This window comes from Callorhinchus milii, unplaced genomic scaffold (assembly GCF_018977255.1).
Source record: "Callorhinchus milii isolate IMCB2004 unplaced genomic scaffold, IMCB_Cmil_1.0 Scaffold16, whole genome shotgun sequence".
In the NCBI taxonomy this organism is placed as follows: domain Eukaryota; kingdom Metazoa; phylum Chordata; class Chondrichthyes; order Chimaeriformes; family Callorhinchidae; genus Callorhinchus; species Callorhinchus milii.
In genome coordinates, this window is record NW_024704757.1 from 3813875 (window position 1) to 3885603 (window position 71729).

At 46.7% G+C, this 71729-nt stretch overlaps 3 protein-coding genes across 6 annotated transcripts in view; 1 reads left to right on the forward strand and 2 right to left on the reverse strand.

The window, feature by feature from the left end:
- Positions 1–4604: 4604 nt before the first annotated feature.
- On the forward strand, positions 4605–17005 carry wdr24 (WD repeat domain 24). 4 transcript variants are annotated; one of them, XM_007904864.2, is made up of 10 exons: positions 4605–4643; positions 5818–6678; positions 8321–8498; positions 9817–10486; positions 11916–12028; positions 12716–12834; positions 13487–13591; positions 13783–14120; positions 14358–14542; positions 15051–17005. In XM_007904864.2, exons 2-10 carry the CDS (start codon positions 6198–6200, stop codon positions 15217–15219), a joined length of 2358 nt encoding a protein of 785 aa, XP_007903055.1. In that variant the 5' UTR covers positions 4605–4643; positions 5818–6197; the 3' UTR covers positions 15220–17005. The 4 variants fall into 4 exon arrangements, with proteins under 4 accessions (XP_007903055.1, XP_007903054.1, XP_007903057.1 ...); XM_007904863.2 differs by having other exon boundaries at positions 4627–4668; XM_007904866.2 differs by having other exon boundaries at positions 4627–4668; positions 13786–14120.
- A 4711-nt stretch (positions 17006–21716) lies between these two features.
- Positions 21717–46855, reverse strand: cramp1 (cramped chromatin regulator homolog 1). Its single transcript, XM_042341042.1, is given in 21 exon segments — positions 21717–23301; positions 23956–24089; positions 24989–25153; positions 25922–26135; positions 26997–27181; positions 27611–27712; positions 28254–28335; positions 29566–29640; positions 30416–30606; positions 31760–31925; positions 32353–33047; positions 33050–33668; positions 34124–34205; positions 34867–34990; positions 36391–36476; positions 37749–37797; positions 38521–38604; positions 41646–41799; positions 43250–43449; positions 45960–46276; positions 46717–46855. Coding segments are annotated over 21 exon segments (3927 nt in total). The 5' UTR covers positions 46767–46855; the 3' UTR covers positions 21717–23148.
- A 15187-nt stretch (positions 46856–62042) lies between these two features.
- fbxl16 (F-box and leucine-rich repeat protein 16) overlaps positions 62043–71729 on the reverse strand; it is a 29223-nt gene continuing 19536 nt past the window's right edge. Inside the window, exons 2-5 of the mRNA XM_007904862.2 lie at positions 71538–71729; positions 64117–64201; positions 63253–63316; positions 62043–62191 (exon numbers count right to left, since the gene is read on the reverse strand). The exon at positions 71538–71729 is cut by the window's right edge and continues 317 nt beyond it. Of these exons, the coding sequence (XP_007903053.1) occupies positions 62043–62191; positions 63253–63316; positions 64117–64201; positions 71538–71729 (490 nt within the window). The remainder of the gene's footprint in view (positions 62192–63252; positions 63317–64116; positions 64202–71537) is intronic.

The window sequence follows — 71729 nt, forward strand, 5'->3', positions numbered from 1 at the left end:
TTCACGGCAGGAGAACTTCCTGCCCGTAACATGCATGTGCTCAAGAACGCAGAAAGTGACGACTGATAATAGCGATAATAATAATTCTTGCATTCGATACAGCGCCTTATCACATCTTCGAGACGTCTTAAGCGCTTCAATGGATACACTGTAAAGTGAATTGACTTTATAATTTGATGACCAATTGGCGCAGTCAAGCCATGTTTTCGTGCTCCACTATAACACAGTCTCTAGGATATTGGACCAGATGTGCTAACAGGGTATCTGTGTGTTAGGGACAGGCCAGGGAAGAACATTGAGCCAGATGTGTATTATAACTGATTACAAACAACTCCAAAATATAAAGCTGTGATGGCTTGCCAAGGAATTTGCCACGTCAGTCACATTGACTGTGACTAAATACTCTTTGCTTTTGATAACATGAGCAATGAGGAAAATCACACCATATGGCGGACAGTGATTAATAGATTTAACTACAAGTAGAGAATAATCTTTCTATTCTCAAATCATTGCCAATCATTTCAGTAATAGTTTTCCATAATGCGTATGGTTATTCATAAAGATTGTCCTTCTTCAAAAAGGGAAAGTGACAAGTTATTGACTAGAGCAGAAAGGAAAGGATTCTCTGAATTATTATTATATTACTATTTTATTTTATAATACAGTATGAATCATTATATGTGCCAGAAGCATTTGCAAAAAAAACACTTGGCTTGAGAGGAATATAATGCACCTGTTAATTTATATACTTAAAAAGAGAAAATATACAGTAATAAAAATAAATGTGCTTTCTGTGTTTGATAATGACATGATGCCTTTTGTTTTTGATCGTTGCCAGAACAATTTCCATCCTAATGTGTTAGTTTGTGAGTCACCATAATCTGTTGATTATGTGGCTTCCGATTCTCATAGGCAGGAGAACAGAGAATCAGACTAAGAGCAGGTCAGTGTCGGAGGCAAAATGCCCTGATGCCATTCGTATCACTGATAATTATCCTCCCACCCCCACCCCCTTTATCCTCCACCCCTCTCTGATCCCAACCTGCAGCCCGGGTGCAAACCCCCTCATTGGCCAAAGCCTTGAGACGTCCTTCCGATATGAAAGGTCCTATATCAATGCAATTTGTTCTTGATAACTTGATAACTTCTTGTTGATTACAGCCAATCCGCAGCGTGGCAGAGTCACCTAACCATAGCCCCCAAATCACCCGTGTGGTGAGAGGTGAGAAGTTTCTGGGAGTTGTGGTGGGCACCAGCTTTTGCTAAGACACTCAGATCCCCTCCATGGCCTCGCCCCACCCCTCTCCTCTCCATCTCCGTGATCTCCTGCTGTCCTACCGACCCGGCCCCTCTCTCCCTTCCGCTCAACTTTATGTCTTTCTGCCCCGCTCTCTGGCCCTCGATCTCGGGGTCCCTCCACCTCGCCCACTCCCCTTGCACTTTCAGAACCCAGCGCTGTGGGACATCCTCTCGATGTGAAACACACCGTATAAATGGTAATATATTGTAATATATTTGAAAAGGATCGAAGAGCAGTCAGATCATTCTCATTCAGTGACAGACAGATTCCCAGTGCAGGTTACGTTTGGAACATATAAGACAGTTCCGAAACAGTTCTGTTTCAGGATTCTGAGCACGAAGGGGTGGGGGTTCCTTCCACCAATTTTGGAAGTCAGAGACTGGCTCTGTCGGTAGCATTCTTGCCTCCGAGTCAGAAGGTTGTGGGTTCAATCAAGCCCTATGTCAGGAATTTGAACTCAGTCAAGACTGACGTTCCAGTGCAGTTCTGATGAGGTTTTGCTACCGTCCTTTGAATGAGATGTTAAGCTAAGATCCCATCTACCTGTTTAGGTTGTAAGGAAACTTTACCTTTATTTAATTAATGATGAAATAATGGTCGCACAATTTGGATGTTAAACATTTGTTTCCTTTATTATAGTTCCTCTGTCACTCTGTCACTGTCTGTGTCTCTATCATTGTGTCTGTGTCTGTCTGTGTCACTGTCACTATGACTGTCACTGTGTCTGTGTCTGTCTGTGTCACTGTCACTATGACTGTCACTGTGTCTGTGACTGTCTGTGTCACTGTCACTATGACTGTCACTGTGTCTGTGTCTGTGTCTGTCTGTGTCACTGTCACTATGACTGTCACTGTGTCTGTGACTGTCTGTGTCACTGTCACTATGACTGTCACTGTGCCTGTGTTTGTCTGTGTCACTGTCATTGCTGACTGATACCTTAGGGAATGATACCTGTTGACAATGTAGCTTCACTGCCAGGGGTGTGCGTACAACATTGCACTACAGTGACAGGGTTACACAACAGCAACATTACTGAAATTTCACTCAAAACAAACCACCCAAGATATTGACAGGTAATTACTCTGAATGCATGTGAAAGGAATATTTCTGTCAGAGAATCTGACAATGTTTGTTGAATAAGCACATTCCAGAGACAGACCGGCTCAGCTGGGACTTGGAATTACACAGCCTAAGATGACACTCCAACGCATTGTCGGAGGGGCTATCCTTCGGATGGGACGTCAAACCTGGGGAGTGTTGCATCGTCAGTGGTGCCATCTTTTGGATGAGACGTTAAACTAAACACCTTCACCCAGTTGTCCTGGATCACGTGGACGTTAGAGACGTTAAAGATCCCGTGGCCCTATTCAAAAAGAGAAGAGAGGTTTTCCTGGTGTCCTGACCAACAATCCCCCAAATAAAATTGGTCATTCACTCCATGGCTGTTCATGGGACGTTGCTGTGTTGAAATTAATAATAAAAATGATTGGCTGCCACATTCATCTACAAAATACACAGTAAATCCTACGAAGCTCTTTGACGTGACGTTTCAAATACAAGGATTATTATTACTAGTGGTCTGCAAATACTAAGTCTGTTTTTCAAATCATTTAGAAAATACAGAAATACAGAAATATAAGGTTGAAAACACTGAGACAACATATCAATATTTTTCTCTTATCACTATGTCATTCAACAAATGAGATGAGGTTCCAAACAAGACAAATGTGATATTCCTTTGGATGATTGAGCCGGTCTACTACATCAACCACTGTAAAGTGAAACCGAATCTAAAGAGAAGTTTAATACATAAAGAATAGACAGAAGCTGATGAAATCCGACAAACTGGAGTGGAGTCTATTAATTTGCTCACATTGTCATAAATTGTGGCGTTACTTTATTTATCAGAAGATTCTGATTGCCTTGAGATGAACAGCTTGCATTCACCCAGAGTTTTAAGGCACAACAGTTCATTCACCATCATTTCTGAAACCTGGAGCACTTTAGATCGGTGTTTAACTCACTGCAAATTCACAGCAGACATATGCCTCGGCACCTGATGTGGTGGAGCAGCGCCCCCTCGTGTACACTGTGTAACGCGGCACCGAGCGGCAGTGACAGCTCCTGTGCAAAAAGCTCTCAAAAGGTTCACATCACGAGGGAGTCACCTTCTCTGTGTGTCAGGGTGACCCCCAACTCGTCGCCAGACAATAACCGCCGCTGGACTGAGTTCGCAATTAGAAAAAAAATCCCCCAAATAACACTGGTCCCTCACTCCATGGCTGTTTGTGAGACGCTGCTGTGCACAGTTGTGCGACACAGTCGCTCCATTTCACAGTAAATCCCGTGAAGCGCTTTCAGACGTCCCTCTGACGTGACAGAGCGCACGATAGCAAACGCAAGACTCGTAAATGAAATACCGACGCTGCGTTACTGTGATGGAGGACAGAGAGCACGACATCCATCTTCAGTGAAGGATTGGAACTGGCACTGAGATCAACGAAACGAGGCTCTGATCACTGAGACCCGGTGTCGAAAAAAATCCCTTCCCACATTTCCTAAATGCCCCCAACGTTAGTCGCCCGGAGTGTATCAGCTCTGTTTGGAGGGGAAGGTGAGCAGCGACTGTGGGTGGCAGTGACATTGGGCAGTGACAGGAGGAGGCAGCGCCTGTCCAGCAGCGCCAGGACTCCCCGGGACTGTAAACAGCTACTGACGTTCGTCGCTTCAATCCGCGACTGTTTGTGGGGTACACAGTCAGTTCACGTTACAGAGTGTCCTGTGAAGCGCTTTGAGACGTCTCGAAGACGTGATGAGGCGACGCATCAGATGCAAAGATTATTATTATGATTATTATTATTATTGACGATGTATCGCTGTTATTTCCACAGGTCGATGGGAGGTATGGGTTTGGATCCACTTAAAGCGCTCTGAGGCGCTATCCCGCGTGAAGGCGCTTTATAAACCAGTTGTTGTCGTTGCTGCCGCTGGTGTTGATCGCCGGTTGTCACGGTTACTGAGCACGTGACGGGGCGACCGTCGTGATCACGTGGGCGGCCGCGCGGTGCGGGGCATGCCGGGAGGTGTAGTTCCGCCCCGCAAATTTCCTCTCCTGAGAACATGACCCCGCGGGGTGGGGGAGGGGGGGGTGGCGGGGTGAGGGGGGCGCGGGTCCGGGTGTAGAGAGTGGGGAGCGGCAGAGGAGGGAGGGAGGGAGGGAGGGAGGGAGTGGGCCGCGGGCGCACAAAGAGGAAGCGGAGGCGGAACGTTTGGTCCCAGTGTTTGTGTGTGACGGACGGAAGCCGCGCACGGGACGGTTTCCGGTCTCGGGCTGAGACTTCCGGTGAGTGGCCGAGGGTGGGGGGAAGGTGAGAGCGAGTCGGTGCCGCGGCCGCGCGGGGGGTGGGGGAGGGGACAGGGTCTGTGTGTGTGCTGATTGCGGTCAGTGTCCCGAGCTCTCCCCTGAGGGACGCTCTCTGTCTCTGTCTCTCCCCTGAGGGACACTCTCTGTCTCTGTCTCTCCCCTGAGGGACACTCTCTGTCTCTGTCTCTCCCCTGAGGACACTGTGTCTCTCCCCTGAGGGACACTCTCTGTCTCTCCCCTGGGGACCCTCTCTGTCTCTCCCCTGAGGGACACTCTGTGTCTCTGTCTCTCCCCTGGGGACCCTCTCTGTCTCTCCCCTGGGGACCCTCTCTGTCTCTCCCCTGGGGACCCTCTCTGTCTCTCCCCTGGGGACCCTCTCTGTCTCTCCCCTGGGGACCCTCTCTGTCTCTCCCCTGGGGACCCTCTCTGTCTCTCCCCTGGGGACCCTCTCTGTCTCTCCCCTGGGGACCCTCCCTGTCTCTCCCCTGGGGACCCTCTCTGTCTCTGTCTCTCCCCTGGGGACCCTCTCTGTCTCCCCAGTAAGGCTCATGGTGACTGCGCTTTCATCCACTCCGCCCCCAAACTATGAACCTCTCTCCCTCGAGCCCTAGGGGTTGGGTCCCCTTTCCCAATCATGACTCAAGACCTTCCTCTTCGACTGCGCTTTCTCTTCAGTGCACTTCACAGGATTTACTGTAGAGTGTAGTAACTGTGTATTTTGTGGGCAAACGCGGCAGCCGGTTTTGCGCGCAGTGATGTCGCACAAACAACCTTGAAGTGAGTGATCAGTTTTATTTTGGGGGATTGTTGGTCAGGACATCGGGTGAGAGAAACTCCCTTCTCTTTTCAAATAGCCCCATAGGATCTTTAATGTCCACGTGAACCGACAGACGGAACTTCAGGTTAACATCTCATCCAAAAGGACAACAACTTGCATTGGTATAGCGGCCTTCACGTGGGGTAGCATCACGTCACCTCGACAATGCGAGAGCGCTACCACTGAGCCAAGCTGACACGCAATTACCCAGAGATTGTGAATCATTGTACAGTATTTGCAACAAGAAATACACTGATCGGTATTGGGGTGAGGTAACCACATATTTGGTTAAAAGAGATTTTTATTAATCACTTTGTTCAAACTTTTTTCTTTCAGAATTTTATTGCACTGAAATCTGCATGAGTTCCGGGATTTGTGGCTTCTGGGCTCTGCGTTGGAACAGAATCACTGGGAAACCGTCGGTATTGAGCATCCAGGGGAAGTCTGAGTGAAGAATTCCTGGAATAAACGAGGGTAATCGAGTCTGAAGGAAATGGTAACTGATAAAAACTGAGATAATGGCAGTCTGCATTGCCCAAGCCGTGACGGTCTCTCTGACAGGAAGTGACTCCTCGTTGTGCTGAGTTACCAATAAAAGGACGAAATGGAGACTGCTCAATCTGCTGAGTTAGCCTGAGGCGCGGCAAGACTGAGGGAAGTCGGTGACGCGATCCTAAACCCCATTTCCCAGTTGCACTTTGGCAGTATATTCCGCGATGGAGAAGATGTCGCGGGTGACCACGGCCCTGAGCGGGGTGACCATCACGGGTCGGACGATGTTCTGCCATCTGGACGCGCCAGCGAACGCCATCAGCGTGTGCAGAGACGCCGCCCAGGTAGTGGTGGCCGGACGCAATATCTTCAAGATCTACTCGGTGGAGGAGGAGCAGTTTGTGGAGAAAGCCAACCTGCGTGTGGGCCGCAAGCTGTCCCTCAACTTCAGCTGTGCCGACGTGGTGTGGCATCAGGTGGAGGAGAACCTGCTGGCCACGGCAGCCACCAACGGTGCGGTGGTGACCTGGAACCTGGGGAAGCCGTCTCGCAACAAGCAGGACCAGCTGTTCACCGAGCACAAACGCACGGTCAATAAAGTCTGCTTCCACCCGACCGAGGGCTACATGCTGCTGAGCGGCTCCCAGGACGGCTACATGAAATGCTTCGACCTCAGGAAGAGAGAGTCTGTCAGCACCTTCTCAGGTAATAGGCCCAGTTTCTGCAGGGAAAGGCAGCACCGGCCACCTCCTCAGCACTAACTAATGGCTCTGAGATTAAGTGCGCCAAGACGCCATCCGGCGTGAAGAAACATCGCCCGGCTTCGCCACTATCTCACACCACCGGCCGCCAAAACCCTCATACCCGCATTCATAACATCCATCGACTATGCAAACTCTTGTCGGCTCCCCCAACTCCTCCCTCCACAGGCTGCAGACATCCAGAACTCTGCAGCCCGTGTCCTCTCCCTCACCAGGCTCCGCGACCCGATCATCCCCATCCTCGCCCGACTCCACTGCCTTCCCATCACACAGAGGATACAGTTCAAGATCCTGGTCCTCACCTTCAAAGCTCTCCACGGTCTCGCTCTCCCTTAACATCTGCGACCTATCTCCCTAGGAACCTGCCCGCTCCCTCCACTCAGCGGGCTCCAGCCTGCTTCACGTCCCCCGCCTCGCCCACCCCACCATTGGCGGGCGTGCCTTCTGCCACTCTGCACCCACTCTTTGGAACGCCATCCCACAGTCCCTCCGCCTTGCCCCCTCCCTTGCCTCCTTCAAGTCCCATCTCAAGACCCTCCTCTTCGACCGTGCTTTTGACCACCCTGCTTCCCCACTGCCCTCCACACTCCCCAATCCCGACCCCCAGCTTGGGTCTGAAACACTGATTATCCAGCGCCTTGGGACATCCTCCCGACGTGAAAGGCATTATACAAATATAATTTTGTTGTTGTTGAAGGGCCCTGTATAAGTGCAAGTTGTTGTTGTAATCCGATGTCAATGTCTCTCAGTATCATTTCTTGTGTAGTTTGTATTCTGGAAATTATTCCATTGCCAATAACTTCCTGCGTGTTTAACACACTGTGTGCTTTTAACTGGTTAGACTCCAGCAGCACACTCTCTGGGGGCCCCAAGCCTTGGCTCTCACCAACCTGCGTCTGATACTCTTCTGTTTAGGTAAGCAAGGTGTGTTCCTCCAGGGCAAGAGTTTGCATTCCAAACACCAGGAAATTTTTCAAGGAGTTCTGATGGAGCTCTGATGTGTCTGTGTACTCAGCAGCTCAGAGAGGAGCTGAGCAGAGTGGAACTTGAAACTGGGTGCATTCCTGTTCCTGTGCTCAGCATTAATGTGCTAACGCTGCGCCCTGGGCTAACTCAGCACCTCTCTGTCCAGAGTGTCTGCAAATCGTTTGCCAAGGTGGATGCAGCTTGACCAATCGAACTACTCACCTTTGCCGTGTTTGCCATCTTTGGCTTCCTCTGGGTTAATTCATTTACATTTTATGTGTGCTGATAAGTCTTGGTGGGGGCAGAAAGGCTAGAGGTTGGGCCTTCAACTTTTCCACCCCCATCCTCTGGAAATCCTAACCCCTGACCACTCCCTTGCTTCCTTCAAAGCCCATCTCAAGACCTTCCTCTTTGACCATCTTCCCAGCCCCATCCCACTTGCCCTCCACCCTTCTTGACTCTAGCCCACAGCTCAGGTGCAAATCCTTCACTGTCCAGTGCCTTGGGACGTCCTCCTGACGTGAAAGGCTTGATATAAATGCAATTTGTTGTTGTCAGATAAATAGCCAGGTTGAGCATGTCATTTCTAACCTTGTGATTGGAACTCTTGTCTTCTGTAGGTCAGTCAGAGAGTGTGCGCGATGTCCAGTTCAGCATCAGAGATTACTTCACATTTGCTGCTTCGTTTGAAAATGGTAATGTTCAGATCTGGGACATCAGGCGCCCAGACAGATACGAGCGCATGTTTACAGCACACAACGGGCCCGTATTCTGCTGTGATTGGCACCCAGATGACAGGTGAGCGAGGGAGGGCGGGCGAGCACGAGCGAGCACTCCGGGGCATTTAGAGCCAAGATGGTTGACATTGTCAAACATGTGGAATCCTGTTTTTATTTGTTGGTCAGCCCGGGTGTCTGACACATAATAATCCTTGCATTGATATAACGCATTATCACGTCTTCGAGAAGTCTCAAAACTGCTTCACAGAATACACTGTAAAATGAATTGACTGTATATTCTGAGGGTGAAACGCAGCAGCCAATTGCGCACAGCAGTGTCCCAGAACAGTCATGGATTGAGTGACCAAATCATTATTATTTTATTTATTTATCACCATGCTTAAGTGTCCAAACCAGGACAACCCGGATGGTGTAGTGGCCAGAGCTGCAGTGTACGGAACACAAGCCCGCTGGTAGGAAATCCAGGTCCATGCAGGTCTTACCTCCGGGGCTTGGGATGGGAAGAGGCCAGGAGCAGAGGAGGTGCCAGAGGGGAGAAAATTAGAAAAAAAAGCTGGATATTTATTTTTCTTTTTTAAAAAAGTGTCCCAACCTGACTGAGTTCCACATCTGGAGTCCTGTAGTTTAGTGGTTAAAGCACTCGCCTCGCATGCAAGACGACCTGGGTTCAATTCCCGGGAAGGGCAAAACCTTAGGCAAGTTTCCTTACTCCACACGCCTCTGTTTACCAAGTAGGATTCTGGTTGTTAGTTGATCGGCGGATCGCTATTAAGGGGGTATAATTCCTTCAAAAATAATAATAATAATTTAGTCACTCAATCCATGTGGGACAAAGCTGCCACCTTTTGCCCCAAATGTATATATATATATTCTGTGAAACGCTTTGAGATGTCTCAACGAGGTGATAAGGCGCCCCATATCTGCGCTCACGATTCCTCTTCTGTATATAACAACAAAAAAATTACATTTGTAAAGCACCTTTCACGTCAGGAGGTCGTCTCAAGGCGCTGGGCAATCAGTGTTTCGGACCCGAGCTGAGGATCAGGGAGGGTGGAGGGTGGGGGTGCGAAGGAGGGTGATCAAAGGCACTGTCGAAGCAGAGGGTCTTCAGATGGGTCTTGTAGGAGGCGAGGCAGAGGGATTGCGGGACGGAGTTCCAGACGGTTGGGACAGAGTGGCTGAAGGCCTGATGGTGGGACGGGCGAGGAGGGGGACATGAAGCAGGCCGGAGCCCGCTGAGTTAGGTGATCAAACGTGAGGTTTATTATTATTATCTGTAGTTTTTGTCTGGAATTCTCTGGGTGGGATTGAGGAGTTTGCATTGAAATTCACCGTGGCGGTCAGTGATACAGCGCAGTGTGGTTTGTGGCTTGCAGGGGTTGGCTGGCCACCGGAGGCCGCGATAAAATGGTAAAGGTGTGGGACATGACGACGACGCGGGCCAAGGAGATCTACTGCGTGCAGACCATCGCTTCGGTGGCGCGTGTCAAGTGGCGCCCGGAGATGAAGTACCACCTGGCCACCTGCTCCATGATGGTGGATCACAATATCTATGTGTGGGACGTCCGCCGGCCGTACATTCCCTTCGCCATGTTCGAGGAGCACAAGGACGTGACCACGGGGATCGTGTGGCGTCACATCCACGAGCCCTACTACCTGCTCTCGGGGTCCAAGGACAGCACGCTATACCAGCACATGTTCCGGGACGCCAGTCGGCCCGTCGATCGGGCCAACCCCGAGGGCCTGTGTTACGGGCTGTTTGGCGACCTGGCCTTCGCCGGCAAAGACAGCCCGTTTTCCACCGACTCCAACCACAAGGCGTACGGCGGAGACCGACGCTACCCCATCTTCTTCTTCAAGAAGCCGGATTTATCGGAACAGTTTGCCAATGTGTCGAGCGCTCTCAGCGTGTTCGAGACCGAGGCCGGCAGTAACTCCATGGACTGGTTCGTGCAGACGGCGCGGCAGTACATCCTGACTGGCCGGCCACTGGCAGAGCTCTGCGACCACAACGCCAAAGTGGCCAAAGAGTTGTACCGTTTCCAGGTACAATCCGATATACAGAACCACCTCGGGGTGGCAGCACCCCATATCTGCGCTCACGATTCCTCTCCTGTATATAACAACAACAAAAAAATTACGTCTGTAAAGCGCCTTTCACGTCAGGAGGACGTCTCAAGGCACTGGACAATCAGTGTTTCGGACCCGAGCTGAGGATCGGGGAGGGTGGAGGGCGGGGGGGGGGCGGGAAGGAGGATGATCAAAGGCACTGTCGAAGCGGAGGGTCTTGTAGGAGGCGAGGCAGAGGGATTGCGGGACGGAGTTCGAGACGGTTGGGGCAGAGTGGCTGAAGGCCTGATGGTGGGGTGGGCGAGGTGGGGGACATGGAGCAGGCCGGAGCCCGCTGAGTTAGGAGGTCGCAGAGGTAGGGAGGAGTGAGGCCATGGAGAGCTTTAAAGGTGAGAACCAGGATCTTGAACTGTATCCTCTGTGTGATGGGAAGGCAGTGGAGTCGGGCGAGGATGGGGGTGATAGGGTCATGGAGCCTGGTGCGGGAAAAGACACGGGCTGCAGAGTTCTGGATGGTCTGCAGCCTATGGAGGGAGGAGTTGGGGAGGCCAACAAGCAAGGAGTTTGCCTGGTCAAGCCTCGATGTATTGAAAGCGTGTATGAGGGTTTCAGCGCCTGCGGTGTGAGACAGTGGCAGAACTGGGCGGTGTTGTGGAGGTGGGGGAAGGCAGAGCGGGTTATGGCGCAGATGTGGGGTAGAAAGGATAGTTGAGGGTCAAAAAAGACGTCAAGGTTCTGGACTGGCTCATTGAGGTGGAGTGTACAAGGTAAAACGGGTCACGGAGACCAAGGAGAAAATGAAGCTCCCCTCAGGGAGAGAGTTCAGAGAGGAAGGCAAAATTGCTGACCAACAATGGTGGGCTGATTCGACAGGGAGTGAAGCAGCCCCGCGTTTGCTGAGCCGAGAATGCAGCTGGGGGGATGGGAGTGACGGACTCGCGGAGCCCGGTGCGTGAAAGGACACAAGCTGCAGTGTTGGATAGTCTGCAGCTTGTACAGAGAGGAGCTAAGGAGTCTGACAGCCAGGGTCCTTGAAATAGTGAAGCCTGGAGGTTATTAAAGCATGAATGAGCATTTCGGCAGTCTGGGGGGAGAGGTAGCAGTGGAGCTAAGCGAGGTGTGGAGCTGAGGGAAAGCCGAGGGAGGGGGAGGAGAGTTTGAAGGAGAGTTGGGGATAGAACAAGACACTGAGGCTCTGCTTCGCTGGCTCTGTGAGTTGGAATGATTGTCTGTATGGGTCATTACGGTCGGTGCCTGAGGTGAGAATTAGCGTATTGTGGCTGAGATTAAGGGGAATTTGAATGTCTGTCCAGCTACACTGTGTCACTGTTTGCTGACACTTCCGATGTAATGAGCCTGTCGTAGAGCCAGGGTTTTATTGTGCGTCTTCCTCCTCTGCTTCCAGGTGGCTCAGACGTGGACAATGCTGAGGATTGTCTACTCTAACCCAGGGGCCATCGCTCCTGTCAACCTGAACCAGAGTATCGGCAAGAGTGGAGCCCTGCCTCTAATGAACAGGTAGGACAGAAAGTGGGAGAGCACGAGCGACAGAGAATTCCGAGTCTGGCGAGGGCACTGTTTATGGTTCTGGCTGATGAATGCGGAGCTGGGAATCCAGCAGCTCCACGTATCTCACCGAGGAAAGGTTCCCGGCTCGGCCTTTCTGCTTCGTTTAACATGGAAATTCCTAGTTTGTGTCTTTAGTGCTTAATAATCCAGTAATTTATTTTGCTGTTGTTCCCTGCCAAGAGAACTGGGGTGCACTCCCACAGCTGCAGAGGTGAAAGACCTTGTGACAACACGTGACGGTAAACTATTAATAATAAATTAGTCATTCGATCCACGATTGTTTGTGGGACACTGCAGTGCGCAATTGGCTGCTGCTTTTCACCAACAAAATATGCAGTCAATTCACTTTAAAGTACATTCTGTGAAGCGTTTTGAGACATCTTGTAGACATGATAAGGCTCTATATCAAATGCAAGGATTATTATTATTATTAAAGGGAGAGGGACCCAGTGTCTCTCTGGTTGGACAGTCCCTAGGCATTGACACAACCATAACTTGCATTTATATAGCACCCTTCACATGGGGTAGCATCCCAGAGGAAGGCTGGACTATCGTCAAAGCATACAGAACACTATAGCTAGAGCAGGGAACTCTCACTTTCTGCTTTTTGAGACTTTGTGTTTATTTTGTTCCTAGTTTTAAGGAGATCTCGGCCGCCCTGGGGAACGAGGCCAGGCTGGAGAGAGGGAAGTCGGAGAACTGGCAAGAGAGTAATCATTTAGATTCCTCCAACCCTTTAATTACTGCAAATGAAGGTATTTGTGTCATTTGTTTCATCGCTGTTTCGATGGTATGTCATGTGTTAGTGCTGCGTTACTCTGCCTCATCGCTGTTAGTATTATTACTCTGCCTCACCACCTTGTTGGTACCTCCGTTTCCATATCTATTTGCTCCCTCTTGGTGGCATCATCTTCGGGCATGGGGTTAACTTCCACATGTATGTGGATAACACCCAACTGATCTCTCTGCCTCCACCCTCGACTCCAGGACCACTGCTGTCCTGACATTGCCGGGCAGGCCTCATGCCACTCTGCCCCCACCCTCTGAAACTCCATCCCCCAATCCCTCCGCGTCACCTCCTCCTTCAAGACCCGTCTCAAAACCTTCCTCTTCGACCGTGCCTTCGATCACCCTCCTTTTCTTTTTTTTTCCTTCCCCCACTGCCCTCTACCCTCCCCGATCCCGACTCCCAGCTCGGGTCCGAAACACTGATTGTCCAGCACCTTGAGACATCCTCCCGATGTGAAAGAAGCTATACAAATGTACTTTTGTTGTGTTGGTTACTCTGCCTCACCACCCTGTGTTAGTAGTATTACTCTGCCTCACCACCCTGTGTTAGTAGTATTACTCTGCCTCACCACCCTGTGTTGCTGATTCTATTGCTCTCTTGCTCTTTTTGTGCTTTAGAGAACGAGGAGACTGAAGGCAGCGACGTGCCAGCTGATTACTTCTTTGGAGATGTGGAAGGAGATGAAGATGACTTATATATGGTCGACCACGAGAACGCTCCTGGTGAGTGTGCTCACGTTCAGCAAAATACTCCCAATGCTTCCCTTAGCTCTGGTCCTGTTCCACTGCACAATCAGTAACATCAGCTATGCTTTTCCCCACTGAAAACACGGGGTTTGAGGTGTGTACTCAATGTTCCTGGTCTTTTTAGTGTAATATTTCCTGGCCTAATGCCTTTCTTCTTTCTCTCTCAGCAGAGGAGCAGGATTATGTTCTCCCTCAGGAAGCATTCCCGCTCCGGCATGAGATCATCGATAACCCTTTGGCGCCGGACCACCTGCAGGAGAAAGTGGATTCTCCACACGTCAGCGGCAATGAAGCCGAGACCGTGTGCTTAACTCCCATCGAATCCTTTTCCCTGATGTTAATCTCTCAGCCTCTGTACGATGCCTTCCTGCCCTCCGATTACTTCAACCCACTGGTCAGAGACATGCTGCATTACTATGCAGAGCAAGGAGATGTGCAGATGGCTGTGTCAGTCCTCATTGTACTCGGTGACCGAATACGCAAGGAAATTGATGAGCAGACACAAGTAAGACTTGTTCCAATTACTATAAACTGTTTTTATATCCATATTAATCTTGAGATGAGGTTTAAAAGCTTCCATTGCCTTGTTTGTTAGTTTTATGGGGCACTGTTAACACGTTAGTTAGTTTATTGAGCTGTGTTGACACACGCCATTGCTCGGGTAAAGCTTTTGTACTGAACCTTTCTGTGGGAAACTGCTGAACGATTTTGACTGAAGCTGCCTGTTGGCCTGTCTCGCCAGGAGCACTGGTACACTTCCTACATCGACGTGCTGCAGCGCTTCAAACTGTGGAACGTCTCCAACCAAGTGATCAAACTGAGCACGTGCAGCTCCATCAACTGCTTAAACCAGGAATCCACCACCCTGCACATCAACTGTAGTAACTGTAAACGGCCAATGAGCAGCAAGGGCTGGATCTGTGACAGGTAGGCAGTAACTGCAGCGAGGGAGAGGAGCTGAATTTAACCTTCCCAATCTTACTGACAGCTTGAGCACCCCACTCCCCACGCCCCTATCTCCCCCGATCTCCCACCTCCCCTGCCCCATCTCATGTAATAATAATATTCCTTGCATTTGATATGAATTGCATACTGCTGTGCACAATTGGCTCCTGCATTTCACCCATAAAATACACTTCACTTTACAGTATATTCTGTGAAGCGCTTTGAGACGTCTCAAAGACATGATAAGCTGCTATATCAAATGCAAGGATTATTATTATATAACACCTTATCACATTGTTAATTTTTTTCATAATATAACAATTGACAATTCTGTGTGATTGCTTTGGAATGTTTCTAATACAAATGGCTTTTGGAGTTTGCAAAGAAATCTGGAACTAAAGTTGTACAATAACTGGCCTGTGTGCAGGTAGCACAGGAGAGTCACAAAAGCACCATGACTGTCTGACCAGTGTTGTTGTTGTTCTTCCAGGTGCCGTCAGTGTGCCAGTATGTGTGCTGTTTGCCACCAGGTGGTGAAAGGGCTGTTTGTCTGGTGCCAGGGGTGTAGCCACGGGGGACACTTGCAGCACATCATGAACTGGCTGAGGACTAGATCCCATTGCCCGGCTGGCTGCGGCCACCTGTGTGAATACACCTGAAACAGGCAGTGCCAGCACCTGGCAGTGCCAGCCCAGCACAACAACTGCTCTCCCACTGGATGTGAGTCTCTCTGCCATGTTTCCCAACACTTTATACACATCAACAACAAGCTCCAGCCCCAACAAGGAATAATCATTAAAGGTTAAATAGTTTACCCTGAAATTCTTTTAACTAGTCAAATGGAAAAACTGTTGCTGTGTTATCTGTTTGCAAATTGTTTTAAGATGCGTTGGAATTTTGCATGGACACAAAACCCATTTTCTTTCTCTGCCTCAGTGGCTTCTATCTGTTCGGATCAATTACCAAAAGGGATTTCACTACAGATCTATCTGATGGTCCGCACTAACACAATGACTTGCTTATTGAGTAAATATCCTTCCTAGTGATGAATGCACCATTCACCCATTGTCCAGATGTTTACAGATGAAACTTGATCCTTAGATTCCAAACAACAAGAATCTTATTGAAGTGACTGACACCATTGCAGGGTTGGTGTTGGCATTTTGCTGTCTTTCTCCATTCGCTTCCATCTTGTGCAGGCAGCAGGCACCAACCTTCCCAGGACTAACCTTGTGTCTCCCCAATTGAATAGTTACGTAGAGACTTGTGTAAAGTTTATGAGTGCTGACATATCTCTAAAGTTGCCTTTCATATTGTTTTGTATAAGGTAAGTATATGTACAGTAGCAAAGGGGAATTATGAGTAAAACAGTGAAGGGTTTGAATCTGCAGCAAAGTAAAATCTGAGCGGTTTGAGTTGTGGGGAGACTCTGTTCCTGTTGAGTGGCCTTGGGGATTCAGAGCCTTGGGGAGGGGGTCTCAGGGAGGGTATCCTATATGGTGTAATCCATTGGCCAATTGCAAGTTCATGCCCCATCGAGATGATTCACTGTGTTTAGAATCTCTGTGCCTTGTCCACATCGGTCACATCCACTTCAGGGGGAAACATCAACTTTTAATGTCTGTGCTATATACTGCGGGGAAGACAAAGGAGAACCCAAACTTTCTACATCCAACATTCGTTGACCAGGGAGCGAATTCTGTGATATGAATTTGATTTTGTAACTCGCCCTGGCCATTTTGAATGTTTGGGGATTTCCTTCCCAAACCCAGTCTAAAGTCAGCACACTCCTGTTGGTGCCAATTCACAGGCTTTCGTGGAAGGTAACACCTACTGGCAGTCAACAAATGTACCTTAAAGTGTTCAAAACATTCTTGTCTGCATAAAGCATTGTAAAGATTTGATCTTTGCACTGGGTACAACTCCAACTGGGAAAGAGCCTGTTTCACTCTCACCCTTAATACTTTGAGCCAAGAGCTGAATATCCAGTGGGTATAATCTATGCCACAAAGCAGCAATACACATTAGAGTGATTAATTATTTAATAGATCTACCACCATATGGGACAGTTGCAGTTCTTAATCTTGTTAGAAATCTCAATAAAAAAATATTGCCATTGCCAGCTACTGAGTTTAAGCAAAAGGATATATAATGTGTTGCTCACAGGTCTGTCCTCTCATTGTAATGGGCTGAAATGGAAGTTTTTTTTAACAAAAGGGAAAGGCAGACACAGCAGTTCAGAAACAAACTGAACCTGAGATTTCAGGATAAACTACTTTGATTGTAGTGAATTCCATTTAGTGGCTTCATTTTGAGATTTTGTTTGTTGATACAAGGATGTTGTATATAGTTACACACATTCCACAAGTGAGGAAAACCTCACAGCCCAAAAGGGTTTCTATTATTTTACAAATTGTAATGAAATAAAGTTTGTTCTTTACTTGACTTGTTTCTTTTTACTTTTTATTGGTGGGCGCAGGAGGTGGGGTTAGAGTCCAGTAATGTGGAGGTTTATTAAAGGATTTCGCCGGCCTGACATAGACAGGGACAGACGCATGGCAGGTGGAATTTAATGCAGAGAAGTGTGAAGTGATGCATTTAAGGAGGACTGAGGAACAGTAATATAAGATAAATTGTACAAATTTAAAGGGGGTGCAGCAACAAAGAGACCTGGGGGTTCACATACACAAATCATTGAAGGTGGCAGGACAAGTTGACAAAGCTGTTAAGAAAAAAACATATCAGATGCTTGACTTTATAAATGGAGGCATAAAAGCAAGGAAGTTACACAACAACTTGCACTTATATAGCACCCTCCATGTAAGGTAGGATCTCAGAGCACGCAAGAGTGGCAAAGCCTGACTCCCGAGTCGGGGAGGTGGCCATAAGCACGGTCGAAGAGGAAGGTTTTCAGGTGGGACTTAAAAATGGGGAATGAGAGGGCAAGGTGAAGGGATTGAGGGAGAGTGTTCCAGAGTTTCGGGGCGTAGCGGCTGAAAGCGCGACCTCCAATGGTGGTGCGAGGGACGAGCAGGAGGCCGGTGCCAGTCAAGCAGAGGGACCGGGTGGTGGATTGGGGAGTGAGCAGGTCGGAGAGGTAGGGAGGTGCCAGAGAGTGAAGGGATTTGAACACGAGTGTGAGGATCTTGAAGTCGATCGTGGAGCCTGGGCCAGGACTGGTGAGATGTGGGTACGGAGTTTGGTCAGGTCAGTTTGCAGGCGCAGAGTTCTGAATGAGTTGGATGTTTTGAACAGAGGAGCTGGGGAGACCGGCAAGGAATGTGTTTGAGTAATCCAGGCGGGAGGTGACAAACGCATGCACAAGGGTTTCGACTCATTTGGGATAAGTTACAGTTGGAGGTGGAAGGCCGTCCTGGTTAGGGATTGGATGTGGGGAAGGAAGGACACCTGGGGGCCGAACCAGATGCCTACACTGCGCACTGGTTCAGTGACTGCAAAGGAGAGTTTAGGGAGGTTGAGGAGTTCAGATCCACAAAAGTGAAGACGCTGACAGGAGATGAGGAATATGGCTTCCATCTTGTCCACATTCAGCTGCTTTTATGGCTTTTATGTTGAACCTTTACAAATCACTGGTTAGGCCTCAGCTGGAGGATTGTGTCCAGTTGTGGGCACTGTCACTGTTCACTAAGTGGTACCTTCCTGGAGCACCTATAGAAGGATCCCATTATTCTCACACCTTTCTGCAATATACTGAGGTTCCTTATGGGGTTAGTGAGGTACTGCTGACTTAGTCCTAAAATGGCTCCAACTTCACACTTTGGGAGATCGAGAGGGGCACTCACCACTCGGGAAGAGGATAAAGGAGAAACAGGAATCCGCTCACTATTGCTTATTTAAAATGTGTTTATCGGCAAGAATAAAAAACAGCTCTCTACAGGTTAAACAAAGAACCCAATGGGGAAGTTCAACATCTTCTTTGCATATTAAATAACCACAAAAAAATCTTAATCATACAGAATAAATAGTCAAAAATAATTTACACATTTGGTACAAAGATCAGGAAAGGACAGTTTATGAATAGTTTAAGTTTCCACATGCGAAAAAGGGTTGAAAACCTTTACAAACTGATATGGCTTTTTATCAGAAACAATCTATCAACAAAATGTTATTTTCTGCTCCTGTACAATATTTACAGCACAAAAAGCCACTCTGAACCGACTCCCAAACTGGAGGGAAACCTGCGGCTGTAGTGCATCAATCAGCTTCAAAGCCTTTCCTCAGCCACACCTTCAAACACACCTCTGGGGAAATAGGATCAACATCTGCATTTTTATGGATATTAACAAAATCTTTGTACATTTGACTCTGTGATTTGTAGGCCTTAGGGAGATGAATCTGCAATACCTCAGGCCATGCAAGGTACTGATAGTCACTGATATACACTGATATACTGGTCCTCTTCCATCATACGGCCAGTTACAGAAACTCCTGCTCAGTCGCTTCAGATAGATCAGGAGCCCTCAGTCGCTGAACAAAAACAATCTTTTTTTTGTTAAAAAAACAAAACAAAAGGATGTTGAGTTAATCACAATTCTTCCATTCAGCTCATTTAAAAAAAAGGGTGCCTGGTGGGGAAGCTTTCTCTAACACAACACTCACCCAAAGTACTTTCAAAATTGTCTGAAACATGAAAGTTAAGATTCAAAGCTTCAGTTAGAAAGCGTTAGGAAAGTGGACAACCTCCTGCCCTGTGGTCGGTGATCTGCAGCAGGAGGGTGCCAGCTGCTGCCACGTTCAAAGTGCAATCATTGTATACGCAATACTCCTTAAGTGTACATTATAATACATTTATCTATGGACTGAACTTTTTTTGAACTGTACAAATGTAATTCCATGCAATAAAATTAATGTACAATGTACAGTAATATACAGCTTGTGTTCAGTTAGCTTTACACACTGTACATCCCAACCTCAGAATGGTTTACAAACCCAATACCAACACTCCCAGAGCACTTGTGATCCAGTTACCATCGCACTGGTCAGTTGCGAGAAGCTTATTTTGTTCATTGACATTGATGGTGTGCTAAAGTGCAAGAGCACTGCTAACAAACCATCAGTAGTGCAACTAACAACAGGACTCTAGCTGGGCAAGGAGGCCAGGGGGGAGCAATGATGTTCTGCCTGAAATTGTTCCTATGTATCTTGCCTTTCACACCATAACTAGTACAGCATGAGGGCCAAAGAGCTCAACACTCTGCGATCCCAGCCAGTGTTCTCACAGAAATTCCAATGAGTGGAAGAAATCATTCAAATAGAAGGGCTTTACAATCTCAAGGCCACAAACCTCCACATTGTTCTAAAGCAGAAGAGCTGTGAATAAACTCTCACCCCCAGAAACCGCAAGTCTGTACAACACACATACAATTTACCAGTGATACTGTGTGACCAGAACAGAGCTGTAATGTGCACAGTTATAGTTATGCAATCTGAAAGAACAGTGCCTGAGGAAGGAAAAGCTAGAGGGAATCTATCCAAAAGACTATCAGATACTCACTCAGCAGTCAGTCACTCACTTACAGCAGCTAGGGGGAAAGAAAGAGTTAGCTGTTCTCTTGCATCAGAGAATGGTTTGTGTGCTTAGGGGAACCAGGAACCAAATAATATATAATTTTATTTTCTGGCTGGGTGGAGAGAATTAAGAGAATGGATATGTAAAAACGTATCCAGGAACTGGGACAGAAAGTTCTTAACAACCAAACGAGAAGAGACATCACAATACATCGTCCAACAATGATGCTTTAAAAGCAGTAGACAATTAATCACAGCTTTTCAAAATTAATTTAAATTAAACCAGTATCGATCCCGTAGCTTACCTTTGTGCAGGTAAAAAAACAACTTATGGTTAACTTTAAATCGCCCATCAGTTTATCAAGATGGTGAAATGCTCTACAGGCTGAAAACCAGACACCATTTCTATTCGATATTGGAACATCCACAGCCTGAAGAACAGCAAGTATAGAAACAGTATGAAAGGATAACATATGAATGTTCCTTTAGTAATAATAATATTTGGGGTTATATTGGACATTACAAATATCTATTAGTGCCTATGATTCATTAAACCCACTAAAAAAATAATTAAAATGCATTTCATAAACTGCTTAGAAAAGGCCAACCTCTGGCCACCACATTGTTGGAGAAGAAGCTGAAAACCCAAACTGAACAAAAACATATTTGTGAAAAGGCTGAAGGAGCTGAGAAAACCGAGCCCGTGACAGGACGAATGGACTTTTCACACGACTCAGAAAAGGTGAGCACGGACTTCAGGGTCTCAGAGAAAAAACTAAATCGTTTGCAAACTCTTACATGGTCCAGTCAAACACTGGGAACTACTTAAAACACAGCTGTCTGCCACTTGGCTAGTGCTCTTTATGCGTTTAAGCACAATACACTGTACCTTGAGGCAGATAGTTTCAAGGGCAATTATGAGGTAGACTAATTGAATCAAGATAACCACCACCATAATAATCCACATGGGAGAGTAAAGGTAGCTGTCCCAATTTAGCTGTGGGGAAAGGGAACACATTCAGGAGAATCTCGGGTGAGAAATTCTCAATTTCAGTGCTTCCAGAATTTGACAAATTGTTGAAATCAGTCTCAACTTTGAAGTGGGTTTTACTATAGTTTTTAAATAAACTTACTGAAAAACCTTCAAAATTAAGAAAAATAAGTTTTGAATGTTGTAATTTTAAGCTGCTATTGATGTCCAGATTTTTGCAAGTTCAGCTATGCACAAGGTAAACATGAGGCTCAGACTGATAGCTACTGAGGACCGTACTACGAGTTATCTTAAAAAAAATTTGGTCACTCAATCCACAGCTGTTTGTGGTACACTGCTGTGCACAATTGGCTGCCACATTTCTCCCAGAAAATACAGTCACTCCACTTTACAAGCGCTATATCAAACTCAAGGATTATTATTATTATTATTATAGACCTAAGCCACCCTACAATCTTTCATTTGGTAGCTAAGGTCTCACCCTAGTATAGTCATCAGTACTTACACTTAGCTCACCGAAACTAGTAAGACTAGTGAAAGGCATTTCTCCCAGTGTCCTGGTCAACAAATCACCAGAAAAAATGGTCATTCGCTTCATGGCTGTTTGTGGAGCATTGCCTCCAAATATACGGTCACTACGCTTGACAATAATTCCCAGTGAAGCGCTTTTGAGTCATCATCTCAAAGTTAAAGCAAATGCAAAGTTTATTACTATAAAGTCTAACAGGGCTAAGTGTTGTCGGAGGAAACCTGTTGAGGCGGTCATACAGTTGGTCAATGCACTTAACTACTCTGAACTAATCTTTAATCAATGATTCCCAATGGGACAAGTATCAGGGCTGGTCTAGCTCATGGATTTGCAAGTCCGTTTTGACAGCAGAGATTTGCAAGAGTTAAATTTGTTTGCCCTGTTTTTCTTCTCTGCACTAAGCACACACACCCCTTTGTAGCTCTCAATGGCTCTCAGTGTGAAGTGAGACCTGCAATCTGCTGAAGGTGAAGCGATGGTCTGTCATAGCGTTCCATTCAACACTGCTTCACCTTAGAACACTGAAGGTTTGGATTCTGACAAACCAATCACTCTGCATTCGGAACTTTCCGAAAGTGACGCCTGAACTCACAGAGAAATCTATACCCTCACTGAGAAAGAAAAAGAAATCACATTCTTTCTAAAAAAAGAAATAAAGCCTTCCTATTTCATTGACGCAGAAATTAAGAGCTTGTGCAAACCTAGTAGACACAACACACCCAGCCATAATTTCCACTCCAGATCATTTGGGCCTAGCTGTAGCAAACCACAGCAAAGGACGGACAAATAAAAGCATGGCCTTATATTAAAACGAATATAAAAGTTACAGAGAGTATGATGGAATATGGGTAACAAGGCTGGAGCAAGCCTCCTGCTTATGGATTGCTGTCTTATTAACATTTTTCTGTAATACTAAAAATCACCTCTGTGCTTTTTGACACCAAACACAGCCTGAAAAAGTGCTGAAACATTGGAAACATGGTGCTATTTTCTAAATTAATACAATTTGCTTATCTGTCTACTCTTTCAAACGGCAGTTCAGCACTCGGTATCACAGGCCGGCAGCTCCCGTTCATTCTGAAGTACAAGAGTCGGTGTGTTATCAATAAAAAATGTGTACAATTCTCTCTAAACACAATCAATCTGGGGAACACTCAATACAAACCCCAAGAGTTCCAGATTGGTTTGAGAACCCTACATTCACACACAACCAGCAGTGGCCATTCCAAGTGCACGCTGCGATAGTGATTCCGGTTGAAAATCAGGGAGAGAATTGTAGCCTAGTGTTCAGTCCAAACCTCGGGACCAGCTTGACTTCTGTGTTGTAGTTGACGCAGTGCCACTGATGCCAGCTCACTCTCATCATCTGTCTAATACTGATTCCTGGGAAGCTTGATCAGTGTATTGCACATTTTAAAACTCTCTCGGTGTCATTCACAAATGTTTTCCCCAGTAGTCAGTGCCTGCGATGGCTGCTCGACCGGTAAGGTGCTGAGAAACAGGACTCTTATTTAAACAGCCCCTCACTCAGTTACAACCTTACTGTGAGAGATCACCGATCGGAGTTCCGCTGTCGAAAAGTATCTCCTTTCTGGACGGCTCTGCCCCCGAGAGCTCCTGGGCAAGGTCATTAAATCGGGCGATGTAATCCACACTGTTCTCATTCATCATACACACCAGCTGAGAGTCGACCTGTACAACATAGAAGCAGACCATTATCTCGCATTCAGCTCAGGTCTGTAACATTCACAGCGACACATTCCAGTTCACATTTCCTTCTCCCCTCCTTCCTCTGCACTCCCCCCAGAGTAAAGGCTGACAAACTGCTCACCTTACACTTGCCGCCAGAAAATGTTAAAATAAAATAAAGGTAAAAGGTTATTGTGAGGTGAAAGGTGCTGTGTAAATATGAATTGTAAATGGAGATGGGCATAGAAGGGTAAGGGAGGGAATAAATGAATGGGTGCACGGACTAGTTGGGCTGAGTGGCCCTTTTCTGTTTTGTACGCTCTTTGTAAATTGTAATCAAGCCACCCCTCTGCTCGCCCCCTCCACTCAGCTAACAGGCTTACTGTGCGTCCCCGGCCTTCTTCGCACCACCAGCAATGACTGAGCCTTCAGTCCCTAAGGCGCTAACCTTGTGGACTCTTTGCCTCTGTTCCTCCGTCTCACCCCCTAGTCTGTCTCTAAATCATCCTGAAAACCAGACTGTTTGACTGAGCTGACGGCCCCTCCGCTCGCTCGGTGTCCAGCCCCACACGTTACCTGATATGAAAGCCGCTGTGAAAATGTAAAGTCGTGCTGCGCTGTGAACGAACGTGATTTGGCCCCGACTCCCGTTCTTACCTCAGACACATCCACCAGTGAGCGGGACACAAAGGAATCCCGGGAGTTCCCATCCAGGAGGCTGTTTCCGAGCAGGGAGTTACTGTTGCTGTTGGTGAGCATCTTTCTGCCTTTCTCAGGAGAGATCAGGCTCGCTGAAACAAGAGGATGTGCATTCACATTTACTAGAGCTGTGGAGCATTAATGCAGTCCGTGCCTTTGCTTTCCTGCTGTGCCTCTGGCAGGACAAAACCCCAAAGACACAGCGATACTTCTCAAAGGATTAAAATGTCAAACTCAACTGCTTGTTTCTGTATTCCATGTAGGGATAAAAATCAGGGGTTATTCCTAACCTGCAGGTAAGAATAGCTGATAATTTCTGACCTGCTGAGGGTTCCCAACGACTTCTGTTTTTATTTCAGATTTCCAGCATCTGCAGTATTTTGCCTTAAGAATACTTAATCGAACATTGTGACCAGAATGTCATGAACCTGATTATCTAGCTCCACTTATGCAAATACTAAATAAAGCTCACCAAGGCCACAGAATTGGCAATTTTTGGGGGGATGGGGTTAAAAAAGAGGTGCGAATGGAGGAGGAAAATAGCTATTTTAAACCAATATTTCTGTTTTAAAAGATGATGAAACAGTTGACATGACAAACAGAGGTGATGGGAAACATGTTGTTATTCAATGAGAATGTTATTTCTGAAGAAAATACTACAAAGAAAGGAAATCTATTATTAGTCCTACTATCGTAGGAATTATTATTAATGAATATTATTAGATCTGATATCAAAGAGGGTACACCACAGCCCAGGGCAGACAGAGAGCACACAAACTGGCAACAACAGAGAAGTTCCTCGATCATGTCATGACATGGTCAATCTTCTACAACCGAGAACCAAGTGGGGTTGACAAGACAGGCAGATTACTGCTTCAACAGGAAATTATAAATTGAAGAGATTACAAGCTTTCTTCTCAAAGAGATGCTGCTACGAGACAACTCTGAAAAACAGAATGAATTTCAGGGAGACAAACAGAGGCAGACTTACATAGCAGACTGCCCAGGGAGGAGTCAGCAGAATCATTGGGATACCACTGGGGGTCATGGGTGGGAGAGGCAATCCAGTTGCGCTGAGGACTGGTGGAAGGAGACGGAAGACTCTTCGAGCTATCACTACCGTTGAGCTTTGTCGGAGAGAGTGGCGCACTGTCACCTGGTAAAACACAAGATTTACTTCAGCAACTGATCCACTAAATGAGACCAAATCCCATCAAAGCAGGTTACAAACGGAAACTGCAGAAATCGCAATCTTCTACAAATTTAGAAAGTTGCAACCACTAAAATGTTAAGCGCTATACATACTGTACAATACGCAGTGAAAACATAATACACTTGTGGGAAAGTTGCACTTGCCCTGCACGTACCACAGCGCTCCTGCAACTGACCCACACCTAATACACCGCGACATTTCAAAGTGTTTCACATGCCTTTAGCCACTCTGCCCCCAACCTCTGGAATTCCATCCCCCCAATCACTTCGCCTTGCCCCCTCCTTAGCCTCCTTCAAGTCCCACCTCAAGACCCTCCTCTTCAACCATGCCATCAGCTAACCCCTTCCCCTCTCCCCCCCCGCCCCCCCCGACCCCAGCTCGAGTCTTAAAATGCTGTCCTAGCGGCTTGGGACGTCCTCCCAACGTGAAAGGCGCTATACAAATGTAATCTTGTTGCCAAGTGTAGTAACTGTATTTATAGGTAAACGTGGCAGTCAATTTACAAGCAGCTGTGTACCAAATACAGGCATATAGTGAATGAACAATGTTTCTAAAGGACTGTTAGCCAGGGAACGAGGACACTACCTATATCATTCCTACAATACTGCCTGGAGAAAGAAGCCCGAGTGGTTTCCGATCCTTCAAGTAAGCATGCCCTTCCCTTTGTAATATATGAACTCCAACCAAGCAAGCGTCCACTTGCCCACTTACCACTGATGTACTGAGTGGAGTTAATAGCAAGTTCTATGATGGAGTCACTGATCTGGCTGTGGGGCCCACCCTGGGACAGCACGTCATCGGGGGGTCCTGGCAAGGAGATGTCCAGGAGAGCAGACACGTTCGGGGGAGATGTGAAGAGGGAGCTGGGGGCCTCAGCCATTGGAGAGGACAAACCATTCTGAAGGATATTTTTGTCAAGTTCTCTCTGTGCAGAAAAATATTAAATTTATGTGAGGGAACTTTATTTAAAACATCTATAGCAGATTCAAGCATATCAGAACAAAACCATGAAGGTGGAACTGAGAGGAGAGGCAGTGGAGAAGCATAGATTGGTCGACAGTGTTGAAGGCAGCAGAGAGATTGAGAAGATAGAGAGCCTTGGTCACAAATGGCAGAATGTAATTTGTAACTTTGGCTAAGGCTGTCTCTGTCCTGTGGGCAGCATGGAAACCATATTGGAGGGAGAGGAAGCAGCAAAGTAACAACTTGCTCCAGGACCATGGAGAGAAAAGGAAGGTTGTAGATGGGACAGTAGTTTGATAAGAGAGGTGAGTCAAGGGGATTTTTTTTTGAGGAAGTGGATAATGACAACTGTTTTTAAAGAGGTAGAAACCAGTGGACAGAGAGAGGTTCACAATGTCTGTTAGTGGGGGGGGGGGGCAGAAGGCAGAGCTGGGACGCGAGGAGTGGTAGGGATGGGGTCAAAGGAGCAGGTGGTGGACTTCATTCGGGAAATGACGGAGGATAGAGAGAAGAGGGGGAGACGGGGAGGTGAGGAGGGGGTGTGAGGGCAGTAGAAAGGGCAGAGCGGATCCCCTCGATTTTGGACTCGAGTAAGTCCATCATCTCCTCACATTTGAATGGTGAGGATGGGCGAGGCACGGGAAGACGGATGGAGGAGCCGGTTTGTGGTGCAGAAGAGGAGCCTGGGGTTGGTCCTCGGCCTCCAGGAGGATCTTGGAATAGAAGGACAATGCAGCTGAGGTGATGGCGGAGCGAAAGATTTCAGAGGGTCAGAGTGAAGATCTGTGCTTGTAGAGGACGAGCGGAGTCCGGTGTTACTCACCCCGGTAGAGCTCAGTGCTGTCCCACTCCCATTCTGCTCCACAGAAGACAGATCGTGGCTTGCTGTCACTATGGAAACTGCTTCTGTTGACAAGGATGTTAACTCCGGTGATCCTTCGGTCTCCAGGACCCGCACTGGGCTGCCTGGAATTATACCTGCTGATTTAGCTGCCAGGTCAATTGCACCTAGCACAGAAAAAAAAATGATATGAACAATATTCGTAGCGAGTATTGCATGTAAAATACAGGGTTGTAGCTGCGATTCGTACACGTGCAGCACTGACCACAGGAGTGCATCAAGCAGATGGCTGAACCCCCCCTTGTGAGCTACAACTGCTCAGGTAATCCCTGGCATGGGAGGTGAGCTCTGAGGTGAGCTGACAATGTCAGGGAGATTATGCGATAACAGCAAACAGATGGCACACACAATGACAATCTATTTAGTTACATTTCTTCAGTGCTTATCTAAAACTATTTTCGGTGGGAGGAGAAGGGTCAGGTGTCAGAGACACAGGTAATTATGCCTGAGGAGAAAATCCAATGAACGTGTATTGTCAGTGATCTTATGACGGCACAGGTTTTGGAAAGCTGGCTTCCAAAAGTGTCACAACTTACTGGAGAACTGGCTGGTAGCTGCTGGAATGGCTTTGGGAACAATAGGACGAGCTAGAGAGCTTTTGGAAAGAGACGACTGGAGAGGACGGAACGAGCCTGTGCCTATAAAACAGGAAACACAGAGAATATCACAGCCTGTAGCACGCAAACAAGCGACAAAGTAATTAGCTGCTGCTTTTCAAAGCTACATTGCTCTGAACACAAGAACTTACTTCAAAATTGAACTGGATCTTTTACGCAATAATGGACACAAAAATACAATGATTTTAAAAAACAGCATAACAACATTCAAAGGTTGATATTAATAAGATACCGTAAACTTGACATGTCACTATCACTTAAGTCATCATGCTGTCAATATCCCGGCTGCATTTATAAATATGCCTAAATCGCCACTCTCGTTAACCCAGCATAGCGTTCTTTTCCCTCAGAGCAATGAGGAACCAGGAATTTATTTAAATAATAATAATCTTTGGCATTTGATTTAGGGCCTGGTCACATCAGCAAAAGATCTCAAAGTGCTTCACAGGATTTTTACGGTGAAGTTTGGTGACTGTGACCTTTGTCGACGAACAGGTTCAAAAAGGTTAAGAGTAAAATATACAGCCTTTTGACACCACTGATCTGCTTCCTGTATAGTTACCTGCAGCAGAAGAATTGGATAAGATGGAAAAAGAACAGACGTGTGGGGAAGAACTTCCGGTTGGTCGCGGTAACAGCGTTCTCTGTAACAAGGTCAGAAAAATTAAGAACTTTAATTTCCGAACAAGATTTAAACAAAAGCTTCTACTTAAACAGTATGGGATTTATTGCCAAATCAAACCAACACTGAACTTTTCATAAATTATTCTCTTAATAAAAGATGAAACATTTACAACAGCTAAATCAATCTTACGCACATTCGGAGAGGTAGCATCCTGTTTACCTAATTCCGGAAAGTATTAGGTGCAGGTTGGCAAGAGCTAAGGCTTGGGGTCTCCAGAGTCTGTGTTGGGGTAACTGTTAGAGTTAACCAGTTGAACCCGCAGAGCTTGCCATTGATATTGCTATCGGGTAAGCTTTCCCGCTGCTTGCCCAGCTAGGACCATCCTACTTGTTGGGCTTTGGCTTGCAGGGTTAACAGGAGCTGAGTGGGATGACTCCCTGTCTGCAGTGACTGGTCTGCCTTTCCAGGTCCTGCCAATGAGCCAGGCTGCCTGTGTTATCAGCAATGCCTTGGAATACTGCGGACCCAGCTGGCTCAAGAACCGGACTACTGAGACCGCCACAGAGACCTGGCTCGATTCTATAATCGAACATGCACTCTTTCCGCCGAGGGATGTACCTTATTTACCCAACTCCAGGGAGTTTTAGGTGCAGTTTGGCAAAACCCAAAGCTTGGGAATTCTAACCACATAGCTTGCCATCGAAAGCTTCTTGCTGCTTGACCAGGGAGGGCCACCCTAACTGTTACAAGCTTTGGCTTGCAGGGTTTGTAGGAGCAGAGCGAGCAGAATCACTGCGCTTAGTGAGTCTGCCTCAAAGGGCTGTTGCTGAGCCAGGCCCCGGAGTACTGAGAACCCGCTGGCTCAAGAACAAAGACCACCACAGAGGGTTTACTTAATTCTGATATTCCCTTGCCAAGTACGACACCTTATACCCTGTTCAGATCTAGAGGCCCCTCTTAACTCTTCCCCTCCCTGCCGCCACCACCACCTGCAGGGAGTTCCAGAGGTTACGGGCATTGGCGTGGTCCAGATATTGGCAGGCAGAGGGCAGTGTTGATGAGGGAACGGATGTGAACGAGAAGCAAAAAACGGGGGTTGAACCGGATGCCAAGGGTGTGCACCAGTTCGGAGAGTTTTAGAGGTTGCGGAGTTTGGATCTGGAAGTGAAGACATGCGGACAGGAGCTGAGGAGCATGTCTTCTGCCTGATCTGTACTGAAAGAAGACATTCAGCACTGAATGATTTTACCTGCACCACCAGTGGTTTGCGTGGACGATTATTCCGCAGTTTCCTCTGTTTGGGTAGGTAAATATCTGGCTGTCTCTGAAATGACAAGGGAGATGTAAGGTGGTGAGCACCCAATCACCACCACAATAACCAGCACCTTCCCAAAGGCCCTCCAACATCTCACAAAAAACACTGTCTGACTGAGCAGAATGTTCCTAGATCAAACACTCAGGAATCCAACATTAGATTTAATCATTTAAGCCGCTTTTCGTCTACAAAATACAGTCAATTCATTTGACAATATATTCTGTGAAGTGTTTTGAGATGGCTCAATGACATAAGGTATTATAACAAATGCAAGGATTATTACTATAATCGATCACAAATGTTTTAGCAAACTGACGAGAATATTTCCATCATATATTTTTTCTTAATTTAATTTCCTTCACATATGTACAAAGCCTCACAATTTCCTGTCCTCACTATCAGCAAGGGAATGTTCACATCAATATCTGACACCAGCTTAAAATGAACCGACCTTTGGGACAAGCGAAAATACAATCAGTTAGAAAAGCAGTATAACAACATTCAATGGTGACCTGGTCGCACTGCTTGCTTTTTACGGCTGAATACGTTTTATATATCATTCTACTGGTCTCAGGTAAATCGCACGCAGAACTCAAAAGCCAGTCCTGACAACTCACACCCCACTCCAACTAACTAGTCTCCACCTTAGCAGTCTGTGCTATAATACAACATTAGATCAGTCTCAATAACAAGTTAGGGTACTCTCACACCCTCCCCGCTACACCTCAATTCATAACAGCACACTCCTTTTCCCTCAAATCTGTCATACAAGAGACCAACTCACACTGAAGGAATCCAGCTGCTGCCTGAAACTCATTTCGGCGTCTTTGTTGGGTGAGAACAGCTTATTGTGTCTACTGTTCGGAGGCAGAATTGTGGGAACAGCAAACACGCCAGTGTCTGCATCATTGCTGGAGGTTCCTGTGGCACCTGATGAACATGAAACCACCAGGCTCTTCTGCACATTACGCAGTCCTGCTCGGGCAAAGAAATCAAGAAAATTGTAAACAAGACCAAATTGAAGCCAAACCCACACTCTCTCATACACACATTCTCTACAGACACCACATACCTCCCACAATCCACACACATCTTCTATCCCCCTCCCCACCGCCAACACACACACACAAGCCTCCCCCAACACACATACACACAACACAAGCAGCGCACACACCCCCCAATGGCACAAGCACTATGACCACACACCCCCATGACACAAGCACCATACATATACACCCCAGAATGACACAAGCACCACACACACACACACCCCACAATGACACAAGCACCATACACACACCCCACAATGACACAAGCACCACACACACATCACCAATAATAATAATAATAATAATCCTTGCATTTGATATAGCGCTTTTCACGTCGGGAGGACGTCCCAAAGCGCTTCACAGAACACACTGTAAAATGAATTGACTGTATATTTGTGGGCGAACGCGGCAGCCAATTGCGCACAGCAATGTCCCACAAACAGTCGTAGATTGAAAATGACCAATTTAATTATTGTTTTTTTTTTTTTTGGTTTTTTGGAGGGATTATTATTAGGCTCTGTGTGGAGTAAGGAAACTTGCCCAAGGTTTCGCCCTCTGCCTGGAATTGAACTCAGGTCTCTCACTTGCAAAGCGAGTGCTCTAACCACTGAGCTACAGGACTCCACAAATGACACAAGCACCATACACACACACCCCAATGACACAAGAATCACACACACAACACCCCCCCCCGCAATGATACAAACACCATACACACACAGCCCCACCCATGACACTAACACCACACACACATCCCAATGACACAAGCACCACCCACACAATCAGTTCTACACTGTATTCTCAATATTCCTTGAGATGGCTCAGTAATGTGATACATCAATTGCAAGGATCATTATTATTATTATTATTATGAAGACTGGCAGTTCAGCCCATCAGAAGAGACTTGCTCAACTGCCTATGGCTTGGCCTTTCATTTCTCAACCATCTGCTCATTTCACAATGCATTCAGCCCATTGTGAAAGTGACAGCACAAAATGGCAACAAAGCTCCTGACAGCCAGAGCTTTCTTTGTTCAGTTAAACTGTGGTTTGTATTTCTGCCCTGGTCAGTGCACTCACCTGAAGCAGTGGTGGGAGATAATGTTTTGTTTGCTCGAATTCCTGCAGCATTTCTGACACAGCCAGGACTGCGTGCGAGAGTGATCACCTTCCCCGGAGGAGTGTGTGTCTGATCTTCGTGGCTCAACTTCATAGGAGAGGTTGCCACAGAGCTGGTGTCTGGACACTATAAAGAATGAACTGTGTGAGTTTTAATGTAGAAGTCACAGGAATCAGAGCAGCGGAAGGAGACTGACTGAGGTTTGCTGGCAGCAGGTTGTACAATACAAAACCAGGATTAGGCTAATTCACTTTTATGCATTCCACCCCCCCACCCAGACCGCTACTCAAAATAGAGAGATGGTGAGCAACTCTGTAAAGCTCTGTAATACTAATTGTTTAAAAAGATTTTTTTTCCCCCCTTTCATAACATGGTTTATATCTTGTGGCCTTAAAAAGTATAAATAGTAACAAATGGTTGTAAAAGTAGTGGTTTAATACCAAGACACTTCTAGAATACATCAAATTAAAGTCAGTACTGACGAGCCAAGGTTGAAATTAAATCCTTTTAAAAGCTAATCCCCGACTCCCGTTTCCCAGACCATTATACTCACGGGTTTGGGATTGACTTCGGTGGCGATAATTTGCAATAAGCACTTGAGTAGCTTCTGAGTGTGTAGGCCTGAACTCCTAGTCTGCTCACTTTCCTCTGCCTCATTCCGCTCGATCTGCACCCAGTCATATTCCATCTGCAGTTTGCTGGGTTTCCCCAACATGAGGAACACTTCTGCCAGCGTCAGATTCTCAGCTGTTCTCAGGTTCCAACACTCTTCTTGTGCAGGTTGGGCCAGGTGGGCTGCATCATCTTTCGATGCTTTCGAAACAGCGTTAGCAGACTGCCCCTGAGAGGCCGCAGCAAGAGAGTCCCGTCTCCCAGGGCAATCCAACTCAGACACCTCCTGGCTACATGATATTGTCTGCTCCTGAGAGCACTCAGCAGAAAGAGATGTATTGTCACCATCATCCAGGGGAGCAGACATGGACGTTTTTGAAATGGTGTCACCAGGTAACTGTAATCCTGATGTTAAACATGGTTCAGTGCTGAGGTCCATCCCTTCTACATTCCCCAAATGCACAGTACTGGGGTCAAGGGCAATTCCATTCACATCTGACCCACCAACGACCTTTTCAGATTTATCCTTACATAAACACTTCTCCGGAACCACTAAGTTCCGACAAGACTTCATATAACGAGGAAATGGGTCCAAAAGGGATATTTCATCCGTGTCCACGACGCCCCCACAAACGCAGTCCTCAGCAGCGCTGACTGAATCCAAGGTTCCAGCAGCACTGCTTCATTATCATTGCATTCCTCAGTGCAGACATCACAGTTAGCTTTAGGAGAATTCAATGGGTTGTCTCCATTCTCTCGCACTTCCTGTTGCCCCACATCTAAAAGTTCTTCCCGTTTGGGACTCTCCTGCTGCAAAGCTGCCTCTTCAGCAGAAGTAGCTTCCAATGAGGGGTTCTGCTGATCCTCGGTGCCTTGTGTTCCTTCTCCAGTTGATGGTCCGTGTTTTCCCGATTCCAACCCCCCTACTTTGCTGGTGGCCCGTGCCTGTTTGACGTTCCCCTTCACTGTGCTCTGTGCTGCCTGGCTGACAGAAGCGTTTGGGTCTTTTGCGCCAGAGACCCTAGCCAGGATCTGTACTGGTGGCAGTAAATGAGCATCTTTTATGCTCTGTCTACACCTTCCAGTCTCCTGCCAGTGCACTGTGCAACAGGCCTTTGAGTGAACCACCTTGGCTACTCCAGGCAATGTGTTTAAAGTACAGTTCTCTGCAGGAAACAGGTGCAGTTCAGCCTCGGGCTTCACAACCCCTAATTCACCATCTCCACAGTCATGCAGACGCTCCTCTAATGCCTTACGCTGAGGAACAGGCAGTTAAGGAGAAACTGAAGACATAACCTTGGTCAAACCTCAATTAAAAAGAATTACAATTGGTGGAGTGGATTTTAGCTGTGGAAGATGACAGTCTACATAACGTGCAAATATTTCATAAGCAGCATTATGGTATCATCAGATCTCTCTGCTACTCAAATAATAACAGTAAGCAGGGGAGGGGGCAAACTTTTGAAGTGGGTAAGAAATGTGAACACACGTGTGTGCTAGACAGCAATGAGCAGAAGCAAAGTAACAGGTGCAAGTTGTCCACTTACAGGGAAACAATGAAAAGCATCAGCAACATCCGAAGGCTTGAAGGAGGAAAGAAAAGGAATAAGTAGCGAACGTGTTGACTCCATAATGTTGTTCCCAGCTCAGTGCTACATGTGTGGCTTCTGGTTTCAGGTTCTCTCTGGTTACTTAATGTATGAAAAGGATACAATTCTAACCTCCTGTAAAGCCCACTTCTGTTTGAGGAATTCAATGAGACTGGAAACCTTCCGATGGAGTTCCACCATCATCCTATAGGAAACAAAACCCGGTGCTCAGAGTGGGGAAACAGCAACACACTGAAAATTAAATAATGTCAAAGCTCCTCACAGGACTACTGTAGTGGGTAGGACTGAGTATTTCGTAAGCAGTTCCTAGTGAAATCAAGCCTCAGGGATATTCCGCTAGTTTAGTACATCAACACTGTATTCTGAGTTGCAAATGATGGTTCCCATCTGTGGTACTGTGACTCTAGGGTTAGCGTTAACCTTACCATGTGACAATATGTCAAAGCACACCGAAATTCTAAAATACTGAGCCATGGGAAATGGATTTGCAGCAGCTACTTACAAATATAATAACCCTTGCATTTGATACAGTGCCTTGAGCAGAAACCAAGATTCTCCCAACTGAGATGGGAATTGAAGAACAAGTGAGTTAACAGTTTTGTACCGCTCCTATGAGAGCCATTGCCAATGCCTTTGGAGCAGATCCTGGTCAAGAATAATCCATCAATTTAAAGAGGCCATTTACCTACTTATTAACTGGATATGTGCATGCTGGAAATTCAAAAGGGCATTGAAAAGAAAGATAACAATGATGTGATAAAAAGGTGAACCATCATGTCTCTGGGTATGAAAAAATAATGAAATTAATTAGAGACAAATTAAAGACTAGGTAAATCAGTCCCTACCGGAGTCGAGGATTCTGTGCCAAACTCTGAACTCTTGCCCAAGCATAGTTACTGCGCGGCAGCAGCTCGAGAGGCACTTTCAGCGGCAGCCGGACGGGTTTCTGATCCTCTTCATCACTAATACCTGAGAGCAATGAAAAGACAACAATCAAAGGATGCACATGACCATATTTATTCACGATTTATTTTTGTTAAAATGGCGGTTCTGACAGCGTTCAGACAAAGCCATACAGATATGAACAGGCATCCTCACTTAAGAGAATAGAAAACGAGGACAGATCACAGAAACATCAGTTTCAAACAATGAACAGATCAGAAAGCCTTGATTAAATGGCAGCCTTGCAATTTACCAACCACTATCTATTACCCTATTTAATGTGTGACAGATTCTATGTGAAATCCTCATTTATATTTCAGACACACAGGCAGAACATCTCCCAACTCACAAGCAACAGGCTGTTGTGACCTTGGTGAACATTTTACAAGGAAAAGCAAGACTCTTCACTCCCATTCCTGGCACACAAGACAATAATTATATTCTTTCACACATGCAAACCTTGCAAGTGTAATTATACGCGTTGATTAATAGATTCTGTCTGGTTATTTGGTAATGATGCTATCATTTTTATTTGGCCACAGCCGATGTCTGGCACATACAAACCTCATCACCGTGTTATCAGTAGTCAGAGCAGACAGTTGCACATGTTTACTATCTACATGGACATTTCCATACATCTAGAATGGAATGCATACTCTCTCCCTGGAGGGTTACACCTTGCTTACCTAATTCCAGAGAGTATTCGGTGCAGGTTAGCAAGAGGCTTGGTGACCCCAGAGTGTGCACTGGAGTAACTGCTGGAAACCAGCTAAAACTGCATAGCTTGCCATTGAGAGCACTATCAGGCAAGTTTCCCACGGTTTGTCAAGCTAGGGCTTCGGCTTGCGGGATTAATAGAAAACAAGTGGGAAGTGTCCTTGCTCCCAGAGTCTGCTCTTCCAATTCTTATCAATGAGCCAGGCTGATATCAGCAGTTCCCTGGAGTACTGCAGACCCACCTGGCTCAGGAACTAGACTAGAGACTATTAGAGGATTGACTCCATTCCAACATTCCATTGCCAAATATCTCACCTTGCAACCAGGTCAGCCCCGAGGAGACCCTGGTGACCTCTACTAAAGCAGAATATTACCAGAAGTGGACATGCAACGACTAACAGGAGGAAGTAAGCTTTTTTAGATTCTTTAGACTTTAGTGAAGTCTAAAACTTGCCCTTAAATCTGGACAGTCATACATCCACACAGTGACTGCTCCTTGATGCCACTAGTTCCTGCTTACTTTCAATCATTTGTTTTTTCCAACATCGAGCCAATGAAAGCAACTCACACCCACCAGCAACAGGCCTTCATCTCGGCTGATTACCTCAGATTCCTTGGTTGTCGACTTTTTTCCCTGAAGAATCTCACTCAGGTATTTCATCTCTACTGCATTCTCAGAATAGTTCAGTCACAGCCTCTCTGGAACTTACCGTCAGGATCACAGAGTTTTTTTAAAGCTCGGCACATTGGTGCCTTTATCCGTAGGTTTCGGCCTTTGTATCGGACTGTGGTCGCCCTGAATCAAATAGAAATGTCCTCACATTTTAACCAACGCAGAAAAAGAAATCAAGTAAATTCAACATCCAATTAGCTTTTTCAGAAGCATTAAAAAGCAAATTTGTACCATCAACCATTAGCAATGAGAGCCACAAGTTCTAATTTCTTAATAAAGAATCCTGTAGCTCAGTGATTAGAGCGCTCGCCTCACAAGCGAGACCTGGGTTCGATTCCCAGGAGGGCGAAATGTTGGCAAGTTTCCTTACTCCACACGCCTCTGTTTACCTAGTAGTAAGTAGGATCCCGGTTGTTAAGTCGATTGGCGGATCGCTTTACCAGGGGTAATAATTCCTTCCAAATAAAAAATAAATTGGGTCACTCAATCCACGCATTTCACCAGCAAAATATACAATCAATTCACTTTACAGTATATTCTGTGAAGCCCTTTGAGACAGCTCGAAGACGTGTGATAAGGCGCTATATCAAATGCAAGGATTATTATTGTAAATAATAAATAAATAATCTTGCATTGGTATAGTCCCTTTCTCGTCGGGAGGACGTCTGTAAAATGTAAAAATGTGTGTTTTGTCGGTGACTGCAGCAGGCAATTTGTCCCACAAACAACTATGAATTGAGTGCCCAATTTTACGTGGGGGATGGTTGGCCAGGACACCAATGGTGCGATTGGAACTTTAACGTCTCCTAGAACAGGCAGACAGGACCTCATCTGAAGGATGGCATTTCCAACAATGCAGCACACTGCATTAGGAGCGTTAGTTTAACCAGGAAATGCACAAGTACTCAGAAGTCACAATCATAGTGCCAGACATTTACAGACATGACCAGCTAGCTATCAAAATCTTTTCTGTACAGCTAGGCAAACACAACAGGAATCAAAATTAGCAGTGCTGAAGCAACCAACAAACAGTTGAACAATTTGTTATGAACAATTTTGTTCATAACAAAATCCCTGGCACCTTTGCAGCATGCCTGTTTCTGCATTCAGGATATATAAAATTAGCATCCATTACACTTTAATAAAACAAATCCCAGCAAGACTTTCGAGGGCTAGATTCAGTAGGTTAAAATGGGCAGCAATATATTCCAGAGCTGGACAATCTGCAACCTGACCCAGAGGCTATTAAGCAGCAGTCCTCAGATTGCAATCAACAACAATTTGCACTTAAAAAGCATCCTTCATGCTCAATAGCATCCCGTAACAGTGGCGTAGTTTGACACTGAGCCAAAACCAATCACACTATTTATCTTTTAAAATAAGAAAGTCACTTACCCAGCGTGAATCAATTCATTGAGTTTAGCTGCATTTTTGTCATCCATGCCTGTGAAACGAGGCATTAAAATAATCAACACTTCAGAATATTAGACAAGTTAATTGTTGTTTTTTCTTTTGAGGCCACATGGTCTTGGTTCAAAATATGAGGCTATCCTAATACCGGCCTGTACAGAATTCTTAAAACATTTCTTAAAACAAATACTAACTGGGATGTACAGAACAATTAATGATTTAAAAAACACATCCAAACCAAACTGAGTCTCACACATGTATGATACCAATACATGGAAATATTCCTGAGTCTGGAACTACCCATTAGGGATTTGGCTTGCAACAACAAGGGCAACAACAACATCATCAACAAATTACATTTGTATAGCGCCTTTCACGTCAGGAGGATGTCCCAAGGTGCTGGACAGCCAGGGAACCGCACCCAAGCTGGTGGTTGGGATCAGGAGGGGAAGGATAGGAGGGTGATCAAAGGCACGGTCGAAGAGGAGGTTCTTGAGACGGAAAGAGGCAAGATGGAGGGACTGTTAACTTGCAACAGTGCTGCTCCCAGTGACTGGTCTGTCTCTCCAAGTCCTGCCAAGTCAACAGCAGTACCCTGGAGTACTGCAGACATACCTGTCTCAGGGATTTATTAATATTATTTCAAAAATGTTACTTGTGATATCTGCTTAGTAGAACCTCTGGATCCAAATGCACCATTTTTATTGCAGTAATCACAATGTATCTGCCCCTTTGCTAGATCCCAAAGAATACTCACATCCGCCAATTTTCTTGCGAAGTTCCCCATAACAGATTAGCCCGTAAAGCTCCTGGGAGGATTTCTTCAGCCCTCGGGAGAACACTGTGAAAAGAAAGACATTTTTAAAAAAAGTACTTTTTAAGAATGAGGATGCATCTCTTTTACTAGGGTACCCACATGCAGCAAAAGTGATAAAGATGAAATTCTTGCATTTGATACAACACCTCATCACATTGTCGAGACATCTCAATGCACTTCACCAAACATACCATCAAGTGGTATAGCTATTTATTTGGTGGGCAAACGCGGCAGCCAATTTCCGCACAACAATGTCCCATAACATCCATCTGGTCAAGCAAACAGGAAAGCAGGACCTCAGTATAACATCTCGTCCAAAGAATGGCATCTCCAACAATGTAGCACACACCCACCATCGCAATGGAATGCCTTGATAGACTATATGTCAGTTTGGCTCAATTTGTGGATAGGCTTGGCTTAGTAAACAGAAGTCTCGCCTCAGAGTCAGAAGGTTGTGTGTTTAAGCCTCACATCCGCTCTTCGAGCTAATGTAAGTTGACACCCCAGTTCCATTCCGGGGGTGGTGGTGGGGGGGACAGTGGAGATTGTGGAGAGTGCCATCCTTTGGATGAGATATCAGACTGAGGCCTGTCTGCCTGTTCAAGTGGACATTTAAGTTTTAAAGTTCCCATGGCACATGGCCAACAATCCCGCTCCACGGCTGCTTGTGGGACTACGAAGTGTGCAACTTGGCTGTCGTGATCGTCCACACACAAAAAAACCACAGTAACTACACTCTACAGTATTATACGGCAAAGCGCTCTGGGATGTCTTGTGGATATGAAGTCCCAATGTGGGGTTTCAGCCCACAACTTTCTGACTCGGAGGCGAGAGTGTTATCAACTGCACCAGTGCTGTCCTATGGTGAATCACCCGCACAAGTGTCACTGACCCCAAAATAGTGCTGGGAGAACCTCCAAAATAACAAATATATAATTAGAGCATTTGTTCTGGGTTATTTTTGGTCAAGTACGTGATGGAATGCATTTCAATAGGTGCCCTGCCTTTTTCACACTCCTGCAGTCAGTCAATAAACAGCACGTCCAAAACTGTGTTATAACAGCAGCTGGAAAACAAAGCATTAGAAAGGCTGCTGCAGAATTCTGCTCTTTAGCTCGAGTGTTTATCTACTACCGTTCACTGTTGTCCCAGGGCCTGTGGAGAGACTCATCTTTTTAATACTGGAATCAGATCAACAGGTCTCACAGGAATAATTTTGCAATGAGAGCAATTTTCAGAAATTATTCCTATGTAATTGAGATTTTAAGAGTTCAAAGAAGAAATGCTGGCCGACCCGAATCATATAACCAGTGGGAGTTGCAGCCTACAGCCAGAAACCACTTGCAATCAGACTGCACAGCACAATAGAACACAACAAGCCAAGGGTATATCTGCAAAATACAGCAGAAACAGGAAAGTATGGCGAACAGTTGATGTTCATCTGTGTTTCCCAATCACTGGAGAAAGGTGTGGGTTAACTGCACTTCTGGAGAAACACAAAATTACTTGGAAAATTAACATTTGTCAACAATTCCAAATGCCACGGTTTCATGAACAAATAATAATCCGCATGAGTTCAATATTAATAATAAATAATAATCCTTGCATTTCATATAGCGCCTTATGATGTCACAAGGACGCCTCAAAGTACTTCACAGGATTCACTGTGAAATGGAGTGACTGATTTTTCTGCAGCACAATTTTGCACAGCAATGTCCCACAAACAGCCATGAAAACAATGACCAATTTTATTTGGGGGGGAGAAATTGTTGGTCAGGATACCGGGAGAAACTTCATTCTCAATGGAGTAAGAATGGGCTGAATAGCTGCATTCAGTCACCCTCAGCAATTCAGTCAGTCAGTCAGTCAGAGTAGAGATGTGGTCTCATTGCAGGTCCTTTTTTTCCACAGTTTGCCTAGGAAACTGGATGAGCATCAACGGTGGGCAGGCATTGTTCTATAGCTTTGCTTATTTGAATAACAAATTTATTTTGGGGGAAAAAGCTGCCACTTTCCTGCAGGTTACTTATTCTCATAATTTTACTGACTAGACAACTGCACACCATTTACACCAAATTCTGATTAATTAGAACACTATTTAAAACTGTGAAATTGGAAATCTTGTCAATTGAACGCCATTTACAAATACACCTTTTACCCAAATCTCAGTAGGACAATACTTTGATACCGGCTCGAAATATAAAGCAATATAAAGTTACGAGGTTCATACAAAGAAAGAGTCAGCAGGATGTATTTACTCAAACAACGTAGTCAAGAGAATTATGTCTTAAACTAGAAGAGCAACTTTTGGAACTGGTCAGGCCACTGATTTACAGGAACATTCTTACTCCAAAGGATTCAATGTCAAGTTTATTGCGATTTACTATAAAGAAATTCTATGGCCTGGGCACCTTAAATAGGACATTCTGAATGGCAAGGAATAGATTCAAAGATTAATCAAACATAATCGCACTGAGGGATTTCAGAAGGGCCCAAACCAAAACTGTAATTCGAGGAATTTGTCAGTATCTCAGTCCTAAAACAGGATTATTGCTGCCACAAACTCAACAAGTTTTATATACTTTGCAATGGACGGCAGCGGTATTTTCCATATCACTGACTGCAGATATTATAAACTATCAGATAATAATCTGAGGCCACAAATAATACCAGGTTATTTTACTTTTTCTAGAAACTGTGAAGAACCTACTATCCTCTATCTACACTGCTGGAAAACCACAGGTAAATGCAGACAGCACATTCTTCATCTAATGCACAGAACTATCTTCCCACAACTACTGCACACCACTTTTAAACAATAACAACAAGCATTTATATAGCCCCCTTCACTCGGAGTAGCGTCCCTGATGGCTTGACAGGACAAGACTAGACAAGTCTACTCCTGATTAACATTGTTCGCTGACAAATACAGTCACTACACTTCATAGTAAAATCTTGAAGTGTTTTCATGAGACATCCTCCTCATGCGCTAGGTATCAAATGCGAGTATTATCATCACAAGAGAAACAATGCAATGCCTCCCACAGGGAGGGGGCGACACTCACCGTTGTTGAAGTCGATGTATTTGGAGATTTTGTGCCACGTGCGATAGTAGAAATGCCGAACCTGCTCCTTGTTTTTCACCATACTGGCCGGTTTTCCTTTCTTCTTATACTTCAGAGCAATGTTATTCTGTATGGCTTCAAAATCCTTCCCATGCTACAGAAAATAAAATACCAAAATCACGTTTTTGAATTATTCAATTGAAATAGTCTGGGTGTTGTTGTGAATAAAGAATCATTGAGCACACAGAGAAGAATTTGGGAGGTTATTAATTATAAAAAGAGCAGTCACGATATATAGAACACATGGGATCACTGAGTGGTGGCTGAGGGCATCTCCCTATTACACACACACACTCCCCAGATCAGCAAGAAAGTGCCAACAGACCAGTCAAAACCCATAGGAAGGGAAATCACCCAAAGCTACTCTAGGGAACTCCCCAGTGGCTGCACTTAGAAAGTTCCTGGGAACAGATATCTTGTAATACGTGGCCTGGGAAAACCCAACGACAAAGGGAAAGAAAATAATGTTACATTACACCCAAATACATCACTGCAATTCCACCAGACAGATCCAACATTCCAAAGGAAAATATTAAACAGATCAACTCTAAGCAACATTTTAATCATTAATTAGAAAACAGAAAGCAGTACAATCGCAATACAAGGCAGCAGTTGGAGGGGGGATAAAATTCCGACCGGCCTCATAAAAGGGGTAGGATCACAGCTGCCAGTAGTCAGCCCCCACCCTCACCGCTGTACCAGCGCTGATCACATGTCCAGTAACATCACTGCGGGCACAAAGTACCTTCTCAGCCCAAGCAATGTGCCTGACATCCCATTGTTACACTGACAGGATGTGAATCACGCGGACAGATTTGGAAGGCTGATGTGAGGATTTTTAATTTTTAGATAATTTTCGTTATCGTCAAATCCACAACGTAACAGGGTTTCACAGTGTTTACACAGACAAGGTCCTCTTTGTTAATCACTAATAAGCATAGGGGGGTGGAGACATAAAACCTGGTGAAAATGATAAAATCTTTTGCGTTTAACATTGTGTTGTCACTGTGCATCTCTTCATGCAAAGTCGCAGTCTAAGTCATCTACCTGATGCTGTACACCCAAGTAACGCTGTACTTACAAACAAATGATCAGGTCACTGAAACCACAGATACACTGCATGGCAAATCCAAAACAGATCTCCAGATTGCTCTCTACCTCCAGCAAAGCACCACATCCTGGCACTACCATCTGGGATTGGCATCTTCTGTAAAACTACAGCTTTTAACTTACTGCTTACTTCCAACTGGTGCCCTGCACTGCAATACTAATCTTGCGCCTGACAGATAAAAGTAAATCCATGACACTATTAGAAGTTGGGAGGAGATTAAACAATCCTTACGTGACAACCTCACTTAAAGAGTTGAGCATTGACACCATAGCAATCAATTTTATCTCTGCATAATGGGAAGTTTAATTCTTAATCAAATCATCTTCTAAACTACAAGTATTACAGAATGTATCTGCACACACATGGATGGATGTTGTGCAGCAGTGATATTGCATAAAAACACTTAACCCTTCAGTCCAGACACGACATGTACCTCATACAGCCCTTCAAAAAAGGAGTTTTTGTCCTCTGCACTCCAGGACTCCCACTGCCTACGAGCCTTCTTCTTATTCCCTTCCTCCTTTTCTCCCGAGATCGAAGATAAATTCTTGCCAGTGCCTTTACTGCTCCCTCCAGCTGTGCCCACGGCAATGCCAGATGTGCAGCTAGAGGTGGAAGCTCCTCCCTCAGGACCTGCAGAAAGTACACAGATAACATTAAAATCTGTTCAAAAATGTAAGTTTGACACTAATGGCAGGAATTCTGCAGGAATCGACTTTACTATATTCAACACTCAGTGTTAACAGAATTCAAGCTGCAATAGCTGGACATAATGGCCATTTATAGTAGATACTGGAGCATGTGACTTGGAAACATACCAGTGTTTACCAATTCAGAAACAGTTGTAAAATCAACCAAACCCTTGAGCCGAATTATTGTTTGGTAGATGTAGATGTTTATGTTACATGGATCACCAACAATATCATCTGCGTGTTCATGATGGGAAACCTTAGTCTTGAACACATAATGAGATTGTCACCAGTGCTACAATTGGCAAGTGACACTCCTGGCATTAAGAAGTGGCACCAAACCTGAAGCCTTAAAATGAATAGCAAAAAGGTGCAGCAGTTTATTTTTATCTAACAAGTTGCAATTCCAGCCCTTTACAATATATTGTGATACTGGTAGAGACCAGGCCAGTCTCAATTTGTTCTGGGTTAGAGGATCTCAACTGGCGATGGTAAAACAGAATCAACTTCTCAGAGGAATGGATAAGAACATTGTAAATTTGGCCATCACAAGTAAATTATTCCTTACACCTTCTATTTTCTTAACATGTTCAAGTTATCATTCTCAGACTGCTTTAGAACTACAAAGCATTTCCCTTGTTATACCTCAAGTTGAATCATATGAAATTAACGGATGCACTGAGACTGTTTATAAAGCAGAAATCTCATATCAAACTGTAAGATCAAAGCTTGTATGCTTTATAATTCTTTCAAATCATGGAATAAGATGAAAACTGTACGATTAATCTTGGTATTCGTTGGTTTCTGCAATGGTGTGATGTTGCAGGAGGTATTTGACTGAGAATGATAACTGGAATATTTTAAGAAAATGGAGGGTGTAAGGAATAATTTACTTGTGATGGCCAAGTGAATTGACTGTGTATTTTGTGGGCGAAATGCAGCAGCCAATTGCGCACAGCAGATGCTACAATTAAGGCAATAAATCATGCAATTTGAATCATGGAAATTAGACCCCAAAGTCCATACTGCAGAACAGTATCAGAATCACTGTCAATTTATACCTGGCAGTGAGGGTAAATACAAGGAAGTAAATTAATTACTTCGGATAACTTCAGAAACTGTAAGAGGAATGTCCAAATAGTATATGAACAGTAGAAGTATCTGACAGATGCCAGTTATGCTACACTACATTGCTGAATATGTGAAAAGAGACTGCATGGTGTAAGTGAAAAAGTAACAACAGCAAATTACATTTGTATAGCACCTTTCACGTCAGAAAGACGTCCCAGGGCCCTGGACAATCAGGGTGTTTCGACAACGGCATAACAATGCCATCCCACGTCAGGACATTAAGGTCACAGTGCAGGCTGACAACGCTGCATAATAGGGGAGTGCTGCAATGGCGGAGGCATCATCCTTCAAGTGAAACATTAACCAAGGTCCCGCCTGTACCTGTTCAAGTGGGTATCAAAGATTCCATGGCACCATCTGAAAAGAGTTTCTCCCAGTGTGTAATATGAAATAGAAACTGAAAGGTCATAATGGACATTAACCTTTACTTATTATAGAAGGAATATATTATGTAGCATTTAAGTATACATTAGTCATTGACCCACATAGATGAATGGGATTATAGCAATGACATTTGAATAATGCGCCGCTGACAGAATGTGAAGGAAACCTCACCAACAAGAGTCAGTTCATTTCACTATCACAAGTAGTGCATTTATCACATAATATTGTTCATCCGGGATGAATGTCATTTGAGTCTTATAATATTTTCAATGATTTAAAATATATTGTTGTCACACAGGACAGCCGCTTCCTACAGCACGTTTGCTGGATTTGTTGTTCCATTGAAAACCGAGCTGCCTGCAGTCACATGGCTTACTGGATTCCACTTGGGTACGTGTGCGCACTTAGATTGAATTTATGAAAATATATTTTATATGTTCAGGCACACACATATACAGTATATTATACACACAGACATACTGAATATAGTTGTCAGGCTGACTCTGAGCCCCCGCCCCCATCCCACCAGCTCGGAGACAGGCTCCACCACTGTTAAGTGCTCTGAGACGCTACCCTGCATGGTGAGCGCTAATATAAGTGCAAGTTTTTGTTGTAATGGTTTTCTTCGAGTGATTTCCATTGCAGGGTCTCTGTATTAAGCCAGTGAGCCAAGGGTTTCAAAGGACTCCTTCAATATTTTGTATTTTAAGAGTGAAAATAGTATCAACATAACTTCTTGGGAGCATCCAAAATTTATCGTTTTTTTTTCCCCCTTCCCCTTACAAAGATATTTTCCCCTTGTGAGATTCATTTCTAGGCATATAGCTGCTTGACTCACACACTTGAGGACCGACTGCAATGAATGCGCTGCCACCCAACCTGACCAGGACAAGCAACGTCCGCCCTTCTCTTGTGTTTTTTTTAAAAAAAATAATATACCTTTTCCTTTATTGTTTTGGGAGGCATTGGATCCGTTGCAAGTGGTGGAATCTTTCCGTAACCTCTTGCTGGGCGGCCTGACGCTGGATCTTAAGAAATGATGTTGATCCTGGCTGGTGCCAACAGCCGTGGCTGAGGGATCTTCTCTCTTTGTGTTGTGTTGAGAGCTGCTGCTGCCGCCGCCTCCTCCTCCTCCGCCACCTCCACCTCCTCCTCCACCTCCTTCACTCTCACCATCTCCCTCTGCGCTCTCCTCTTCCCCAGACCTTTTGCACAATGGCTTCAGCCCCTCATCAGCCACACACCTCGCCGTCATCCTGGAGGGGTGGAGAGGGAGAGAGGGAGAGAGTGTGTGAGTGTGTGTGTGGGGGGAAGAGAGAGAGAGGGAAGAGAAGAAAAGAGAAGAGAAGAGACGGCCCAAACAAAAATCAGCCACAAAAAAACACACACACACACACACACACACAATATAAAAAAAAAACCATTTAAGTTGTAGCTCTGAACAATTTTTTTTTGGTGTGTGGGTGTGTGTGTGTGTGTTAACAACATGGCCGCCGTTGTTTTTCTCCCGATTCCTTCCCCCTCCGTCACCCACCCCTTTCCCTTCGCCTTTCCACCCCACCCGGACCGCTCTGTCCGTCCCGCCCGCCCGGTCAAGTCAAGTCGGGGGGTCGGGGTCGGCGAGAAACCCGGGGTGGAGGCCGACAGCAGTCGGGCCGCCGAAAGTGTCCTCCCCCCCTCCCCGCCGTCCCCGTACCCATCCTGGCGCTCCTCGGCTTGCTCCACCGGCTTCCTCCTCCTCACCATGGGCTCGGCCTCCTCGTGCGGGGTCTGAGCGGCCAAAGGTTCATAGTCCCAGACACGGTCCTGTGCTGGTGGGGGGGTTTTTTTCCCCCTCCTCTGTCTCTCTCTCTCCCTCTCCCCTTCTCCCTCAAAAAAATGGTGGTGGGGGAGGACGACGGCAATGAACGCACGAGACCAACAGCTGTTGCGCCCCCTCTCCCCCCCGACAATCCGCGGTCCCCCCCACACCCCACACCCCACCCCCCGCCACCGGGAGCTCGAGCTGGAAAATGTTCACAACACCCACTCCACTCCACACACACACACACGCGCGCTCTCTCTCTCTCTCCTTCCCTCCTCTCTCTCCTTCTCCCTCTCTCTGTCTGCCTCTGAACTTTGATTGCTACGTCATCACAGCTGTTTTCCCCAAACTTCAGCACAATGTGGAGAGACATCACCCCCCACCCACACCCCCATCCTCACCCCCCACCCCCACAGCCAACCCACCCCTCCACAAAACACTTCAATACCCACCCCACCCCCAACCACCCAGATTCATTCCCCCCCCACTTCTTCAGCCAGGGACACTCTCTTATCTACAAAGCATTCACCAAGAAAAAATATATATATATAATATTATATGTATATATATAAAACTTCCTACTGCCTCACAAGAGACTTTGAAATTTTTTCCGACGGAGGTCACTCAAGCCCAGCCATCACTTGGCATGTCCACCCATGCAATCGTACTTCGGGTTAGGAAAGGATACTGAACTCAATTGTTTATATATTATACGTACAAATCTAAATATCCGATGTTACGCATAGACTTGCACAAACCTTGTTCTTACCCCCTCCCCCCCAAAAAAAAAATCAGGAGCCAATTTTGTGACCTGAGCTTTTAACTGAACTCTGAGCACCAACTTTCCTGACACTGCATTTTGTAGGCTTTTGAGGATTTTACTTGTAAGGCTTTTAAAAGGAAAAGTTGGAAATGTTATGTCCAGTTCCTAAATACTTAAAATGCTTTATACATATTTATCAACACAGTATCATCCCCAGTGATCAATCAAATGCAATCCTTCCATCTAAACGTCCATCACAATGATTTGTCCAGCAAAAGTGGCTACAGCCACATTCAATCTGACATACTTACAATAATTTACAATTAGAATTTACAAAATTTGATTTTATTATCTAAATCTAAGACAGTGTACACAAATGGATGATGTTATAAATAATTCTTGCATTTGATATTGCATCTTATCACATCAACGAGACATCAATATTTCACTGTAAAGTGGACTGGGTATTTATAGACGAAACATGGCAACCAACCTGCACCCAGCAATGTTCCACAAATAGTCAATAAGTAAATGAATAATTCTATAACAGGAGAAACTCCATTCTCTTTTTGAATAGTGTCAGGATCTTTAACATTTACCTAAACCGGCAGAGGGGACCTCAGTTTAACGTCTGGCTAATCCAGGACCCCAATGATTCCAAAGTCCTAACACGGAGCTCGACAACAACAAGCTTCTAACATTCTGAGTCTTGAGTGCAAACGACTGAACCAGGTTTGCATTCGCATTATCTGATTGAAATAATATCCTCAGTCTTCACAGCAATGATTGAAAACATTTAAGTGAACTAATGAAATTCACTAGATTCAAGCCTAGAAAGACCAAAATTATGAAATAATTACACCTTACACACACCCAAAAGTATATAATCCGATCAGGATTTAATTCAGAATTTCCACTTTCTACTAGGAGCCACAGATTCATTCTATTTACCTTGAACGTTTGATAAGAACACATTAGATCCGGCAAAATCAAATCAACAAATCTTTAGGATCAAATTCCTAAAAAAGTTTCCCATAAGCTCCTTCTCCACATCCCAATGCAAGACGCAAGATGCACACATTATTATGAAGTCACACCACAGATATTGGGATGTTCCAACTCCTTTGCTAATTCAAAAACTGTTGTATCAGCCATCTGGCTCCTGGCTATTGTCTCAACATACTCCCATACAAAGCGAAGTACAAAAGAGGTTTCATGACACTGTGACATGGCAGATAAAATACTTAAGGACGTTAAAAAGTCTAACACCCATTTATCCTACCATACCATACTACCCTCATTGCTCACAGAGTGACAATAGCGTAATGTAAAAAAATTGAAGTTATATAACGCCGTTCACATATGGAGGACGTCCCAAGGCGCAATACACACAAGTACTGTACTCTCTCGACCCCCCCACGAGTGCTACTAACACATATAAACTCAGAATTCTTGGTGCTTCATCTCCGATCAGCAACTCAAATCGCTCACAGACACTCCACTTTATAGCGCATCCTGTGAAGCACTTTGAGACATCTCAACACCAGGATATCAGTTGCAAGGATTATTATTATTATTATTATTATTATTGTTGTGTAACCAGAAGTCTGAGCGCTTAGGATGCAGTCAGTCTCTGATCAGCAACGCAGCTCACAGACATGGGGCACAACAGTTGGACACAGACAGAGCAGCTCTAAACAGCCTGAAACATGCAGCTACAGGGCTGAGAGGACACTGGAAAACAAACCACACACACACACACACAGGGTCAGACACAGTAAATGACCTGTGCAGACACTCAGCACAACAACAACAACACTGCGCTAACAAAGCCCCCCCACCCCACACCCCCAGTCAGCCCCGCGCCCCCCACCTCACCCTCAGGAAGCCGCAGCCCCACGCCACCCCCTCGAGGGGAGGGGGACGCTGGCTGGGCGCACGGGACCCGGCCCAGGGGCCCGAGAGCCTGACTTACCCGCTGCGGGCCCGGGCGGCGGCGGCGGCAGTTCCCTCACATCCTCTCCCGGCGCCGCGGCTCTTGGCGCCCACCGCGCGCGCAGCCTGTCACCGCTGCCATTGGGCAGCCGGCGCCACGTGACCCGGGCGGCGTGGGGGCAACCGGACGACGGGCAGGGCCGGGAACCAATCAGCGGCGGCCAACCCGCCCTATAGGGGCGGCATCAAACCTCCCGTGCGACGTACATCCGGCTCTCCTCGCGCCCGTGAGACAGCGACCAATGGTGTCGCTGTGAAGCGGCTCAGACCCCGCCCTCAGGCGCGGGGGTCAGAGGTCAGGGCCGGTGTCGGCCAATGGGCGGGCGCGTGTGTTGTCCTGTGGGTGAAAGCAGCTTTGGGCGGGAATTTTAAAATTTTACAGGATTTTGAAAAAAAAATGACTCATTTAAACGGGCAAATCGTGGCCACTGAGCGTCAAGTGGGCAAGAAGGGGAGGAATCCGAGGGTGTTTGTCAGGGGAGCCAGGTCACAATGGGGGAGGGGGATTCAGCAGGTGCCTCGGGGGTCTGTCCTGGGACCCTCCTGTTACTGCTGTAACCAGTTTACTGACCTGGATCCACAGACCCAGTGTAAGATAGTTACATTTGCAGATGACACCAAATTGGGGGGACTGTGGAATCAGAGGGGCGGCAATTTTTTTTTCTAAAGCTCGCTAGGGTACGCACCCACGGGCTGATAACCGGTAATTGAAGCTTAATGTTGATGAACGCAAGGCGCTAGCTGTCGGGGTCCTCAGAGTAGGGAACAAGTGTTCCCTGGATAGGATAGAACTCACCAAGAGAAGAAGCTGACAGCGATCGAGGGGTCTTAGTTGACTCGTCGCTCACTGTGTCAGCAATGAATAAGGCAAACAGGATGTTGGGCTATGTTGCTAAATCAGTTGAGTTTAGATTTCCAGACGTCACCCCTCACGCGGCTGAAACTCTGGTCCACGCCTTTATCACCTCAAGGCTGGACTATGGGAACTCTCTCCTCGCCGGCCTTCCCGGCCCTCCCTCCACACTGCAGGTCATTCAGAACTCTGCAGCTTGTGTACTGTCCCACACCAGACACCGCACCCACATCACTCCCACCCTCGTTCGCCTCCACTGGCTCCCCATCCCCCAGAGGATCGAATTCAAGATCCTCATCTACAAGGCCATTCACGGCCTCGCTCCCTCCTACCTCTCTGACCTACTATCCCCTACTTACCTGCCCATACCCTCCGTTCCTCTGGCTCCGGTCTGCTTCACATCCCCCGCCCCAACCGCCCTACCATCGGTGGCCGGGCCTTCAGCCTCTCAGCCCCGAGGCTCTGGAACTCCATCCCCCAGTGCCTTCGCCACTTCCTCCCTTTCCTCCTTCAAGGTCGGTCTCAAGACCTTTCTCTTTGACCGTGCCTTCAGCTCCTCTCTCGACTCTCTTACCCCCTCCTCGCTCCCTCCCTTCCCTCCCCTCACCCTGACCATTTCCCCCCTGCTCGGGTCCCGACCCAATTGTCCAGCGCCTTGGGACGTCCTCCCGACGTGAAAGGCGCTCTATAAATGAAATCTTGTTGTTGTTGTCACACTCGGGCCATCCAGTGCTCCGGTCAGGCCGCAACTTGAATACTGCAGACAGTTCTGGTCACGCACTTAATGTGCTGCCCTGGAGACGGTGCAGAGGAGATGACAAATTTTCCACGTGTTAGGGGAAGGAGCTAAGCTCTGAGACGTTACCCTGCATGAGGGGCACTATATAAATGCAAGTTGTTGTATGAGTGAAGATTAGCCAAGCTCAAGCTCTTCAGCCTCGCGAGAAGATGATTGAGAGGGGATGTTATAGAGATGTATAAAATTATAAATGTAATTGAAAACATAAACCCAGTTCAATACTTCAGGATGCATCAAGACAGTAGAACAAGAGGATACAGGTTTACAGTTGTAAAGAGCAATTTCAGGACAGAGACCAGGAAGATTTTCTTTACTCACAGTTTACCAGGAATGGCAGTTCTGGCTCAGAGGCACTGAGGCTCCTGACTAATCCACGCTGACGTCAAATTAGTATTTGCTGTTCCCAACTCGTCCCCTATCCTTTCTAATCCCAATTCCTTGTATGCTTTCACATTGCTTTTCCCCGCAAAGAAATCACATTTGACTAAGTAGAAAGATAATTTTCTTTTTTTGTTTTACCTGTGGGTGGTGGGGGAGGAAGCAGATGATTTGTTTTCTTAGGTAAAAACTTTTTGCTTCATTTTACAAACTTTCCTGAATTCAGTAATTGAGTTTAAACAGGTTATTGTAATATAAACCTGCACTAACAATATGAAAAGGCAAGAATAATCCATCTGCTAGAATAGGATGATATTCAATATTTACACCCACTTTGTTATCAGAAGAACATTTGCTGGCAAAATCAGCCTCCACAACTGAACCATGCAATAAATGATGAACCCAAATTAGCTAAACTGATCTCAGGTCTCAGAAATAGCAGGATATAATTGCTACAAAGTTATGGACTGCAATGCTGTTTATGGACCACAGTTAGCATTCATTGTACTGGATCCTTTTGCTTATAGCAATAAATAATATACAACAATAAATTTAGATTCATACAGTATAGTGTATTTCACACGTCTCAGTCTCACTTTTTTCACAGGTGGACATAGATCACCATGCTTAAGAGTATCCAAAGCAAGCTAAAAATGAGAAAAATAATAATCCTTGCATTTGATATAGCGCCTTATCACGTGGATGCAGGAGAAGAGGCGGTCGAGAACTACGGCATGGTTGACTGTCAAATGTAGCAGAGTCGTCCAGAAGGACAAGGAGGCAGAGAGCGCTCTGGTCACAGTAGATAGAGGATGTCATTTGTGACTTTGACAAGCATTGTGTGGGCAGGGTGGAAACCAGACTGGAGCGACTCGAGTAAGGAGTGGAGGGAGAGGTGTGTTTGCAACAATGTGTTTCAGGACTTAAGAGATCAAGGGCAAGTTTGAGATAGAGCAGAAATGGTGTTGTTCCAGTTTTTCTAGTAATAACTTGAAGCAATCAGACAATGGAAGGTTGTTTTACTCTCCTGTAAAACCTGACTGCTCAGAGGCACATCTTTCTTAGCGTCTTGACTTACATAGACCTTGTCCTCTCTATGCACTGGACTGTGCACTCAAAACTGCGTAATAAAATAACCTATAACCTTTCATTTGATACTGCTCCTTATGAAAACACTTCACAGGATTTCTGTAAAAACTGATTAATGGGCAAACATGGCAGCCATAAAGTGAATGAAAAGTTTATATGATACTGGAAAACTCCCTTCTCTTTCCCAATAGTATCACATGATCTTTAACATCCAACTTGAACAGGCAGACAGGATGCTGGTTTAACAACTCCTTCGAAGGACAGGACCTCTGGCAATGCAACACTCCCCAACACAGTGTCAGCCTGGACTGTGAGCTCAAAGTGTCAGCGTGAGGTATGACATATAGGCAAGAGTGCTGCTGACTGAGGCAGGCTGACTGACACTTGGAAAAAAGGAGTAATTGACGATTGTGTATTAAAGATATCAAAGCTGATACATATTAGGCTCTGGTGAAGTCTGAGGACTGAATATGAAGCCTCACTGACAACACTGAGCCACAGTTCCAGCAGGGGGAGTGAGTTCAGTTCACCAGCATTCTGTCTGGCTACATGATCCACGTAGCAAGTCCTGACATCGAAAGCTTCTTTACATTTGGAGTTTACTCAGTAAGCATCCGTACACTATTATAGGATTCAGTCAGATGACTGCTTTTGTATATTACCAACAACAACAAAAACAACTTGCATTTATATAGCCCCCTCCATGCCAGACGGGATCTTGAAGCACTTAATTAGCAGAGAAATCGTCTGGACAGCATCAACAGGTCTTGGCCCTGACAGATGTTGAAAAAATAGCCAATTAGTATCTACGTCCATGACCCAACTAATCAGAAGGTCCTGGCAGGTACATTTTAAGTAGCGAGGCAACATGTGCCCCTGTCCTCCTCACAACTGGTCTGTTGAGCTAATGAGTGGTTTCATTTTCTGTAATCGACCACTCCTGTTGTACATCCATTGCTGAGGAAAGCTCCACATCAGCAGCAAGGCTGTGGTTTAACACACGACACAATACAAATTTACATTGATATGTTAGGACGACATCCCAAGGCACTTAACGGCTCTGGCTGGGCGTAAGAGCTGGGGGTGGGAGCCGAGAGGGGTGGGGAGGGGGAAGGATGATCAAAAGAACAGTCAAAGAGAGGAAGGTCTTGAGACGCACCTTGAAAGAGGTGAGGGAGGGGATGAGTCAGAGTCACTCTGGGAGGGAGTTCCAGAGAATGGGGCAGATAGGATAAAAGTCCGCTCGCCAATGGTGGGGTGGTTAAGGTGGGGGACATGGACAAAGGGAGCATCTGGGTTGATACAGATTGTGGAGGTGGCAGAGGTAGAACTGGACCGTAGAGGGATTTGAAAGTGAGGATGAGGATCTTGAACTTGACTCACCGGGGTGAGAAACCAGTGAAGCCGGCCGAAGATGGGGGTGATAGGCTCATGGAGCCTTGTTTGGGAAAGGACATGAGCTGCAGAGGAGAGGGTAGGGGGAGATGATCATAGGCATGGTCGAACAGGTAGTTTTTCAGGTTACATTTAAAAGCAAAGGAGGTGGAGGACAGAAGGGGGGGCGTGGGGGGCGCGTGGGCGATGGCATGGGAGGGAACAGGCCTGTGTGAGTTGGGCAAGCGGGTGGGGGGAGTGGGATACGAGCAGGTCGGGGAGGGAGGTGTTGGGACATGAACTTAAGCATGTTTACGGTTTTATTTATCAAATAAACCAAACACTTTATAAGTAAGGGTTCTCATGTACAGGTCCCGAATCCATTGGCTGAATGAACAGTCAAGTGGATTTGCTGTTCCCATTTAACATGGGTGATGTTATGCAGTGTGAGTATGGGTTATAAATCAATCTGACACCCATCGCCTCAGGCAGTGAGACAACGCAGTAAGTGAAGGATAATGCAGTGATTGCAAACCTAAATCTCTCAATGTTCTGATGAAGAAGAACACTGGATGGGGAAGTTCGTATTTTAATAGTTTAAAGCTCAGCTATAAATATGGAAATTTCGCTCCGGAACTCAAATTATTTTAAAGTCATTTTAAAAGTCATTTCAATATCATAAATAAATTAAGTTGACTTCATTGTTTTCGTATGAATTACTGTAATAAACCCGCAAGCACATTACACATGTGACTGGATATTTATCTCATTTCTCCTTTCACAATTTTTTCTGCCGCTCTCCTCTGCCACCTTCCGCTTCACCTGCTAGCTTTGTTTAGTTATTTTGAGAATTCAGTGACTGTTCTGTGGATTCAGCCTTGACAAGCGAGATCTCAGCAGGGACCTTATAGCGCTGGTATAACATTTTAAATAGGATTGAGAAAGTCAAACAAGAGGTACAGGTTTAGAGCTGTAAAGGGCAATTTTAGGACAGACACCGAGAAGTGTTTCTTGACTCAGAGGGTAATTAACAACCGGAATAGGGTTACCGGGAAGGATGGTAGAGGCCAGGACACTGGGACTTATTTAAAAAGCAAGCGTGATGCGGTGATGGGGGATAGTGGGTAGAGAATTCTGGAGGGATGAGATCAGATGGCCCGAAGGGTCTTCTTCATCCTAACTGTGAGGTGCAGGTTACTCCGGTTGCAAGTTCTTACTTGCATTGCTAGAATGTTAGAGAATTTGTTATATGAATGACAAGAGGTGTGAGCTCTTTAAACTGCAAAAGCCACCCATAACTCCCCAAAAGTTATGGGAGTTTCACCCACAAGAATATACAGTCAGTTTACTTTATGGTATATTCTGCAAAGTTCTTTGAGACGTCTCGAAGATGTGATAAGTCGCTATATCAAATAAAACGATTATTATTATTAAACTGATGTCCCTCTGCCTCTTCAAGTGGATGTTAAAGATCCCACAGCACTATTCAGAAAAGAGCTTCTCCAGGTGTCCTGGCCAACAATCCCCAGATAAAATTGGTCATTCTTTTCATGATTTTGTAGGACACAGCTGTGCGCCACTGGCTGCCACATTTACCCACAAAATCTCTACACTTTACAGCAATCTCCTGTGAAATGGTTTGCGAGACCATTGAATGCAAAGATTGTTATTATTTTAACTCTGAAGTAGGATGATTAGTTTTTACCTGTTATTGTCCACTCAATCTGATGTAGAAAACATAAACCTGACTTGCCTCTCCACTCTGTGGCTTGCTCCCAGTGTGCCATTGAGGCTAAGTGTCCATGGGCTGAAGTTAAGGTGGGAGGCACTGTCACATAGAGTAAACGCAGACAGGCAACCTGTCGTGTGACCAAACATCTTGAGTGACTGTACGGTAGGATTAAAGATGGCATCGCAAAGTCAGTGTGAAGTGGTGTTAATTTGCTAATCACTGAGCAACGAGATTAAAGCTGTGAATCACGATGGTTAAACATTTCCACATCCTGTCACTTTGCTATAATAATAATTCTTGCATTTGATACAGTGCCTTATCATGTCTTCGAGATGTCTCAAAGTACTTCACAGAATATCCTGTGAAGGAAATTGACTGTATATTACGTGGGCGAAACGCGGCAGCCAATTGCGCCCAGAAGTGTCCCACAGTCATGGATTGAGTGACCAAATTATTATTATTTTTAGATGGTGCCTAATTGGAAACATCTCCCATCTAACACGCCATATGAAGAGTGAATTACTTAAACACTGATCCACTATCCTTTATTTTTAAAATCCTGAAAGTTCAAAGGAAGATTCCAGCTGTCTGACTCCTTTCAGACCCAAATTATAGAGGGTCAATCACTGACTTTCCATTCACAACAAAGTGTGAACAAAACTAGTTGTTTTACAGTATTTTGAACAGGACTTCCTTTGAGCAGCATTCCTCCCTTGTGTTGGGTGCTTTGACAAACATATAATGTACTCGTCTTTATTTTGATAATCGAGCTAATTAAGCACTAACAATTTGGTGAGAATTAATTGCTATCAACATTATTGTAGCATTATTATTGGACCCTTATTGTAGCATTTGAGTGCCTAGATGATAGAACTAGATGCAAACTAGATGGATGTTGGTCTTTTTTCATCTAGCAATTCCTATGTGCCTATGAAATGCGTTCACCTGGCTCAAGAAGTATCCAGCGTGAAGGTATATGTGGGTTGTAATATCCTGTGACAGTGCTCAGCAGTGGTCTATAGGTGCTGGATCCCCAGCTGGTCGGCACTGAGCGGGTTCTGTTGGGAGAAATTGTTGTTTGGATTCTGTGCTCCTGAGACGTGTCAGTGTTTCCTCTGGGACACTGAGCAGAGATTTCAGCTCCCAGCGCTGGCACCTCTTTCCACAAGTGTTCTGCGATAGCAATGATTCAGAATTAAACAGGAGTGTGAGAATCCTGACATATTCCTCTGTCTAATTGCTGCGTCTGTTGAATATTTAATATTTGAAACTTAAAATAGCAGCCGTGTCTGCCCCCTGTCTATCACAGTGTAAACGGTGGGATGTGGTGCTGCGTTCTGCTATCTCAGGAGAACAAACCCCAAAGCAAATTCACGGTTTTATTTATTCGTGGTTAATACCGGGGTTTCAACTTCAAATCTCTCTATCCAGTGCTTCGGGGTGGGGGGAGGGGGAGGTAACAAACACTCTGAGACGCTGCCCTGTGTGGAGGGCGCTATATAAGCGCAAGTTGTTGCTGTTGTAAGTGGGGGAAGGCAAAATCTTGGAACTAGTGACATAATCGGGAATGGAATGTCCTTGCTGGCCAAGCAGCGGGAAAGCTTGCCAGACACTGCTCTTAATGGCGAGCTTTGTTTTCTTAGCTGGTTAGACACCAGCAGTTACCGCAATGCACGCTCTTGAGGTCCCCAAGCCTTGGCTCTGGCCAGCCTGTGCTTTGTGCTCTCTGGAATTAAGAAAGCACAATTCTTCCCTCCAGGGAGTGAGTGCGCATTCCATTCAAATACTCGCAAATTTCCATGCGTAGGTCGGCGGGTGTTTGCTTGGAACTCCCAGTTTGGTTTGGACGCTCTTTAGCGTGGCGATGGGTTTCCACGAGTCAGACACTTGGCTGATCAAAACTAAATGCCTTGTAGGGGCAGAGAAGCAGAAATATCATCACAGCACATGAGACGGTGGGTTTGCCAATGGGGTTGCCATGGTTTCCAGCTTCTACGATCAAATCACATTACCTGACAAGCGAGTGATATTGGGGTTTATTTAACTGAATGATACAGGGGAGTGTCATAGCTTGCATACATCATACACAGAATCAGAGGCCGGGAGTGTGTTTCAAGGCTGAAATATACTGAAGGCTTTTGGCTGATGTATTAAGAGCACAAGCAGTGGGTTATAAACGTGTCCAAGCCCCCTCACTGCCGAATCACACTCCCAACCACTGTATTGTTATTTATAACATTTACAGATTTCCAGTTGTCGCTTTATATCAATTCCAAGCCTTTCTGTTTGTTACTGGAGTCACCTCTCCTGTCACCACTGTTCGTCTAGAACATTTCAACCACCGAATATGTGTGGAGCTTCGCATTACATGGAGGGATGAGGTACGTTGAGGTGATTATGAGGCTGGAGCGAGGAGCCTGTTGACCAGGACAGCTTTTGCTGTAGAATAATAAGATCTGTTAGCAGAGGGATCCTCAATATTACAATATTTGATGCAGTCAGAAGCCAGGGTTTCAGTAAATCCTCTTGAAGACACTTCAGAATTCGTACAAAATCCCCACGGAGTTTACCCAAAGTGTCGCTGACTGCACCTTCACATTGACAGGCGAAGGTTCCCGCTGCTTTCCCCTTTCCATGTGTCAGGAAGTGATCGCTTCAATTGTAATACTGATCGCTGCAGAGAAGCACTGTAGACCACAGGCCATTGAGCCCATCAAGATCAGCTCTGGCTTCTCCGCAGACTCTCTAATCTTTCTCACTGGCTTCTTCCGTCCTATTCTTCATTTGTCGGCTTCTTCCGTCCTATTCTTCATTTGTCTAATTCTACCCAACCCTGAGCTTGTCACTCTCAAACGTCTCTCAACAAAAATCTTCATTTCCTGAATTATCTTCCCATTCTCTGGTGCGGGCAAGTCGTTAGTTACTGCACTCACCAGTTTGCAATCTCTGCCACTATCTCCGCACGCTTCCATCTTCCAAGCCCTGCCTCACATGTGAACATTCTGGAAACAGCTTGTATTGATTTCCCTCCCAAACTGGTTTGTTTTCAATCCAGGGTATCTATCTGTCTCTTATTAGTTTTTTTAATGTTTAACTTAAGGCTGTCAAAGGCAAGTCCAGGAACACGTGTCCATCGTTCCTGCTGCCACCCTCTTTCCTATCCTCATACACTTACTCCATCGCCCTCTCTATCCCTGGTGTAATGTTAACTGGACGCTTTAACCTGGAAAGCCATGTTTCTGTCTGACAAACCTGCTCTCGCTGATGTGACTTTATGCACGTTTCATGCTGGAGATTTGGGTTGTGATTTTCATATTAAATTTACCTTCAAACAACTCAAAGAGATTAATGACTTGGCTGTCACTGTGATCTGTGATTCAATGAAAGCTCCTCTGAATTATGTGTCTGGACACTCCCGACACACGCACACCATCTTCAGGAGAGATTCTCTGCTGAACGTTATAAACATGGCCTCGGTGACAGTTTCTTGCCTAATTGTTGTGAAAAACACAATTTTTTATATTCATTTTTATTCCGTTTTTAGCGAGACCTTCACCTCTGAGTGTGGGTCCCCTCAGACTGATGGGATGTCTCTCTGCGGCAGTTGGTGAGCTAATCGATAGCAATGGTTTGAATATGAAATTCCGGAACAATCCGCATGGACTTTGAAACGTTATCTTTTACTCCTTTACAATCTCATCTACACAACAGTTAAAGCTGGCGGGCGTGAGGAGTGCCCGTGTAGGGGGCGGGGCTCGGTGCCCGTGTAGGGGGCGGGGCTCGGTGCCCGTGTAGGGGGCGGGGCTCGGTGCCCGTGTAGGGGGCGGGGCTCGGTGCCCGTGTAGGGGGCGGGGCTCGGTGCCCGTGTAGGGGGCGGGGCTCAGTGCCCATGTAGGGGGCAGGGCTCAGTGCCCATGTAGGGGGCGGGCTTGGTGCCCGTGTAGGGGGGGGGCTCAGTGCACATGAAAGGGGCGTGGCTCAGTGCCCATGTAGGGGGTGGGGCTCAGTGTCTGTGTAGGGGAGGGGTTGGGGCTCAGTGCCTGTGTAGGGGGTGGGGCTCAGTGCCTGTGTAGGGGAGGGGTTGGGGCTCAGTGCCTGTGTAGGGGGTGAGGTTCAGTGCCTGTGTAGGAGGTGGGGCTCAGTGCCTGTGTAGGGGGTGGGCTCAGTGCCTGTGTAGGGGAGGGGTGGGGCTCAGTGCCTGTGTAGGGGGTGGGCTCAGTGCCTGTGTAGGGGAGGGGTTGGGGCTCAGTGCCTGTGTAGGGGTGGGGCTCAGTGCCTGTGTAGGGGAAGGTTGGGCTCAGTGCCTGTGTAGGGGAGGGGTTGGGGCTCAGTGCCTGTGTAGGGGGTGGGGCTCAGTGCCTGTGTAGGGGAGGGGTTGGGGCTCAGTGCCTGTGTAGGGGAGGGGTTGGGGCTCAGTGTCTGTGTAGGGGGTGGGGCTCAGTGCCTGTGTAGGGGAGGGGGTGGGGGCTCAGTGCCTGTGTAGGGGAGGGGTGGGGCTCAGTGCCTGTGTAGGGGAGGGGTTGGGGCTCAGTGCATCTATAGGGGGTTGGGGTCAGTGCCTGTGTAGGGGAGGGTGGGGCTCAGTGCATCTGTAGGGGGTGGGGGTCAGTGCCTGTGTAGGGGAGGGATTGGGGCTCAGTGCCTGTGTAGGAGGTGGGGCTCAGTGGCTGTGTAGGGGGCGGGGCTCAGTGCCAGCGGGTGCATGGATCTTAGTGCCCATGGAGGGGGCTCGGGCTCAGTATCTATGTGATGGGGAGCGGGGCTCGGTGCCCATGTGGGCGGGGGGGGGGGGGGTTGAGCCCCTGTGTTGGAGGCGCTCAGTTCCGAATGGAATTTCGCAAAAGAAACAGAAACGCCCAATACACAGTCACTACACTTTACAGTGTATCCTGTGAAGCGCTTTGAGACGTCTTGAAGACATGATAAGGCGCTGTATCAAATGCAAGGATTATTATTATTATTATTATTATCATTATATTATAAGGGCCCGAAATGGCGATGAACCAATTTACACCCAACGGCCGGGGCCGGAGTGTCACCGTGGCTGGTGTCTGCCCAGCATCGTGGACAAGGCAGAAGCAACAAATACAGTTGCATTTGAGGCTCTCGTTGCCGTTCACATTCCCTCTACGTCTTTCTGTAACTGTTGAGACGACTGTCTGTACTCTTTACCCAAAGGGTAATTAGGAACAGCCTGACTGTGTGCCCAGCGCCTTGGGACGTCCTCCCAATGCGAAAGGTGCTCAATAAATACATGTTATTGGGAATGGGAAGGGGAAGGGGGGGCACGGGAGCTCTTCTTCACCTTCCGGAACCTTCTCTGACACTTTTATTGCAGAGCAACAAGCTGTAAACGGCAGGCAAGCCGGGGATGGGGATGGTGGGGGTGGGGGGGTGGGAGGGGGTTCGACAGCACAGGAAAACACGCAGCGAATATAAGCAAGAAGGTTTTGAAGTATCCAAACAGACAGAAAACTATATACAGTAAGAAAGTCCTCAGTGATCGCCTTTCGATGGTTAGACACAAGCAGTGCTGACTGGCTTCGTTTGGTCCCAGTGGGTAACAGCCCAGCCAGGCCAGTGCTGGGGGCGGTGGGGAGGGAGCGGGGCTTAGACCCCCGCACAGCCCCGCGGCTCAGCGACAACACAGTGCGTCCGTCGGTGGCCGAGTGCGTTACCAGCAGCGGCTGCTGTTGCTGCTGCCCCTGGCGGAACAGCTTCCCGAAAGGCCGCTCACATCAGTGTCCCTGATCCAAGGAAGGGCACGAAGGGGAGGAAAGGAAGGAGCAGCGCGGCTCAGGTCGGTCCCAAAAAAAGGAGAGAGCTGCAGCCCCTGTCCGGGAAAGACTTCGGCAAAGGGGAGTGTACTGTACACAGACGCTAAGACACATCACAGAGACCCAGCACTGCGAGCAGGAGCCACACACACACGCGGCCCCCCACCCACACCCCCTCCCAGCACATGCTCAGAACAAGCCAGGTCACAACCACTCCACATCCAGAACACAGAGCAGTGCGATGGGCAGGAATGACTGTGGAACTCAACACACCCAGACAGAATGGGATGACCCGGTCGGTGCACACCAAAGCAAATGAATCTGTTTCTATTCACAGGGTTTCTTTCTCATTCCTGACACCGTCCAGCATTCGCTAGGGCTGATGAGGCAGAGACTGTCTGAGTGGCAGCCAGCCCCGGCTGTGGCCGCAGTGGGAGCTGTGGGCAGCCAGGGCCACGTTACTCGATGACCATACAGCGAGGCAGGTGCTGCGAGTAGTATTTGAAGAGCTCGGGGGTGGCTCCGGGGCAGTTGGTCAGCTCCAACTCCTCCAAGTCCTGCAGCTGGATCAGGCCGGACAGCCCGGCTGTGGTCAGCAGGGGGCAGCCTGCGGGGAAGAGGAGAAGAACAGGTCATTCATCCCTCCATCACTCCCTTCCTCCCTCCCTCTTTCCCTCCCTCAGGCCTTCCCTCCCTCCCTCACACTTTCCCTCCCCCCCTCACACCCTCCCCTCCCCTCCCTACCTCCATCGCACACTTTAACAATCAACTGCTCCGAGACGCTGTCTGGTGTGAACGGTGCTACATAAATGCAAGTTGTTGTTGTTCTTTATCGGATCTTAAAGATCTACTCGATCCCCAAACTATTCGTGAAGAGAGAAAGGAGTTTCTCCCAATGTCCTGGGTAACAACCAACGCCCCCCAGCCCACCCCTTCTCCCCGATCAACTGAAGTGCTCTGTGACATGGGGAGGTCATGATGCTATTGCTGGGAACCTGCCTGCAGTCACTCACTGAGCAGTGATTTCGGATGCACCAAGCAGTAGAAAGCTCCCAACACTGTCTACGCATTCCACATGTCTGTACTATTTACATACCTTTGCCATCTACAGCTCCAACACTGTCTGCACTCCAACATTTCCAGCCTGCTTTGTGTCCCCCGCCCTCCCTGCCCCAGTATCCACAGCCGGGCTTTTACCCTATCAGCCCCTGCTCTCTGGAGTTCCATCCCGGAGTCCCTCCAACTCACTCCCTCCTTCACCTCTTTCAAGGTCCATCTCTAGTCCTACTTCTATGACCGCGCTTTGGTTATCTTTCCCCTCAGCTCAGTTAACGTCACCAGGACTACCAAACAACAACAACATAATGACTTTCATGCAGTGCCTTTCACGTCGGGAGAATGTCCCAAGCTGCTGGACAATCAGTGTTTCAGACACTAGCTGGGCGTTGGGATGAGCGAAGGTGAAAGGTGTGGTTGGGGGGGGGGGGGGGGGTGGATGACCTCCTGCCGTGAAAGACGATTCCCTCAGCCTTACGTTTTTCTTCCCCACATTGTAGCGTGAGACACCACTCAGTATCCTTCCCCCCCCCCCACCCCCCACCTGGTGCGTTGCCCTCCGCACTGTGAAGTGCCTAAGCAGACAGTGAAGCTGACTGCAGGTGCGCTCACCTGCGAGGGAAAGTAATCGTAGACTCCTCATCCCGAAGAGATGCTGTAAACCAAAATCTTGGACCTGGTGGGAAAGGAAAATGTGAACAAGTTAATGACTCCAATGTGAGTGTGAGGTCCTGACCTGCCTGGGTTCTGCTCTGACATATGAGCACGGAATCACAGGAAGGTGCAAGTGACAGCAATGGATTAGATTATGTGGTTCACACACACTGTGCTCTGGATGAGCGACTGTTGACCAGAGCGTACGCAGAAATGCTCGCTGATGTTACCACAGTGAAAATGGTGATGGACTGACCAACACTCACACGTTTACAGTTACTGCCCAATGGCCACCGAGAGCTTCATTTCAACCTATTCAAAGATTATCAACACGAGGAACTGTCAACGGCACCTACATCACTGAGTGCGACTTCATCAGCCAGGGTTTCTGCTGGTAAATGTAACATTCCTGGCTATCAGTGTGTCAATGTGGGTGTGAGGGTGTGTGTCAGTGTGTAAGGCTGTGGGTTAGTGTTTGAGGATATTTATCAGTGTGTGAGGGTGTGTGTGAGGGTTTGCGTCATTGTTTGAGGGTGTGTGTCAGTGTGTGAGGGTGTGGGTTAGTGTTTGAGGATATTTATCAGTGTGTGAGGGTGTGTGTGAGAGTGTGAGGGTGTGTGTCAGTGTGTGAGAGTATGTGGCAGTGTGTGAGGATTTGTGTGAGGCTGTATGGCAGTGTGAGAGGATGTGTGTCAGTGTGTGAGGGTGTGTGTCAATGTGTGAGGGTGTGTGTCAGTGTGTGAGACTGTGTGTTGTGTTAGTGTGTGAGGGCGTGTGTCAGTGTGTGAGGGTGTGTCAGTGTGTGAGAACGCCAGGGCTTACCTGGCAACACCATCGGAGGTAGAGACTGCGCAGGGAGGACATGGTGGAGAGATAGCCCAGCCCCGTGTCTGTGATCCTCACGCACCTGAAACACCAAGCACAACCGCAACGGTTAGGGACAAGCGCTGCGGCACACAGGCAGATTTGACTGTCTCTGAATGTTGTGAGATGTTCATAGGAATCCGCTAAAGCAACACTGGGAACTGGGTGGCTAACTGGGGTGACACTCTCTCTACTTCTCTATCACATCACGATTCAGCCGCCTCCTGCCACAAATTTTGTGAAGCTCACCCACTGTATCTCTGTGGACGGCAGGGAGCGGGAGGGTGGCTGATGACATGGTCAAAGAGGAAAGTCTTTAGACGGGACTTGAAGGAGGCAAGAGGGGAGGTGAGGCACAGTACACTGCCCTGTGCTCTGAGCATGAGATGATGACTGCGATTTGGAAACGCGTGGCTTTCATTCAAATGGGAATTAGGAAAACAGGACAGTATGTGACACACCTCGAGATTACCACCGCATACTTTATGGTATGCTCTCTGTGTTACGTGAACGTGTGCTGAACATATCTGTGTATATTTTGGTGGTGAAACACAGTAGTTAACTGCATACAGCACAATCCCATCATTGATCAAATAATTATTATTTTCTTTTGAAGGGAACATTACCCCCGGAAAAGCGATCCGCCATTCGAATAACAACCAGGTTCCTACTTACTGCTCGGTAAACAGAGGCCTGTGAAGTAAAGAAACTTGCCCAACGTTTTGTCATGCCCGGGAATCAAACCCCGGACCTCTCGCTTGCGAGGCGAGTGCTAAAACCAACAGAACTCCACATTCTGGAGAACACTCGGCACAGGTTGGCAGGAGCCAAGTGTTGGGGACCCCAGAGTTTGCATTGGGGTAACTGCTGGAGTCTAACCAGCTAAAACCTCATAGCTTGCCATTGATAGCACTGTCTGGCAAGCTTTCCCGCTGCTTGTCCAGCTAGGACCACCCTACCTGGTAGGGCTTTGGCTTGCAGGGTTAATCCAACAGTTTAGCAGCTCCCGAATTTGGCAAATTGCTGAATTTAATTATAACGTTGAAGATTTTTATATGTTCTCGAAAGAAACTTACAGAAAAACAGCTTCAAAAGCTGCCGGTATTGGAGATTGTGACAATCTGTCCTTGGTGATGCTAATTGAGTGAATGTGGATCCTACACGTTGTTTCCAGCGAGTTTAACGCCGTTTACAATGTCAGTGATAAGTGTAGAGATGTGAATTTCTCATCCAGTCCGCGCTGTGAGTGATGAGCTGTTGTCCAGCGGGCGCCAGGCAGGCAGTGTTGATGGTCTCTGGGCTGCTCAGGGACGCTGCTGTTGGCTGTTTGTGCTAAACAATGCCTCGCCACACGCTCGGTGTCTGACTCAGTAATTATGTGGCCATATTAACAGCTCCACAATGACCATCTTTTGTATCGTAGTGATGCTAACACAGCGATGGCACCGCATGCTGTGCCAGTCAGTGTATTCTCTAGAAAGGACAATTATTGTTCAACACATGAATTAATCCCTCATTAATCCTGTCTTTTTATATCTTCCTCATGTCTTCTCCCACACAGAGAACAAACACTAAATAGCGCCGCCTCTGCCTCTGCCAGCAGGGGGCGCTCACACACTGCACTCAGCTGACCTGAAAATGTGGGGCGACAGTGAAACAACCACGTACCGTATTTGTTTTTATGTAAATAATTATATTATAAACCGTTCATCCCTCGTGGCCGTTCACTTCATGCCTGTTTGTGGGATGTTGCTGTGCACAAATTGGCTGTCGCATTTGCCTACAAAATACACAGCCACTACACTTAACAGTACACGCAGTGAGGAACAGTACATCTCAATGATGTGATAAGGCACTGAATCAAATCCAAAGACTATTATTATTATGTCTGGAGGTGTAAATAGCCAGGGTTAACGCTTGACTGAATAAAATATTATAATAATAATATTAATCCTTGCGTTTGATGCAGCGCCTTTCATACGAGGAGAACGTCTCAAAGCTCTCTCCGGATTCACTGTCAGGTGTTCACCGTGTCTTAAGCTGAATGCCAGTAGGAGCAGAGGAATCAATGTGTTCTCCTTGGCTGTGGGTAATGTCAGGGGCTGACGTCAGTAAGCTAAAGGTATGACTCCCCACAACACAGCAAGACATCAGCTCCAGTGCGCTGTCTACATAACAACTGTTTCTCTTAAGATTTGTTTTTTGGTGAGGGAGTTGCAAGGGAAGTACTGCAATACTGGTCCCAACCAATGGAGAGCTGAAGGCATAGCTGTAGCCAGGAGCTCAATCCTTCCCCTAAATTCTGGGTGAGATTTGGCCAGATCATCACAAGCGAATCTCAAGAGGGAAACGTGTGTATAGGAGCTGGCCCGAGGGGTAACTGATAAGAACAGGGATGGCACTTGATCTTAGCCAAAAGGCCAATAATAATAATAAACCTTGCATTTGATGCAGCGCCTTATCATGTCGTCAAGACGTCTCAAAGCGCTTCACAGAATATATTGTAAAGTGGAGTGACTTTGCAATACATCATGTGGGCGAAACGAGGCAGCCAACTGCGCAAAAGCAGTATGAGAAGCGATCAAAGATCCTTAAAAACAAAAACCTTTATTCCCAGGTCTAGCTGTTCTCATGGCTTGCGTTCAGTCTCCACCTGTTGTTTCTGATAGATTCCCCGTCTCAGCGTCATGTTAGCCCCTGCCTGGCATTGGGTTTGCACTGACCTCTGTCCTGCCGCATTAGGAAATGCGGTCCGTGTTATGAATGAGTTGGTGTATTTTGACTTGTATTGTTTTAAACACGTTGAGGCTGGAGTTTGCACACTTTAGCTGAGAATGCAGAGGCTGCAGAAACCACCATCTTGTTCCTGCAGTGCGTCTGATCTCACCAGCTTCCAGCGGGGAAAAAAAATCACTCCTGAAAACCTAGCCTTCATCCCACAGTAACTGCATTACAGGCAAATAAATAATTCAGCTGCCTCTCACACAGAATCTGTGTCCAGGCCAAGTGTCTGCGTCTGTCTGCGCACTGGCAGCTCCCAGCATAGCCAGGCAACAGACAGGAGGCTGCAGGCACAAGCAATACCATGAGCGGCACATAGAAACAGAGGAGGCCATTTGTTCTACCAATTTATTAGACATTGGCAGATATTTTAATCTCAATGTCCCCTCCCTCCTTTCGTCACACCTCTTAATCCCTCCACTACCCCAATCTCTGTCTGTCTCCCTATTAAACATCACTATTGATCCCACCTTTACAGGTTCCTGGGGCCGGGCATTCCCCACCCTCACAAGCCTCTGTGTAAGGAAACGCTTCCTGACCTCAGCTCCAACATCAATGACAACGTGTATTTGCACAGCCCCTTCATGTCGGAGACCATCTCAGAGCCTTGGGCAGTGAGGCCGAGCTGGCGAGAGGGGAGGTCGAAAGGCAGATTTTCAGATGGGATTTAAGGCTGGAGAAGGTGGGGGCGGACGGGGCAGGGGGTTCTAGTGATCAGGGGCAGCGTGAATGTAAACGTATTGTGTTGTGGAGTAACTTGAAGCTCGGCTGTTGGTGAAGGCACAGTCGAAGAGGAGGGTCTTGAGACGTGCCTTGAGGAGGTAAGGGAGGGAGCGAGGCAAAGGGACCGTGGGATGGAGTTTCAAAGGGTGGGGGCAGAGAGGTTGAAGGTCCGACCTCTCTCAAAGGTGCTGTGAGTGTGGTGTGTACATACCCAGTATGTACAGGACTAACTAACGGCATTACAGTGGTTGCGTGTAACAGTCTGACTGGATTAGAGTGAAGAAGAACATAAGAACATAAGAAATGCTTGACGAAAAAAGATCAAGGTTCATCTAGTTCGCTTTCCAACTTCCTGGCGTTCGTATACACACATGTCCTAAACTACCTATGTACTATATCCCATAATGTTATTTCCTAGAAGAAAACTATCTAATCGGTGTTTGAAAGAAGCACTTTATTCATTCATTTATTCATTCATTCAGTGTATCATTCATGCATTTATCACAGTTGAACACAGTTGCTTGCACACAATGCTCCTGTCATACTGAACTGCCCAGCGTATTACACTAATATCTAACATCACACCAGTCGGCCACACCACACACTCTCTACACACTCTGTGTACAGAATTGGAGCACCGCTGAGCATGTGCACATTCACCCGCAAAACACACCGTCACTGCATGTTACGATTATCCCCCTCGCCTCTCTGCTCCATCGTGGCCATGCTTTGAACCACTACACCCCGAAACTCTGGAACTCCCTGCTTCAATCCCCTCCCCCTCGCCCAGTCCTTGCCCATCTTCAGATCACACCTGAAGACTTCCCTCTTCGACCTCCGATCACTACCCCTCTCCCCCCGGCTTGGCACCAGGTTCCCCCGCTGTTAAGCGCTCCAAGACGCTGTCCTGCAGGTTGCTGTTGTTGTATATCATGTGAAGCGCTTTGAAACATCCTCCTAATGTAAAAGGTACTGAGCTAATGTAAACCTATGTCCTCCTGTCCTACTGTCTTGGTGCATCTGAAAGTATTGATCTGGGTTTACTTTACGGGTGTCAGCCTGGCTCAGTGGTAGCGCTCTGAGTCTGAAGATTGTGGGTTCAAGCCCCACATTAGTACTTAGAATCACATAGTCTTAGATGATGCTTCAATACAGTGCTGGCGGGTGTTGTGTCCTTCGGGTGAGATGCTAAACTGAGGTCCTATCTGTGCCTGTTCAGATGGACGTTAAAGATCCCGTGGCGCTATTCGAAAAGAGATGGAAGTTTCTCCCTCCCCGTGTCCTGGCCGATAACCCCTCCAATAAAATTGGTCACTCGCTCCATGGCTGCTTGTGGGACATTGCTGTGTACAACTGGCTGCCGCGTTTCATTCACAAACTACACAGTCGCTACACTTTACAGTTTATCCCATGAAGCACTTTGAGACGTCTCGATGACGAGATAAAGCGATATATCAAATGCAAGGATTGTAATTAAAGTAAAATAATATTAATATATCTACAAAGCCAGGATCATGTCCAATCTCTTATCTCTCCACTACAATCTAGGAGGATTACTGCAGTCTACTTCTGATGTATGCAGTACGTAAATGAAAACATACTAAGAATAACTCTGATATACCTAACATAATCTATTGGGATTACAAACTATGTTTGATGTACCTAATGCTTCTAATGAGTCTAGAAAGTACAATATTTCTCATACAACCAACACAATCTGTAAACAGAACAAGGAGCATTTAATGTGACGAGCAGGAATCCAGCTAACGCAAAGCCACAATGCCTCAGTGAGTCCATTACATGGTCTGATCAGACCTCGGTACATGTAACACCAAATAATTGTGTATTTTGCACAATGTAACATTTAAATCTAGGTTCAAATATCAGAATAAGATGTGTCAGCCTGGCTTAGTAATAGCACTCTCGCTCCTAGTCAGAAGGTGGTGGGTTGAAGCCCCCACAACGGGACATGGAATCACTAAGCTAAGATGACGCACCAACATAGAGCTGGGGGGGGGTGGGGGGTTGCCTTGTTGGAGGTGCCGTCCTTCAGATAAGATGTTAAACTGACGTCCTGTCTGTCTGTTCAGGTGGATGTTAAAGATCCCATGGCACTATTCAATAAGAGAAGGGAGTTTTTCTTTCTTGGTGTCCTGGGCAACAATCCACCAAATAAAATTGGTCACTCACTCCCTGGCTGTTTGTGAGACATTGCTGTGTATAAATTGGCCCCATGTTTTGCCCACAAGATACACACTTTACAGTGTATCCTGTGAAGCACTTTAAGACGACACGACAACTTGATAAGGCACTACATCAAATGTAAGCATTATTATTATTAATAATTATTAATGATATCAGGAAAGCCCAGGGACCCATTCTTCACCTGCCCAAGTGCAATTTTCAGCTGGGGATGATTTGGGATGGGCTGACCAGGTTGCAGTGGTGAAGGTGGGGATTAAGCGCTTTGAGACGCTACCCTGCGTGGAGGGCGCTATATAAGTACAAGTTGTTGTAGTTGTATTAATTCCGGCTCTCCCCACCCCACACATTGTAAGAAGCACCCCCTGTCGTTGGTGGCCCCCCCACAGCGTCAGTAGTGATGTACGAGGCGGGGGTGAGGATTATTTGCTCTCGTTAAACTTCACAGTAACTTGATGGAAAGGAGCATTTTCTGTCTTGTCTTGTTGGTATAATAGATACCATTTTAATGATGAATTTGCAGCATGTCTCAGAGCCTGCTTCTCCTGCCTTGTGATATGAACACTGCCCGCGTTCCTCACAAGCTGCTTCACGTGTCACTACCACAACTCCTCGCTGAGCCCAGCCCCCGCACACTCCGCAGCTCAGCACCACATTAAAGCAAAGTGCGACTAATTGTCCCCCTTCAGACTGCACGGTGCAGGAAAAGCTCCTCACTGTGAGCACTGTCCAGTACAACACAGAGCAACACAGCGCAACACAGCACAGTGCAGGCTGAGTAACATGACCAGCCATGTCTGTGACGTGGGGGCTGATCACAGCTCCTCACACATTCAATTGCTGTGAAGTGGAGTCACTGCTGTTATGAAGCAGGAACCGTCCCTCCAGGGAGAGAGAGAGAGAGAGAGAGAGAGCGCATTCCATTCCAACAATCTATCTCTGGGATTTCCATGTGTGGGGTGGGATACATGGAATTCCCAGCGTGGTTTGGATACCCTTAAGCACAGTGATGGGTTTCCGCACGTGTCGGACACCGGGCTGACCCTCCAAAAAATAGCAAAGCAAAACACAGCAGTTAATCTGGGAACTGCAACATCCCACAGAACGATTAATGTGTGGAACATGGTTTGATGAATCCCGGGTGATTGGGGCTGCGCTGTGTGTAGGGGAGCTGTGTGGTGTGTAGTGGGGCTGTGTGTAGGGGGCTGTGTGTAGAGGGCTGTGCTGTGTGTAGGGGGCCTGTGTAGTGTGCAATGGGGCTGTGTGTAGTGAAGCGTTTTAAGATGACTCGGAGGGGCTGTGCTGTGTGTCGGGGAGCTGCGTGGTTTGTAGTGGGGCTATGTGTAGCGGGGCTGTGTGTAGCGGGGCTGTGTGTAGTGGGGCTGTGTGTAGTGGGGATGTGTTGTGTGTAGTGGGGCTGTGTGTGGTGGGGCTGTGTGGTGTGTGGTGGGGCTGTGTGTAGTGGGGCTGTATGTAGCGGGGCTATGTGTAGCGGGGCTGTGTGTAGTGGGGCTGTGTGTAGTGGGGATGTGTTGTGTGTAGTGGGGCTGTGTGTGGTGGGGCTGTGTGGTGTGTGGTGGGGCTGTGTGTAGTGGGGCTGTATGTAGCGGGGCTATGTGTAGCGGGGCTGTGTGTAGCGGGGCTGTGTGTATCGGGGCCGTGCTGTGCTGTACCTGTCCAGGATGATCTCCTCCAGCTTGTGCAGGTCACAGGCGATATACTCGAGGGCCATGTCAGTGATGTGCGGGCACCAGGACAGGTCCAGGCAGCGCAGCTTCCGCAGGTTCTCGGCCACCAGCTCGACGCCATCGTCGGTGATCTTGGAGCAGCCGGAGAGGCTGAGGGCGGTGAGGTTGGGCAGACTG

What these genes read in the sequence shown, in the direction of transcription:
- wdr24 (XM_007904864.2), top strand. Translation starts at nt 6,198, where the DNA reads ATGGAGAAGATGTCGCGGGTGACCACGGCCCTGAGCGGGGTGACCATC. An exon ending in TTTAATTACTGCAAATGAAG is followed by an intron (nt 12,835 to 13,486) that starts GTATTTGTGTCA and finishes TTTGTGCTTTAG; the next exon opens with AGAACGAGGAGACTGAAGGC. An exon ending in AAGGGCTGGATCTGTGACAG is followed by an intron (nt 14,543 to 15,050) that starts GTAGGCAGTAAC and finishes TTGTTCTTCCAG; the next exon opens with GTGCCGTCAGTGTGCCAGTA.